Here is a 56168-nt window from a genome sequence, read left to right on the forward strand (position 1 = left end):
GTTATATTCTTTTTCCTCCTGTCCTAATCTTTTTTTTCGTCCTAAATTTTCATCTTCCGCCCCACTCGGTCACTCCCGCTTTTTTTCTTATATAAAATATAGCTCTTTTAGGTTTTAACACACACACACACATATTGTGTCAAGTTAGACCCTTTTATTTTTTACAAAAGCAAACTCAAGAACTTTCACAAGTAGTGAAGCTAGCATAATCAGTTGTCACCCTAGCAAGGGAATGAGGCACAACATTTGTTTGCCTCTTGACAAACTTGATCGAATAGTTTGCATTGATGGAGAGTATGTATTTACACTCTCTAATGATAGCGCCAAGCTTTGAAAAATCTTGGCCGTACCTATAGATCTTATCTACAACTACTTTGCTATCCATCTCAAAAATGACTCCATTAGAGTGATGCTTCGAGAACCAAGTTAGAGCTTTGAGCAACTCCGAACATGATTATTAAACTCTCGATTTAACTCATTAACTCTTATAAGTTTAAGAGTCTACTTGTTCTTTGCGAGTTGACTCTTGAGTAAACTCTTTTTTAGTAGATTTTGGACAAACTCTATAAATTCTAAGTAAACTCGATAGACTCTCGAGTTTACCACCGAGTCAACAAGTTAGCAAGTTAAAAAAATTAGATCAAAATATAAGTCATTTTTTTTAGTTTTTTGTCTTTATAGCATTCATCATATCTTCATTTAGTGTATTATTCTCAAATACAAAATTTTCACCTTTAATAATATCAAACTCTTGTTCGATAACATTAAACTCTCGATAAAAATGATCTACTACTACTACTATAACCTCTGCAAGTTACTATACTTGGTTAAGTAAACTCGGTAGTGATGTATTATTACTAGACTTAGTTATTTAAATATTCTGAACATTATGATTTATTATTTTGCTTTATTATATTGTTAAAATATTTAATTAGTATAATATTTATAGATATTTTGTTATTATTTTTATATGAAGTAGACTCTTACGAGTCTACGAGTTGAGTCACGAGTCGAATTTATGAAACTCTCACGAATCTGCATAAAGTCTCGAGTTTGATAACCTTGACTCCAAAGCCTCCCCTTCAGCCATAGGGAAAAGCTGTGGCTTGTAAAAAATCGCAACTTTGAAGATGCCAGAGTCATGTCATGAACAAATGCTCCAAGACATAGTGTTAGAATTTACATGGAAAGCGATATCAATATTGCACTTCAAAGCTCCAATAGGAGAAGGACTCCATCTAACCCAAGAGGGAATAGCAATGTCTGAAGGGGCAGAATTGTGGGATCCCCTAGCTTATATCCAGCCACACAAAAACTGTTTAACAACAAGGATGATAGGTGTTGGACATTTATTTTCCCAAATGAGTTCATTCCTCCGGCACCAAATTGACCGGATTGTGGTGACAAACAACGCACTTTTTATAATTTATCCACCAATTTTTTTAATAATTTTAATTTATATATTTCTTTTAAAAATTTAATTTATAATTTATTTATTTTCTCTTAAAAGTTTAGTTATAACTCTATTAGTTAAAGAATTTTAACATGATCTGATGGGAATTAAAATATAAACATTAGGAAATAAAAAATTCACTTAGTAACTAAAAATAAAAAATTTAAAAACTATAAAATATAAATAGATAATTAAACCTAAATTTATTATGAATTGTCTGATTCCTAATGCACTTGGGATGCATAAAAACAAAATAATTGGGTGCGTTAAATAGTTACCCCTAATAGATAAACTAAGTCCAATATCTCAAGTTCGTTTTTAATTTGCACATCTAAACCAAATTAGAATGGGCCTTAGTTTGGCAGTGGCGACTTAAGGTATATCTAAGTCTGAAACAAGTCTTAATATACATTTTTTTCAAAATTAGTTAAAATAATTGATTAAAAAGACAACTTTTAAAAATTAATTAAAATGATTTACTACGGATGAAAAAAATTTGAGATTTTATTTTTATTTGATTTCAATATTTTAAAATTTTGTAAAATACAAAATTCCTTTTTAAATTATTGTAAATTAGTATCTGTTGATTTTATGTGCGATTTTATTAATTCTTGTTTTAGAAAATTTCTTTCTGTTGAAATAACTAATTGAAATTGTTTGTATTTTTTATGAGATACGTGCATACTCAATTATATATAAAATAATTCTTACATAATTGAGTCTGTCAATTGATTTTTACTTGTTTAATTATATGAAAACTTTCATTTTAAAAATATTGAAATTTGAAAAAAATTATTTGCAATATTTATTTGGGCTGGAAGTAAGTATTCTTACAGCCGTGTTAACATATTTAAGAAATCCTATCAGTTTATCAACTATGTTGTATCTTATTGATAGAAATGCTTATAATAAAAGGTGAAGATGTTTTCACTTTATTCTTCAAAATGCATAGTTAATTTTAATTTTAGATGAATCCTTTCTAAATATATAACTAGATAACAAATATAAAAATTCTTTAGGATATTAATTTATTTTAATTTGTTTTGGTTGGAAGTAAGGTATGTTCATGAGATTAATTATTAAGGTATAAAAATCACGAAAATGAATTTTATCTTTTTCAACAAAGTGTTTTTGATACGTACAACTAAAAAATTAAATTCTTATCAACATGCTTAAGAAACTAAGTCATCTATATATTATACTGTACGTTGGTATTAACCTATTCTAATTAAATCCATAATTATAAATTTATAGAACAAAAAGTTACTGATTAGCGACCCAAAAATTGAATATGAATCGATAACAAAATTGATTTCTGATGTTTGTATGTAGAAGAGGGAAAAAGAAAAAGAAAATTACCTAGCCATAATGGCAAACAAGCGTTAAAACACTCATCAATTAATATTATCAATGGCCGACAATGGTATTGGTTACGTATGCAAGTAAACAACTAAGGAGTACAGGGTATTGATTAAGTAGAGTAAAATATAATTTTGTACAATATATAGATGTAAGTTCTTTATGATGATGGTGATAGTATTAATCCCATCTAAACCAACCATCAAACAAGCTTTGCCATTTTTTTGGATCTTCGACAGCTTTTGAAGCGGAGCTGATTGGTGCTATTACTGCCATTGAAGTTGCTTGCAGTAGACATTGGCAGTCTCTTTGGCTAGAGTGTGACACTGTTCTAATTGTTCAAGCTATAAATAATCATTCTTTGCTCCCCTGGGTTTTGAGAAATAGATGGGCCTGTTGTATGCTTAGTCTTTTTCATCTTTCGCACATATTTAGAGAGGACAATCATTGTGCCGATAGGATTGCGAATTTTGCTATGGATAATATTCAATGTTTTTGGTGGGAAATGGACAAAATGGATTAGGTAAAACTCCAGTCAATTTAGAAATTCATCCCGAGTAGATGGAGTCACGGGTCAGGCCAAGCGAGTTGACCTAATAGTCCGCTATTAATTTGATAGGGTGGGGTGAAGATCTTGACCTACCAATTCACCATAGTCTATCCCGCCTTACCTGCTAACTTGTAAGGCCAGAGGTGAAGTGGGGCAGGTTGGCCTCCCAACCCATAATATTATTTTTTATATATAAATAATTCTATTAATAAATAAGACTACTAAAAAAATAAAAAAGAATAGGAAGGGTCATTTAGTTTGATTATTTTGTATTGTTTCAGATTTTAGGACTAACTTTAGAGTTTATAGTTTTGCATTGTAATTTAACTACTTAGTAGACTTATTATTAGTTATTATTAAAGACTATTAGTATTTTGTGTAGTTTAAATATTTTACATTATCAATTATTTAGAGTCTTTTGTTTTTTAAAGACGAACCAGTTCAATATTCTATCAGTTCACCTTCACTCAGGATAAGTCAAGATGTCTAACCCATCAAGTTTAAACAGGTCGTCCCTCCCATTTTTGGAGGGCCAATGACAAGATGGGCCAAAACCATCGAATCAATCCATTTTGTCATCCCTAATCACAAGGCAACCCAAAAATATCCTAGCCAAAAAAACTTCTTAGGAAAGGAAGGAATTGTAGTTAAGTTCTTTTATTAATAAGGGGTCTATGGGCTGTGGGATTAGTAAGGGGAGGGTGTCAACTTAATTGGGATACTCCTATTTTTCTTATACCTCTTTTTTCTCCTTTTCAGAAAAAAAAAATGTTGTAAATTGAAGTGATCTCTTAAAAATTTTGTACCCAAAAAGTGGCTTGGAATTATAGCATTACCAATTCCAATTAATATGTGTACTATTTATTCACACAAAAATTACTTCATTTTCTTATTTTCTTAATGGTTAATGATTAACATTTGTCTATAATTATTAGTATATTTTGTATCAAGTTGTTCTAATTTAGGGGTGTTTGTGATTCAATTTAGTTTGATTTTTCATCAAAAATTTATTCGAACCAAACTTAAAAAATATATGTTATTTAATTTTCATTTAAAATAAAATTTGAACCAAACAAAATCATTATTTTGTGTTTGGTTGATTCGATTTTGCGGTTTCTACTAGAATATTATTTCATTAAAATTTATATACTTTCTTTTTAACTTTTAAATTAAATTACATTAAAAAATTGCTAATAACAATCTATCAAACTTATTAATATATTAAATCTTCTATAATAAAAATCTATCAAATTTTTATTAATTTTAAACCAAATATATCTTATAAAAATCATCAGAAAAAGAAAGTAATATACATTACATATAAATTATTATATATAACATTACAAAATACTGTTAAACTTAAGTAATATAAAAAATATATATAACATTAAAGTAATATAAATATTAGTGTAAGTATTATGGTTTGATTTCAAAGATATAAACTGCACACCGAAATAAAATATCCAAACAAATTTAAAAAGTATCATGATTTAATTTTTGATTTTTTTAACGATTTTTAATTTTTATTTTGGATGAGTTTGAATTTTAATGCGTGTACTTTAATCTTCTAATAGTATACCAAGGTGCAAATTACATTTTTCTCGAAATTATTTACAGAAGGGTAATAAAGAAGCTGGCGAATAGCAAGAGTACTCGCAAATTAATAAGCACATCAGATTCATTCATCTACTGCAGAACACAGCAAATTAATCATGCTTATAAGCACTTCAAACAAAACCAGACATTACAACACAGTGGAACTGCAGAACTAGCTAGTACCCGATCCATCATTACAACACGGACGAGAGACCAACGAAGCTCACCATTAATTGGTTCAATACTTCGCATATTATATTATAGTATTCATGTAGATACGAACGCTAGTACTAGTGAAAAAATATATGTACATATATGGTTGAGTAGTTTTATATAGTAATTAGTTAGATTCATATATATATCAAGCACTAATTCCATCTCGGGGGTTAAATTTTGATCGATGATCCCATGCTTGTAACGTGAAACTGCGATTTGTACTTATTGGACACAGCTTCAGTCACTGGAGGCTCATTCAGAAATGCCCAGCTACTCTTGGTCCACCTGCATGCACCCAATTAACCATATCCAAAACATAATTAAATTTATATGATCCGAAATAATTAACTAAATAAAAGTGTAATAAAATAAGTCAATTAATTGTACAACTATAAATAACTGAAAGAGTAAAATAAAATTTATACCAGCCATTTTTCTTAATAAGATGCTCCAAACTTGTGTCTATGCCCATATTTAAGTAGTCCCGTGCACGGGTCACAGGCATGGTCATTGACTTCTGCAACTTCTTCTCAGGTTCTGTGCTTTTGCTAGCCTATCCGGTGTGCATCATAAAAATCACAAACCAAAAAAAGAAGAGTTTTTAGACATATAGTGTGTGAAATATATAAAAATTATGCTAGTACAGACTTTTTATTATAAAAATTAATATATCATGTAGTACAGGACCGTGGCAACTACAAGGCCAGTTAGGTTGTTACCTTAGGTCAACAAATCATCTAAGGCCCCAAATAAATTTCACACTTTTTAAAAATATACTATTATTTGTTATTAATTTGAATTATTATATGATATTATATATTATTATTTTTATTAGTAGGACTATAGTTTTAAAATTGTATTGATTGAATAATTGAAAACTTTGGAAGGAGATGGATTAAAAAAATATTATATTAATCTTGAAAGATTTTAAGTTCTATCAAGTATTATAATATTAAATATCTAGATTTATTTTTAAAAATAAAGATATTACAAAAAATAGAGACAAAAGAAATTCATATTTCATTAAAAATATTAATTATTTCAAAAGATATATTTTTCCCCCAAATACATACATTGTTTTTAAAATGTTGTTGGTAACACTTGTAATAATTAATGTTATTCTTCAAAAGTAATTTTTTAAAATTAAAATTACTCAAATGATATTAACCATATTAAAAGATACATTAAATGTTTTTGTCGTTATAAATACTGAAAGTAAAAGGTTAGAAATGCTTAATATATAACTTTGATTAATAATTTTGTAATTGATAAAACAAATTAAGATTTGACAAATTATATTAAATTAATCTTTAAATGTAAATTTTTCCTAAGACTTTAAAATGCGTAGACACAACTCTAATAAGAAAGATATAAGGTGAATTGAACGGTTGAAAGAGAAAAAAAAATATAAAAAAGGCGACATGTTTGATTTTTTCTACTAATAATGCAAACTAACATTGATAAAAAAAAGTATCATATAGTAGTTTAGAATATTAATTAGATGGTTTATGTATTGTTTATTTCAGAGAAGAAATAAAAAAGATGAGGGAGCAATTAATGGCAAGTAATGTAAAGGTTTCAATTTGAAACCTGAATAGTCTCTGACAAGTTGGAAATAGCTCTAAGGTGTTCTTCCTCTATCTTCTTCTTTGATTTCCAGTAAGCATCAATTTCATCCTTGGTGAGTGAGCGGTTCCTTTTAAGTGTGGCTGAAACATTTAAATTAAAAAGCTTACCCTCATCAGAAATTATACATATACTAGCTTTTAACATTGGCTATCTTACAAAAGATCGTCTTTAGCACAAAGCATATTTTTTGATACTTTACCTGATTGAGGATCTATGTGGGTAGAGTCCCATCCTGCCATAAGGGAACCCATTGTTTTGTGTTGCAGTATGACACTATGAGACTATGGGTAACCACAATGTCTTTCTAAATGGATAAATAACCAACTCAGCTACTTTGTCATCTTCACACAGGTATGTTATATTTTTATATAGTGGTTGATAGTGGGGATGAGTTTTTTCTTTTCTTTCTTTGGTCTTATCCCTTGTTGATGAAAAGATGGGATGGGACCCACCTTAAAATACAATGCTGATCCTATGATTCCGATTGAATTAAGAAAATGAATATTCTGGACTTCAGTAATCTAAGGTAGCCCACAGAATTAGAAGACAGGGTGGCGATCTTACCGACAATTTTTGGTTTTAACCATTTAACTGTTGTTGTTTTTTTTTGCCTTGTCTTGAACGGGTAATGGGGCACAGCTGAAGCATGGCGTGTGGTTATACTTTAAAGTCATTGCTGTATTTTTCATGTATTTTGTTTAAATTCATTGATTATTAGAGCAATCATAAAACTAAAATTCATGTTTTGTTGTTTGGATTAATTCATATGCTCAAGAATATGTATAATTTGATAATATAAAGCTAAGCTTAAGATGTTTCTTCAACACGTACACTTTTTTAAATGAAAATATTTTTAAAAAGTAAACCGAAATTTAAGTGAGGTACTTGTTAAATGAAAAAATAAATGTCATATACTACTTTATAAAATTTATGAGTTTCATTCATCGTCATCGTCGTGGTCATCATCAATAATAATAATAATACCGATAATGTGTTGTCAATATTTCCACAAATTTGAATCTGCATGACCCCAACAAAAAAAGGCATTACGTACAGGAATTGCATTGTGCACCAACCACCTTAATTAAACTTTGTATGATAAATGAACTTAATTTATAAAACAATATCAATAACATATTTTTTGCATGATTGTTAATTTTTTTATCATTATGTACATCTTATATAAGTTATATATACTGAAAATATAAACCCACTTTGTTAAAAATAAAATTGGTATAAATTTGTTAATACTTCAAATATAATTAATGTATTAATTCCGGTCAACAGATACACATGGTGGGCGTTAATGTAGTATTATAAATTTTTTATTTTTCTAAGTTGGATTTCAAGGAGCGTGATGGCATGTAATGGTCATGAATGGTAACTTGCCACTGTAACTCATTGACAAGTGTATTAAATCATTTTAAGTAATAAAGTTTAAAAAGAAAGATCTAAGTATTGAGTCTACATATTGTACTTAATTGATGAATACCCAATTTACAAATAAGAAATAAAGAATGACAACAAAGATAAAAAGAAAGAAAGAATTTGAATTTAAAAGGACAAGAGTAATAAAATAAACAAGATTGATGTAAAAGATAATTTTAAAATGTAAATATGTTGGGGCTTAGCATGCCTCAAATTTTTACCCGAAAACACTCAATCATTGATGCAATGTTAATATTTTTTTCTATTAATTGTTTTTCCAATTTTCACCCGAAGACACTCAATCCTGATCCCTCACGATGAAGGACTTAATTTATTTATTCTCTCCCAAATCTCCATTTGCAAAGATTGAATGGTAAATCACATGAAACATGAAGATGTATGTAGAGGTAAAACAAAGTCATTCTATTCCTAATAATGAATTGTTTAGATGCTCTTTACCAGTTCTTTAGAAATTATCATTTCCTAATGTATAACCCTTAAAAACTAATGCATGGATGACCAGACCATACGATAAAGATGAAGAGCAGAAAAAAGACAATAGAAACTGAAATTGCATTTAATAGATAGTAAGAACAGTTACATTACAAGGACATTGACTCTGCTAAGTTCCTAAGAAAAGAGGTTTAGCCTCTCATAGCCATGAGAGACTTTACACTTTAAGGGCTAATGGAAGAGGGGGTTGGATGACTAGAAGCAAGAAAGGGGGGAATGACTAAAGAAATATGGTTTCTCCTAAGGGAGAGGCTGAGGCTTTAGACTCAGTGTCTTTCTCTTCTACTTCCTCCTCTTTATATAGACTCTAGGTAGCTTAACGCTGACTTCGTACTTAGTGCGGGCTATCACGCTAAGCGCGTCTTTGGGCTTCGTTGTGGACTTTTTGCGCGCTAAGCCTGGGATTGCCTGCTAAGCACGGGCACATGCTAAGCCTGGATTGCACTCTAAGTGAGTTGTCCTTTCTTCCAGTTTTTTTCTTCAAGACTTTTTCTTTCATTTTTTTCATCAATTTCCCTTCAAAGCATTTAAATTCTTCTTCTCTTGACTTCTGCTAATAAAAAATTATAAAAATGTTAATTTCTTTACTATTTCATTAAAAATAATAATAAAATGAAGAAATTACACTCATTAATCATTATTAACCAAAATTGATTATCAAATTAGTTCGAATTTCACAATTATCAATGTCTTATGCAGATTCTCTTCAACCAAATAATCTTATCTTCAAGAAAATATACAAAAGGTCAAAGCTTTCCCGCTCTCTCTCTCCTTTCTTGACAAAGATTTGTTTATTTTTTAATTTCTATAGATTTTTTTTAGGATAGATACTAAGAAAACGAAAAAGAAATTATTAATAATAGGAGAATATCAAAGATGAAATAGACACTTGTATATTACTAGATACCTTAAAGAGAAAAATATATTAATATAATTTTATAGAAAGAGAGATAAAAAAAGGGGTGTCAATTAAGTATTTCTGATATGTAATTGTCATTGTGTCAATATATAACTACTCAAGTATCAATGGATTAACTTGGTAAAAGGGGCATTTGCTCAAATATGGTTTATTTATGAGAAAAGTGGATGGAGTTTTCTTGAATTTTATACCTTTTCAAAATATATATTCTTAAATTTTAGCTTTATCCTGCTGTACTTTTTAAACTTTATTCTAAATAATCTTTAATTTCTAGTTATTAATGGTTACAATGGTTTCTTACATCAATTTATTATTATTTTAAATTATTAATAAATATTATTAGTTGATTGTATTAAATATCAACAAAACAATTAAACAAAAATAGAAAAATGAACACACTAGTATACAAATATTTTTACATAATTTACTCCAATTTACACTGGATCATGAAAATTGATGTAAAATGTGATACAATGACACTTTTATAATATTGAGACGAATATTCTATATCAATTTTGAAAAATCAATCTAAAAAACATTTTATAGATTTATCGTATTAAGAATCCATCGTAAAAAGTATTTTCTTGATTAATTATTTAACGATGGATGTAGAATGTTGACAGCCTAAATATATAACTTTTGAAATTTTCCATAAGATTTTCTAGATCAATCGTACCAAGAATTAGACTAGTCTAATTTTGATATTGTTTGCTACTATATATTTTCACCATGATTTATGCTTCCAATTATTTTAGTCATAGCACTGTTTGCTTAACAGCATTAATGGTTGTTAAAGATGGGTAAGAAAGATATCATGCATGAAAAATAAAAGAGAAATGGTTCTTGTGTACCTTCATATTATTTATATGGGTCGAATATCAGAATTTTTTTAAAAAAATTAAGGATAGGAATAGTACTGGGAAGGGATCCCAAGAAAATGGAATCCCCCAAAGACCCCAGGCAAAACCCACCTTGAATATCATTCAAATATCAGAATTTGATTACTATGTAGTTTTCATTTTTATTTTCTTTTAATTTAATAGAAATTCAAGTTTTTCTTTTAACGTAGCTTGCCTTTATTTCCCCCCATATTTTTGTTATTATAAATCTTTCAATTATATTCATTTATCTTTGATAAAATTATTGCCTCTATATTGTACACTCGAACACTTATTTTCTATTTGATCAAATCTAAAAATTACAAGAAAATGGGTGTCTGTGTGTACAAAGCAATGATAATAGCTTTTGATAGACATAAATGAATATACGCTAAGAGTTTATAATAACATAAACGTGGAATAAAAAGAGAAAGAAGACTATCTTAGAAGATGGAATTGAAGTTCGATCTATTAGACCAAACTAATAAAAAATACAAAACATGTACTCCCTCGGGAGCTAGCTAATTAAATACTCCATAAGCAAAATTAACTAAGTAAATTTAAATAATACAATTTTACAGAAACATATCTAATGAAGTTATATTTCTACGAGAATATATTTTTGAAATAAAATTATATATTTGAAAATATTCTATTAAAACCAAACAGGAAAATGTTTTATTTCCAGAAAAACCTACATAAACATTCCTGATAATTTCTTTTTTGGCAGAATATTGTATTTGTGTTTTGTACAATTCCAAAAATATTTATGATCAATCAAATAAATTTTAATCAATTTTAAGAGTCATAATTTTCGAAATCCATATTTATCAAGAATCATGATGTTCAGACAAAAAAAAATTTCTTTCTACCAAACACACCCTTCAGTAAATTTGAGATTATCTTATTCTTGTATTTTATACTTTAGACTAAATTGCAATTTATGGTGAGATTTAATACTCAGAACAATAATTTTATGTGTTTATGTATTTAACTTTTTATTTAATAAGTGTTGGTATTTCTTAACTGAAAATTTAGTTTAGAGAAAATCGTGTTTAGGACTATTCTTACTATAAAAAATTGGCCCTCAAACCGTCCAAGGATTTTAATTGAAAGTGAATATGGTTGCCGATTGGGTTGTTGGATAGGTTCATGCATTAACCATAAGTTAGGTTAGGTGCCCACTGATTACAGCTGGTTGTTGGATAGGTTCATACATAGTTTTGTACTTTAGGTTTGACTTATAAACCTCCCATAGATTACAAAAAACAAAACAAAAATAGCCCTTAAAAAATATAACAGGTAAAAATTGAAGAGAAAATGGATTAAATACTGAAAAATTAAAATATCTTACATAATCATTTAATTATAAATTTAGTATATATATATATATATATATATATATATATATATATATATATATAAATTTGTTAACTTTTAAAATAATCATCTTAAAATAATTTAAATTGATTACATGTACTAAACTCAAAATTAAAATAACTATTCTAACAAATCACAAAAGAGATATTGTTTAAATTAGAAATTAGATATATGCCTTCCCCTCCATATTCTTGAGTAATCTTTCTCTCAATTAAGATCGCATTTACTTCGCAGAACGATTGGAATTGTGTAATGGTACGTGTACTCAATGGAGGACTCATCTTTAATTTCAACCAAATTAAAATAAAAATAAAGGGAGGTCTCATTTGGACCAATCCTCATTGTTACGTACTAAAATAGTTCGTGTCATGAGATTCACGTGTCACTTCAAAACCTTAATTGATGTATCTGGGGGCTACCGGCCTAACTTGCAAACTTATGGATAAAGGTATATTATATTATTACATTATATCATATAATTATCCAAATTGTACAACATCCTATGCGTCCAAGCAATTTAATGTATATATATAAATTAGCAAGAAGTGAAACAATTATTTAATATAAGGTAGAAGATAGCTTAGCTTCAGCATCATAGTTGACATTGATGGAGTTGCAAGATTTGCCAGAAGGATGCATTGCAAAAATACTGTCATACACCACTCCTGTGGATGTATGCAGGCTCTCCTTAGTTTCCAAAGCCTTTCGTTCTGCAGCTGAATCAGACACTGTGTGGGATTGTTTTCTCCTTTCCGATTTCACCTCTATCATTCCTATTTCCTCTACCTCTAAGAAGGATCTCTATTTCACTCTCTCAGACCATCCCACCATCATCCACCAGGGTAGAAAAGTAAGTGCCATTTATTTCTCCTAGCATTTGAGAAATTATTATATATACCATTACGTGTTTATGGTCTCCATCAATCACCATATGACATGTAACTGGATTTCTTTTAGTTGTTACGGTGTTGATTAGTAGCTACATGACATATAATCAATTTTTTTTGTTAATTTACATAAAAGATTAGATTATGTACATATTTGGTTTATAGTTAAAAATGTTGTGATGCGTGTTTCAATACAAATTTAATGGAGAAAAATAAAATAGACACAAAATTAAGAGTCTTAATCCGTTGACAAAATTTCAAACGTAATTTTGCAACTAAAAACAAAACATGCTCAATGTATTGTGAGAATTGACGGAAACTGTAATAGTCTAGGACTATATAATAATTATGTTGTGGTGGTGGTTTGTATAAAAAAAAATTCAAGCATTATTGGTTCAGAGTAAATGAATTGTGCTGTGTTACTGATATTAATGCAGAGTGTTCAATTGGACAAAAGGACCGGAAAGAAGTGTTGCATGCTTTCCGCTAGAAATCTGACCATTATATGGGGTGATACTGTTCAACATTGGGAGTGGACAAGCCTGCCAGAGTCCAGGTTAGTTGATTGATCCCAAGTTAAGGGAGTCTAGTTTAGTTGATTGAGAATGATGGATACGTGAGTTATTTTAAACCCCCTACATTGTCTTTACTCTTATGAATTAAAAAAAAAAAGTTGATTAATCCTAAAGGTTTAAAAAAAAGTACTAATTTTGCAACCTTAATTTTAACTGCAACGACAAAATATAACTGTATGTGATTGTACTTGTAATTGTAGACGATCACAATTTGAACATTGATTGATTCATATGTTGCCAGGTTCCAAGAAGTTGCTATGCTTCAGGCTGTGTGCTGGTTTGACATTAGTGGGAGCATAAATACTCTTACCTTGTCCTCAAATACTCATTATGCAACTTTTCTTGTGTTCAAGATGATCAATGCCAGTGGATTTCACTACCATCCTACAGTGTTATCAGTAGGTGTTTTAGGAGGCAATAGCAATACTAAATATGTTTGTTTGGATCCCAACTTAAAAGGCAATCATCGCTTACAAGAATTACAATTTCCTAAAGTGAGAAGTGATGGGTGGTTGGAGATTGAGATGGGAGAGTTCTTCAATTCTGGCCAAGAAGAAAAACAGGTGCAAATGAAAGTCATGGAGACAACAAGTCATATCTGGAAGTGTGGTTTCATTCTTGAAGGAATAGAAATTAGGCCTAAACATGTCTGATATGTGAAACAAGTTCTTAGGCCTACCCATGAATCATGATGGAAGGGTCTTTGCTAGAGTGCTGAGTGAAACTAGAAATAATATTAAAATTAGTTATTGTCTTCATATAAATTTAGTCTCATTTCATAAAAAAAAATAATTCTAAAATTCTATATAAAAAAAAGGAATATTAAAAACCAAAATTCAGATGGATTTCAATTAAAATAGTGAAGTCACCAAGAGATTAATCTCAGTCATTACCAAAATGGTTTCTTTCCATAAATTGGGCTTGGTCTTTTGCAACGAGTTGGTAATCACTCACTCGAATGATTGATTGGGCTGGTGAGTTTCTTTTCTTTTCAACCCTTGAAACTTGTAATTGGGCTATGGCATTATCAAATTCTTTGAATCAACAACTTAAAGGCTATTGCTTCCAGCAATCCATTTTTGTCTTTCGAAATATTCAATGTTGAATGTAATTTTACATTCCGAAATGCACTCCATTTTTTGGCTTCTGAAATGATCCATCCAGAAGGTAAAAAAAATTCTGGAAGAAGTGCAGAAAGCAACTGCCTCACTTAAAATGAAAAAAGAGAAACAGTGAAGTATATTTGTTGGCCCATTTGCGTGGGGCTAGTAGCTACCCCTAATTAAAATTTGACTAAATCAGTAATAGAAAGCATTCAATAATAATAATAATATAGAGAATGGCATCAGACAATTAGGATTGAGTCATGTCATAAAATTTAATAAAATGAAAAAAAGAATGAATAAAACCATAATTGTAAGGACAATTTGGAATAATTTTCAATTAGTGTAGTCAAATTATGATTTCTGCTGTGTATGTTTCTCTTTTTCATATTTGAATCATTCTGTTTAAATTATTCGAGTTTTAGTGAAGTCGTGGGTATGCGTGGTGAAGCCGCGAATAAAACTCCAATTAGGTATATGTATGTAATTTTTTGTAGGATCTTGAACTGAAGTGAAACTAGGAATACATGCATCACACCATGGGTGTGAATGGGTTGGTGATGTAGTGGGTGTGCACTGTGATAGGCATTTGGAAATTTGATCTTCTATCACAAAAAGTAAAGTAACCCACATGAGATTGGTATCCTAGAAATAGTCAAGAAAAGAAGAGAAGAGAAAATAAAAATAAAAAGATATGGAGTCACTTAGCTTGATTGAAGAGAAATGTTTATGAAATTTTTTAAATACTTGTGAAACTCACTTCTTCATATATATTTTTTCACCAAAATAAGAATAAATGCGCAAAAACAAACAGTTGTATGTGTTTTGTGCCAAAAATAATCATTTCTTTTTTTGGTAATTGATTATCACCGTTACTAAAAATAGATTTTTAAAACATAATTGATTATTCCTCTCCCCCACACTAATAATCAATTATTCCCTCTCCATAATCGATTATTAAGTTAGACAACCTCATTCCATACTTATTTCTCATAAAAATTAAATTATATAACAAATTAACACAGACGTCCTTGCACAATTGTGCAACAATTATTCTTCACAAAGTGGACAAACCAATATGGTGGGTAGGTTGGAGTTATAAGATTGAATTTGTGGGTAAGAGAGCAGAAGGAAAGAGAAAAGTCGAATGTTCGAAATTTTTTTATCAATAAAAATTAACAAATTAACAAGTAATATTAACTTCTAAAAAAATGTCTTAAGTGCATCATCTAACAAAGGTTAGTTTGGAAATTTTGGTAAAAGGAACCCTGCTTTTTCTTCCTCATATGAATGACACAATTTTTCTGATGATGATCTAGAAAGAGAATTCTTCAATTACTTCCCATGCCACGCTACTTTTCCGTCTTCAAGTTTTAATAAGGAAATTTTGTTACGTTATACAAGAAAGTAGGCTCGCATTAGAAAAGGGAAATTAATTAGATGAATATCGCCAATCATTCACTTACATGGGAGTAGGCAACAGTTTGTGCATGCAATTATGTTTTTTAGATGGCGGTGGTGCAACGATCAAAAGTGGGTTCAAAAGCCAAAAATTTCTATTATGAAAATAATGAGACTTAGTCACGGGAGAGAATAAAGGGTTTGGCTGCCCAATAATCATATCATTATCCATGATGGTAGTGAAATTATAATATGAAATTCAAAATGAAGGAAGCTAGTGGCTAGCTATGGTTTCAGCACAATTATATGATTATATCTTCCAAACTGCAATGGCATGGAAGTGTGGGACACTTGAGTGCTTCAGATGACTATGTCATTTTAAGAATTTCCTATTCTAGTACTAGTATTAAGAATAAAAAAGTGCTATAAGTCAGTTAGCCTTCACTGTCTAATTTTATGTATGTGATACATCAATAAATATATTACATCCGAATTTATTATTCACGGGAATATGTTCTTTTTCCTAATATATTATTTCGTATATAAATAAATTAATTAAAAAAGCACTGTTTTAGAAAAAAATAATAAAAACAAAATACGATAGTTAAAAGTATGCGTATAACTCAATTTTTTAAAATGTCGACATCCTTTAAATTCAACTTATCATCATATAAAGAGATGAAAGATTAACTATTATATATATTATTAATAATTTCATATAAAACATATTTTTAATGATATTTTTTTATCAGACTATTAAAAATTAAATGTAGTTGCCTTGTCATATTTCTTGATGATATAACAGTAACTAGGTTACCAAAATCATTACATTACGAGTTATGTTGATACTTAATAACAACTACTAAAAGTGATAATAAAAATAGATAAACAGTTCAAAGATTTGATGAGTCAAAAGAACTAAAAGTAAAAATCTAAAAGATCTAGTTTAGAAATAAAAAATAATAATTAACCTTTCCTTTTAATATTGATCATTCAAACATATATAATTTCCTATTTGATGAACTCCCTCTAACCATTTGTCATTCTAGCTTTCTTCAATGCTTGAGAGCTTCTGTGTGTGTGCACACATGCGCACTAATACGAAATCCAATTACTTGAACATGGCCTAGCCTCTGTCAAGGCCTGACAAACTTTCTATCCTACATCGATCAAGATCCATGTATGCATGAAACACAAGATCATAAATGTAATTAATTAGAAGAAGATATTACGAATCATGCGATTCATTCTAGAGGTACCTTCCACGCTTAATCATGTAAGAATATTTACTCTTGGACCCAAAATATATAAACAAGCTAAAAAAAATGTGCTATTTACGTTGGTGTTTCTAAGACGGTTGTAAATGACCGTCTTAGAAAGTGCGGCGGTGACATATTTATAATTAACAGCAACACAACCACGTCATTTCCGCAAACCCGTCGTCGTAGCCCATGTCATGGCAAACTTGTAATTATTTGATTACCATACAAAGATGGCCTTGTCCCAAAAACCATCTTTGTATGGTTAGTGGTTGCACGTGGCGGGCACGTGATTGTTCTTTCGTGTTCATTAGCGCCTACGCAGCTGAAACACCTTTCACTACTCCCATTCACTACGCCCTAGCTAGCAGCCCCTTCTCCTGTGTCGTCCGACATCAATGTCTGTTCTTTCGTTTCTTGTGCCGCTCCGAGGTTTGTCGTGACACATCACCATAATCTTGCTTTCGTGGCTGGTCCGTTCTTTCGTCTTCTGTTGTCTCCAGTGCCCTCCGACATCGCCGAGCCCCAATTTAGGTAATGTTTATACCAGTTTGCATTTGGTTCATGTTCATTTGTAATGCTTATATTCGTTCATTCATTCATTCATGTTTCCTCTCTGCTCAGGGCCCTTTTGTCTCAGCACTGGTTGTGGGTCTTGTATGCTACTCCGCAACAGATTCCCATGAAGTTGAGTCCCAATTTTGGTAATGTTTATAATAGTGTACTTTTTAATGTTTATGTTCACACTTCAAACCTTTTTGTTCTTCTCTTTTATTATTGTTGGATAAGAAAATTTTGCCACTTAGCTGTAGTTTCAACAACCATAAGTCTAACACACGTGAGATCCACAAGTATAATATTGCTAAGACCTTGCGACAATAATAGTAAGACACAAAAGGCCAAAAGCCAACAAATCCACCACTGATCCCCAAAACTAATTTCTTGTTAAGTCACAAGTTTTTTTTCTAAAACAATTATGCTTTTGAAGAAAGTTATATTTAAAATTTGTTGCCCTGAGAAAGAGAAGCTGACCTTTTGTATATTTTATGAGTAACCAAGTAGCCAACTATAATCTAGATAATCCTTTTAGAACATGTAAAAAAAGTTTTAAAAGAATTAGGTAAAAGAACATGTATATTTAAGCTGACTAAACTTTTAAGTTAACTTACTCAGGAGATTCTTGCACATCAGCCACATGTAAAAATAAAAATCAAAGATAATAAAGTCTGAAGTACCAACCTCATGGTCAGTAGCAAAAGTCACAGTAACTTCTTGAGAAGGATGCTTATTTGTTTGCTTTAGCTTCACTACCAATATTTTGTTCTCACTTGCTAAGGAGGACAGTTGCAGACAAAGTACAACAATTTCAACTATTTGGCAGTGCATACATATTTTTACTACTTTTCTTTAGTTTCTAGTGAGGTGAACACTTTTTGGTTAAAGGATATCTTTTTGGTTGGGGCCTCAGTTTTAGTGGGCTCTTATTCCATTCTTATTGTTCTCTATGTATATCTTGTACAAGAGGTTTTGTAATTCTTCTTAAACCTCATTAATATATATACTTTTGCTTTCCAAAAAAAACAAACAATTTCAACTAACCATGAACTAGTATAAAATAAAGCCCATAAGAAATTCAGTTAACCTTTTGCTAAGATTGAGTTCTTAATAGTAATACCAAAATATTTTCCCTTTTGAATATCTCACATTTCATCACATGATTCAAAATTTTCAATCATATTTGTTTTGAAGTCTTTCTGTTTTGTAGTTGTTTTTCTACCTCTTCAATCAAGATGGCTTAAATGTTTTTGAAAAATAAATGCATCCCAATAGTCAAGTAAACCACTGCCATATTTCCATCCTCTGAATCTTTCATTAAGTTGAGATGTTTAAATTAAAAATAATTTGGAACAACTCTATACAGGAAAAATATATTAGTCAAAATTTAAGGTGTAAAGTGGAAAACTCAAGGAAGGGGGAAAAAGGCTATGCTTGTTTAGTTGTTATTGTTATTCACAAACTGAACCAACAAACAAAGCATCATGTAGTTCCGTACATAGTTATATTCATACAACATTCAGACTCAGTCATTATACTATGCAAACTAATTGATTCCATTTGAAGTCCTACCTGTTTCTGTTGATTAATGAGCAAGAAACACTTAAACTTAACATCATGTAGACCAGAGACATAGTAGCCTATAAACAATCCCCATCACAGATTCATATGGTTTTGTTACTTTATGGCCCGAAATAATATTTCAAAAGCCCAATCTTTACCTGCTTATTAAGACACTCTCTCTCAACAGCCAATTGCATCACCAATTTTTTGAATACTTTGGTCTGTTTTTTGATATCTTTTACAGATGCCACTTTTGCTTCCTCCACTTGGTGTAGTGATCCCTCGAAGCATTCCAATCTACTTTTGCTGCATCACCAAATTTTTTGAATACTTTGGCCTATTCTTCCTTATACTTCCTGCAAAACCCATTTACCTATCAATGATTAATCCCTTTAATGCATTGTGAATGAAAATTGCCTGATTTGGTTAGTGGTGATGATTGCATTTTACTTCAATGTATATTTTGTGGTTTTCCATTAGTTTCTGTTCACACTTTGACACACTATCCCTTTTGTGCATCAACTATATTAGGTTGTCTTTATGGTTTAATGTTGGATTTATATTTGTTGTTGCTGGTTTGCAAAGGCTGATGTATGTTACATAAGACCGTCTGAATATCTTCCCGAAATCCCCACTTTTGTCCTACTCTTGAAGTTTATTCAAATTTGACTTGGACTTGATTTAGCCTTATCTCAGCATGCCTTGTTGCACTTAAGGGTATATAAGTTATTGGAATATATAACGCAGTAGTTTAATTTTTTTTTTCCCTGTATGAGTTTCTCCTGTGTTTCTTTTAGATCATCATTTACTTAATATAATACAGGTGTTTGAGAAAGATCTTGAAACTTTGTATGTTGAGGCAAATATATTTTCCCTTGTTTCTCACATTTTCTGGGCATTGTGGGGTCTAATTCAGGTAATATTTCCTCTTTTATGGTCGCTATGCTTTCTTAATCAAATGACATCCTCGACTGTTGATATTGGTTCTAATGATAAATAGGCAAAGATGTCTGCAATTGAATTTGATTATCTTGGTTACTTTTTCCTTCGATACCATGAGTACAAAAGGCACAAAGAGAAGTATTTCTTGCTGGCACAGTCCTACCTTTCAGGATGCAAGAATGAGTAAATAAAACAACCAACTTACATGCACTCTGGATCCACCAGAGGCAACCGCGATGCAAGTTCACACACCTTCATATTTTTTCCTTTCTATTCCTGTGATTTTATTTGTTGTCATTAATTGCTTAATTGCTAGTTGTCACATTCTGATTTGGTTTGTATGCTTTGTTTATTCAGGTATGCAAAATTTAGTGAATCATTAACAAGTTGCATGATTGGTGCTAAACTCAACATGGCTCACTATGAAGACAATGTGCTCACAAGCTTTGACCATGTTTTCTTTTTAATTTTAGCATAGGAGTAGATAGATATATACATTTACGCACTTTCTTTCATTATTCCCTTTGAACCTTATATATGGTTTTGTTTTGTTTTTTTTTGTTGTAGCAGTAAAATAATATACCTTGCTTGTATGATTAGGTGTTTAATAATAAGTTTTTTTCAGTTGTAAAATGGTATACATTGTACAAATTATTAGGAGTTTAATAATAACAAAAACTTGATCTCAATTACTGTAAATGTCAAAGAATAAATAAGACTAAATAAAAAAAATAACACATTCTACAATGGTTCTGGGAAGACCATCGTAGAATGCATTACATTCTAAGACGGTCTCGAGTCCACAACCGTCGTAGAATGCAACACATTCTACGATGGTCATTGGCACTGCATTTTAAGACGGTCACGTGCCAATGACCATCATAGAAAGAGTTGCTTTCTAAGACCATCATAGAAAGAGTTGCTTTCTAAGACGGTCATTGTCACGTGACCGTCTTAGAATGAGTTGCATGCTACAACGGTCGCAACTCTAACACCACCTTAGAATATAACATCTTCTAAGACGGTTCTAGGCAACTAACGTAGAATGTAAGATACCTTTCTACAACGTTTGAAACGATGACGATTGTTAACCAACGTCGTATATCGTATTTAATCAATGTAGAAGGTCACTTTTGTAGTAGTGTGTGACTTAGGGGTTTATGTAATGCATTTTAATTGTTTAAGGTGGACTATCTCTAATTTGTACATATTTCATCTACTCATGCAAACTTGAGAATTCGAATCCTTGCAAATACACCAACAGAGTGTGATTCGTGCAAACCATTGGAGATTTCACCTTAAATATTCAATCTCTTAAGATTAGTGTTGAATAACATATGTGTGTATACAAACTTACTTGAGTGTCAAAGATTGTTCTTGCAAAATACACTATAGAATTTGACTCATGCAAATCATTAGAGATTTCACCTTGAATATTTGATCTCTTTAGGTTGGTTTTTAAAAAAACAAAAGGACGAGAGACGATGCATGATTATATCTTTGTAAAATATTTGTACAAGAAACTTCGCTGTAAATAATAACAATCAATTAACAATAAAATGAAATTAACATTTGTACAAACGAAGACTAATCAATAATTTAACTTGAGCGCATGATTGATTTAGTTCAATTTCTAACGCGCATCAATTGCAAAGTAGGTTACAAAAACACTACAAGACGGTGAGTAAACTAATACTACAAAACTAGAATTTACTCATAGCTGCTACCATTGTCATTGTCCCTAGGTGTTAGCTAAACCAAACTTATCAAAAGATCATGGCTAGCACCTTTTTTTTTTGTTAGCTAGCTGCACAACAATGTAGGAATCAAATTAAACTGTTGAAGTTGAATGTCATATTCACCGCTTAATTAATGCTCTTACTTTGATGAGGATTACCCAAATTAAAAATCACGAAAGGAAAAGTAGTAAAGGAAATCATATACCAAAACTGGATAGTGTTTTTGCCACATATATGATTGATTGATCCATATTAGGATTCAATCCACACAGCTGACACATGCATGATCCCGTTGGTTTGTGGACTGTAATGTGTCTGTATTTTAGTTTGTGACATCCATTTGGAGAAGAATTGTAAAAAGAAGTCACAACAGCTAGATAAATGTTTTTGCAACAATTAATGGATACCAAAATCCAATTCGTTTAGGGTTTGAATCCGAGTCTTTAGTTTTGGCATGAAATAGATTGTCTTAGGACGAGAATCCTCACTTTTTATGCGCTCACGGTCTCTATTAATAGCTGTTTCCAATCGAAACTATTTCGTATTAATATCATGATTAAAAAAAAAACCAAAAAATTGAAGGGGGGAGATGGAACCAGCTAGAAGGCAACATCAATAATTGATTGCATAATCGAAGTGTCAGATTAAGAAATAAGGTACATGCATAAAAAATGGATGTACCAAATAAATAACGACCGAGAGTGAATAACAGGTTTTGTGCCGGGCCATAGTGATTAAAGCAAGTACTTGACCATCAATGAATTTGAGTTGTATTATTGCAGTGAGCAAGTTGGTGAGTGGACCATGCGGTACAATTACGCTAACTGATCTATCTGTCTGCTACCTTTGCAAACTTATCGATAAAGATAGCCATGTCCATTCCACAAAATGAAAATTTATTTCTTCACTTTGAATAGTCCACTGCCTTCTGTTTCCACCGAATCCAACTCACAAAATAATAATACTAACAATAATACCGTCATACTACTGGATAGTTGGGTAGGATCATGTTGAAATCTGATTTCAAATATGTAATACAATTGTATGACCATGTCTCAAATTTAAGACCTTTGATTCAATTGGAACCATTTTGCATCATTCAGTAGTGTAAATCTCTAATTTTAATTCGAAAGCAACACTAATAGCAACACATAAAAATTGTAGCTAAATTTTGTTCATGTTAGAGAATATATTTTTTTGTTACCATGTTATAAATGTGAAGGATTTTTAAATTTTATGAATGATTAATCTTTACTAAAAAAAATATTTTTGATGAAATCCCTTCTCTCAACCATATTATTTTGTGTTACAAAATTCTAACTGAAGAATTTCTTTAAGAGATTCAACCCGAATTTCATTGGAATCAATGTAATATTAGTATTAAAGAATGTGTGCTAACATTTTTTTAATACTAATAAAGTGGGGTATGGCACGGGCACGTGTGCTAGGGACGGTTCTTCAAAACATTTTTAGGAGTGGTGATAGTGACACAGCTATCATCAACTATATACTAGTCATTTGTAGAGAAAGTCTCTTCAATTCACGACGCTTAGATAATGTGTCCCTTCAAGATAGCAATGTGAATATGAAGCCATGGGATTCATCTACCAACAACACCTAAATCCAGGAGGAAGAAGAAATTTTGAGAATGAATCAGTGAAGAGGTTAGAGGGGAAAGGGACATCAATCATCGTCCATATATGCTTCCATCTTTTTCCACCACCCAACTTTTTTCGCATACAAACATCTTAATGGTCAGTCTTTACTTTTTGACCATAAAGGAGAGGGAAGTTGTAAGCGGTTTTCTATTGAGAAAATATAAGATGAAACTGCATTAATATTAAGACAAATGCTAACTAATGTGTTTGGGGGTATTGTTTAAGAAACTAAAAGGATTTTTTTATTTATTGAAATGCATAAAATAATGTTGTTCATGACTTTTTTTTTTACACTCTTATAATTTTCATAATAAATATTTTTTCTTTTAATTTTTTATCCAATACCGTAAAAGTACTTATCGCAAGACCCTAATATTAAACCATAAGGACTTATACATTGATGTTTTGTTTAAATGAAGTACTACTACGTAGCATTGAATTGGTAGTAGTAGTTGGTTGATTTTGACACTTGGTCTATTTGATCAAACAGAATACTGCAAAAGTTTCTTTCACGTACTCCCTTCCCTGCTTCCACATAAATTAAAGTCTCAATTACGGTGAGTGAATTAAGTCTTCAAAACTGGTGCAAACTTTTAATGTGACCACAGTGAATAAATGAACCATTCCATTTAATACTATTATTAGTATTATTATTTTTCTATGCAATGGAAAGAAATAAAAACTTTTTAAAATTAGAAAACAGAAACCGCTGTTCACAGTTTACATTGTGACCAAACCATATAGAACTAGATATTCGGTGCACGTTTGGCTATGAGCCAATGACCGTTGGATTGATCCTTGATTGACTCACATAGTTCATGATACTAGCAATCTTGGAAAAATTTAATATCCAGGTGGGTACCACTTAAATTAACTATTTTTGTGCCAGAACTTGTTAGGTGATCTTGGGCATAGTTAAAGCAAGAGAATACATAAAATGAAAAACTATTAGTACACCAAATTTTTATCTTTCTTTTTTCTAGAAAAAGTAGTATAGTGAAATCCTAGTCATTTAATGGTAAACTGAAAGAAGGAATTTGTATGGTGCAACTAGAAGTAGTGAGTGATGAAGATGAAAAGTGGTTTCCATTTAATTGAAGTGGTAGTAGGCTAGCTAGGTAGCATTTACAAATTTGCTTTGGTGCGTGGCACTGCAAAGAGCAAACAAAGTCTTGTTTTTGTGGCTGTGAAGAAGAGAAGGGATGCTTTGCTTGATGCTTGGAAAAACAAAAGGCATGAGGATGTGATGCCCCCATTTTTCTAGTTTTAGTTTTATCCACAAGCTTTGTTTTGTGAGTTGAAACTATGTATTTGTAACCTATAAACCCACACAACTCCAACCTCCACCACCCCTCATATCCTCATATCTTTCACTCTTTTTCCTTTTGTTTTGTCCAAGACACTGGCTTCTGGAGTTTGAGGTACATAGTCTTGGAAGGATTCTCCACATTCCTCACCACCCCTTTTGTGTCCTCCAACTTCTCTGCAAGATTTTCTCACTTTCTAGGCCCTTGTCTCAGGGTACATGCATCTGCCTCTAAATCTTTGAGCTTTTCATTCATTTCTTTAAAATCTCTCAACATGGGAATCCCTTTTTTGGATCAAGGCTTTGAATCTTGAAACACAACTTTTTTTTCGATTGGCTTGTTAATTTTTATTAGTAGGAGATTCGAACCTACAACCTCTTTTTCCTTCACAACTTGACCAACCTTATATCTCCTTTTTGAAACACAACTTGTCTTTCAAGTTAAACCTTCCAACACTACATCATAAACGTATGTGTCTCATTCCATCACTATTAGTAATTAATTAGTATAATGCTTCACGTTCACCACTTTTGTCATCAATAAATATCCACACAACTCATGCAAAGATGTTACTATAGTTGTACTTTCACAATCACTATACTTGATGTCTGATTTTTCTTTTCAAACATAAATGGCAGTGATAGTTCTACACCTATCATAATGCCATTCAGGAGCATTGTGCGTGAGCTCAAGGAGATTGGAGAGGGCATTAGCAACATGTATAGAAGAGGAGGAGAAGCCAAGCATGTGCATCGCCATGGAAAATCTCACATTGCACCAGAATGTTCCTTACCACCACCACCACCACCACCACCATCATCATCATCACAGAGCCGGTGGGCTAATTTGCCACCTGAGTTGCTATTGGACATAATTCAAAGGTTGGAAGCCAGTGAAACTTCTTGGCCTGCACGTAGAGCACTTGTGGCATGTGCCTCAGTTTGTAGGTTGTGGAGAGAGATAACAAAGGATGTGATCAAGACACCAGAACAGTGTGGTTTGCTAACTTTCCCCATATCACTGAAGCAGGTAAATTTTACTCTCTTGTTGTGTAATTGATGATTAGATATCTGTGCTTTATTTGCTTCACGCTTGGAAGGACATAGTACTAATATGTTATTAATTTTGGTTTCTTTATCTGTGTTGATCCCTTTTGTTCATCAGCCTGGTCCAAGAGACTCTCCAATCCAGTGTTTTATTAGGAGAGAAAGAATGACTTCAACATATTGTTTATATCTCGGTCTGAGCCCTGGTAATATTTTTGTATTCAGATAATTTATTCTCCACTTGGAAATAGTTTTGTTAGAATTTCAGTAAAATATTGAGGTTTTTCTTTGAATATAAAATCCGTTTTTGGAGAGCATCTTTATTTCTTTATCTTTTTCCCCCTTTATTTGGTAGTTTCTTTGTTTGAGTGTTCTTTGATCATTCTGTGTTTCTAGTGAAGAATGACTTTCTAAGCTTTTATTCATGAAACCTTCTTGTGAAGATTATAGGTTGGATCATCTGCTTCGGCAGAATAAATTCTTTATAGTAGAAAGACTTTTTTTTCTTTGTATTGCACTTGTACTGACAAATATTAATTCAAGGATATTTGCTATAAATGCAACTGTAGCAACCGTGATGAAAATTGGTAATATCTTTGTGTTCACATAATTTATTCTTCATTTGGAAATAGTTTTGTTAGAATTTCAGTAAAACATATGTGGTTTCTCTTTGAATCTAAAATTGGTATACGGTTGTTGAAACACCCTCTTGGAGAATCTTTTTTTATGTTTTAGGTAATTTTTCTTCCTTAAAGAGTTCCTTGATCATTCTGTAGTCTTGTTTACGTTTCTTTTATGAAACTTCGGTTTTGAAAAGAGAAATTCTTAATAAAGACTTTTCTCATGTTTTGTTATTGTAAAGCACTTTTATTGATAGATGATGATTCAAGGATATTTTTTATGACTGTACTGCAGCATCGGTTAAGAAGATTCGACAATATTTTATATGGACAAAACTTAGATGCAGTTCCTTTGGTGATTTTGGTGTTGTTCTCCAATCAAAATTGAAGTTGCACCTCAGCGACTTATGCTGACCTTTAATGCAAACCTTTGTTATCTTATATTTTGATTGGAGAGCAGTACCAAAAAAAAAACCTTAGGAATTGCATCTAAGTTTTATCCTTCGTATATTAACTACTATAAAATTCTATTTTTGATTTGGAGATTTGTTTTAATGTTCTACTTACTTTTAGGTTCATATTCTCTTTCAATCACCTTAGAAGTGAATTACTGAATATGTTTGACTGGAATCTACTATGTTTTCTATGCCCTGTTGCACTTCTTTTGAGACTTGTATGTATTTGCAGCTCTTTCTGGTGATATGAGCAAACTGTTACTGGCAGCAAAGAAGATTAGACGGGCAACATGTACAGAATTTATAATATCATTGGTTGCCGATGATTTCTCTCGGGCTTGCGACACTTATGTTGGAAAGCTGAGGTTAGTCTTACATCTCTCTTCTCCTTATCTTTAACTGATACATTATTCTACATTTCTACTGTTTTTACTTGATCTGTAAGCAATGAACAGGTCTAATTTTCTGGGCACCAAGTTTACAATCTTGGATGGGGAGCCCCCGCATGATTCTTCACTTCCACTGAATTGCAAGTTGCAGCAAAGAGTCCATCTGAAGCAGGTACTTCCTAATAAGGTTTCTGCTGCTAACTACAAAGTGGCCACAGTATCTTATGAACTCAATGTCCTCCGAACAAGAGGTCCAAGGCGAATGCGGTGTATGATGCACTTAATCCCCATATCTGCAATCCAAGAAGGAGGGAATGCCCCTACTCCTTTGAAGTTTACCAATTATCTTAATGATTACGCATCTACCACCATCCCAGACACAAAAGGAAAGAAACCAGAAGTTGTTGAGTTTGACTCAACTGGCACTGATAATACTCCAGAATCAATCCAGAGGGCAAGGGAACCATTGATTTTGAAAAACAAAGCTCCTAGATGGCACGAACAACTGCAATGTTGGTGCTTGAATTTCAAGGGAAGGGTTACAGTGGCCTCTGTGAAGAACTTCCAGCTTGTAGCAGCTGCTGAACCATGCCAAAATGTTTCAGCTGCAGAACAAGAAAAAGTGATACTACAATTTGGAAAAATTGGGAAGGACATATTCACCATGGATTACCGATATCCCCTGTCAGCTTTCCAAGCCTTTGCAATATGCTTGAGCAGCTTTGACACAAAACCAGCTTGTGAATGAATGATCATGACTTCTCTATCCCCATTGTGGACAATTAGTCCTGTCATGTCACTCCTCCTTGATATAAAATGTACATCTTTTCGTAAGGAAGGAGAGAAGCTGGACTAAACAGCTCTCATTCTAATGAGTACTTTCATTCTGCATCACAAGTTTAATTTGTGTAGTGCTAGCTGTTAGGATCGATGTTTAATGACAACTCTACTGTAAAAAAGTTCGTTAAACTTAATTTCCTCAAGCATCAATCACATGAGAGAATCACCTTCATAATAATTTTTTTCTAATGTAAATGAACAACATAATATAAAAATGACAAGGTACATAAAAAATAATAATAAAGTAAAAATAACATGAGACATAACAAATTACACAATGTGGATGTCATTAACACTTATTTTGTTTCTCTGTGTGTTACAATATTCCACTGCACAGCTTTTGAATTTTAGAAGGGAAGCGGTGTGTGCTTGTTCCTTCACAGAATCTCAATGTCCTCTATATCCTTGTCACAGCTGAAGTTGCAACCGTGACGGCGAGGTTTGTCATTTGGTTCAAGGAAAGGGCCTCTGATGCTTCTTCCAACCGTGGGCTGGTATGTTGACTTCTCAGCCCGGTTGATGTTGAACTGAGTCCTCTGAGTTTCCAAGCCGGGATTGGGCTTATCATCGGGCTTGATGGGTTCAGCAGGCTTTTGAGGAAGAGTCACTTGAACACCAGGGTCTCTTTCAGTGATTGAACCATGAAACATGAGTGAGTTATTAATACTTTGTATGTTGCTGTTGACATATGCCATTCCCACCTCTTCATCTTCTTCATTAGTGTTTTCTTCTCCATCAGTGGTCACCTCATTGGTATCTTCAGGATCACTCTTGTAGGCTCGGTGTATGTGAACTGAACCCTCTTTCTTAGCTGACTCAGAACCTAAGTGCATTGTGGCTCCTCTATTGTCACCAGCCAAAGTTATGACACTAAACTGTTTGTCATCCATGTGTTGTGTAGGGTGCACAGAGGCTGTTAGTTTGTGAACAAACTTTGTGATATCATCTTTGATGCCTTTTTGTAGTGGAGGAGCCTTTTCACCACTGGATGAAGCAGTTTTTTCAGGTGATATGCTTGAGCTTGACACATTCTTTGTGCCTCCTTCATCTGTTGAGCTCACAACTCTTGTGTCCTTCCCAATGGGGTTGGTTGTGGCAAACATTATTTTTCTCTGCACAGTTTCTCGTGCTCCATGATGCTTCTTATCTCCACGAAATGCCTTGGCGAATGAATCTTTAGTCTGTGTTGTGGTTGTTGATGATAATGTTGTTCCTGAGGCAGATGCCATGGTGTGTTGTTCACTTGGTTGTCCTATGGTTGTGTCTTTGCCTTTTCCTCGTGCCTTGGTGGTTTCCTGCACCACTTTCTCCTTTTCTTCAGGTTGAAGGGACTTGTTTTTTGGTGTTGTTGATCTTTGCTCAATTCTTGTAGGCTGTGTGGACAGATTCTCAGGTTGAGAAGAGGTCTTCGGTGACTTGGGGATGGTTTTCAAAGGTGACTTTATCTTTGTTTTTTCTTCTTGTGGAACTATCACTGCCATCTTCTCTTTTTCTTCTTGAGGAGTGGTTTCTTCGGTTTTGATGTCCTTTGAGGCCAAAGGAGACGATGAATGAGTGGCTGGTTCAGTTTTTGAAACTGGGGATGAAGAGCGCACAGAAGAAACTTGTTGTTCAATGCCTGCAGGATGTGTCAACATCCTCTCGGGTTGAAAAGATGTTTCTGGTGACTTGGTGATTGTTCTCAATGGTGATTCTACCTTCAGCTCATCTTCTTGGGGTTTTGCCTCAGACAAGACCATCTTTTCCTTTTCTTGCTCAGAGGAAGATGATGCAGGAGGAGTGGTTTCTTCAGCAACAAGCTTTGGCACCTTCATGGCTCCATTATCTGAGGCCAAATGAGTTTTGGGGGATGAGGGTGCAACATGAACCTGAGATGGAGAGTCTGCATGAGATGAAGGTCGAAGTGGAGGCTGTGGAGAAAGAGGTTTTGGCTTAGGTTGAACCTTCACTGGGGACTCAATGCTCTCTGAAGTTGATGGTGGAGGTGTTGGATGGGGTGGTGACTCTTTTTGAGGTTCAGCTCTTGGGGCTTCCTCAGTTTTCGTGGGACTAAGAGGAGATAACTCTGAAGGGGCTATCACAGAAGGCTTAGATGGTCTATGAATAGGCACACTTGTGTCTGAGTGGGGAGGGGATTTTGGTCTTTCTCTTGTACGACGAGCGAATGATTCAGATGGTACTGATAGCCATGGGATCCTAAAACGAAATGACTTGCTTCTTTGTGCCATGGATGGTTAATGATATTTGATTACACAATAGAGAATAGGGTGATGTTTTTGTGGTGTTCTGGTTGAATGCAATGTTGCATGTTGCAATGGTAGGACTCTTAAATATACTAAACTTGAGTGTTTATACCTTGGAAGTATAATGGGGCATTCTGTAGACTTGAGCAATCAAATTCTTATTGCTTCTTTTGGAACATTTCACGTGATTCCGCTTGAGAAGTTCTCCTTTGTGTCTTTCCATAACTAATTATTGTTCTAATCAAACGTTTGCCACCCGTTCAAATAACAAATATTGTCACCATAGAGGAAAGAAATTTCTCTTGCCTCTTACAAAAGGAATTCCAGTATATGCTTTACCTTGATGTAGCTTAAGGAGTCCTTGGTTTTAGTCATTCATTCACTTATTAGTAACTAGTTTCATGGTTCAGCGATTCCATGGAAAAGCAACCGAAAAGTGCCTTTCTTCATATCCTCCTTTAAGGAAATAATTCAGTAACAAGATAATCATAACACAACTCGCGAGGTAAACGATGATAGCAAGCTTTTCTTTTGCCTTCAGGGCACTGCCAATGAGATGCCAACCGTGCGGTAGACACTTTTTTAGATAAACTAGATTTTAAAATTGTAATAATCTTCATCAATCCTACTTTGATTCTAATTTTAAGATTCTAACATCATATGAGGACAGCCACAAAAAAAAAAAAAATACATATGAAGGCACATACACATAATTTTAAAAGCCATACCTATTTAATTTATTATCACTTAATAATAAATATTCATTATTAATAACAAAAATATCTATTATTCACTTTATTTATAAAATTTATTTAAAATTAAAATGGCCATATACTGCACAGTAAACTTGCTACTAGTAAGTAAAAATTTGACATGGCATGCAATTAAACAATAGTCCTACCTCAAATGATGCTGAACATAGTCATTATTATAGCTTGCAATCCATAGACTGATATACAGGTTAGAAAATGTTTTCAGACACTCTAAATGCAAGTGATCCATACAAGGATTGAGGGTAAAATCAGAACAAATCAAACGAAAGTGACAAACACCAAAAAAATATTGTATACATTAAATAGAAAATGCCATGAACATGTCACAAAAGATATTTGTATATACAGATGACCAAAGTTCAAAATAAGAGATGTAAATCAGTGATCTGAGCACTGGTAAAATTGTAACAATGGAAAAATTCATAAACACAGTACAACTGAAAAACTGACAAGCGTAAACTCATCCTTATTTGTTACATGGTATGATACATCCAGCAGACCATGCTTCCTTAATAAGGCAGCGCATTTGTTGGTCACTTGGCAGAGAAAGACTAAATGGGCCTACTCATCTAAAACTCGGTGCTCTTGAGACAGGTTTTGAAAGTTTAAACTTAACCCTTGATGCATCAAAACCCTGTGCCTCCATGATCTGACTTATTCTTTGTGCATCCTTCTGAAACCCACCATCAATAAGGCCACTTAAAATTCTCTCAAACTCAGCTTGACCTAATTCATCCTTCCTAGCTTCCAGAACACCTAGGCTTTGAAGGGCCTTTTTCTCATTTCCAGCCCTTGCATACATATCACAAAGACTCACTTGAAGCTTAAAGGGAGGAGCCTCGCCCAGCAGAGCTATTTTGCCTAAAAGCTGCTCTGCCTCGTCAACAAGCTGCAACTTACCCAACCAGTCCACAAGAACAGAATAAGTGGCAACCCCAGGCTCAAACCCATCCTTCTCTAATTCCAATAGAAGATTTAAAGCATTGTCCAAGTAGTTTTTCTTCTCATAAGCTGAAATCATGCTAGCGGTGCACCTATCATCAGGCTTATGCCCCAATTTTATCATGTAGTCAAAATGGCTTCTTGCCTGATCAGGGTTACAAGGAACAGCAAGTGCACTTGCCTCAATAAGCAGGGTGGATGTCTCCATATCCATACCCTGCTGGATTCCTGCAAATTGCATAGTGTTTGAAATTCGTTCAGCTCCTACAGCATCACCAAGTTGAGAAAAAGAACGGAGCAATGCCATGTATATGTCCTTTGTGATTGGAATATGTCTATCATCCATGTCCCTCATCAATTTCTCACCCAACTTAGGCTGGCCATTATTCACCAAGGCTGTGATCATTGAGTTGTAGACATGTGCGTCTGGTTGGAAGCCCAGGCTCGTCAAGACTTCAAATGCTTCTTTTGCATGGGCAAGATCACCTCTCTTGCAGTACATGAGGACCAAAGTACTGGCTATTGAAGCATCTACTTGTAGACCATTTTCATTCAGCTTCTTTAACATTCTCTCAACATCATCAAAGCGATTCTCTTTAGCATAGATATCAATAAGCCTAGAGTAGTCAGATACATGTGTTTGGAAAGAATCTTCAGTCAATACCATTTCAGCCACCTATAAGCAAAGGATTCGACAAAAATTAAACCCAAAATCCAAATAATTAACTATTTTCATCCCATGTTGAATGACAGTAATTCACTTCAAAATAAGTTCCTACAATTTTCACGAGTAGCATATGAAATTATATTCTTTAGATATTAGCACATAACCATAAAATAACAAAACAAGTAATCCATAATAGCTTCGAATGAAATCAAACCATTGCCATACATACCTTAAAGTACAAACCAGGATTATGCTCTTTTAATTTGTCGAGCAAATCCATCCATTCCACCCTGCTAGGTTGCACAAGCTCCACCCACTCAGCCAACAGGCTTTGCAAACCATCCTCCTCCTCCTCCTCCTCCTCCTCCTCCTTCGACAACAGAATCTTCGTGGTAACAATTTTCGCTTTCCCAGTGATCGGTTTTGGCTCCTGCGGCCAAAACACCTGCTCTGCCTCATGGATCCTATCAGCAACTTGTGCCCACTTGGGATCCGAGAGATCGAGCCCGTAAATCTTGTACCTTATCTTCCCTCTCCTCTTGGGAAGTCCAACAACAACCTTCTCCTTCTCCTCCTTAGGAACATCAATTGCATTGCCCTCACTTTGTGTCTCTTTCCTCAATCTCTCCAAACCCTCATAGAATTCATGCTCCTCCAACTTCTCACGCGCCCACTTAAACCTAAGTTCCCTGAGCAAATCGCCGCGAATGCCGACTTCTCCGGCGAATCTGCACATCTCCTTGACTTCTTCACACTGCAAGAAGCCCTTCATTTTCTCTTTTTTTATCTCCTTGTCCATGTCCTCCAGCACCAAATTGCTCACCTCCCACACCGTTCTCCACAAATCCTCGCTGAAATCAGCCGAACGAAACGACGACATCGTTTCGATGCCGCCCTTTTCCATTTCGGAAACGAACCTCTCGACGATGGCGAAGAGCATGCCGTCGACAGCGGGCTTGTCGGAGTCAGGGTACGCTTCATTCACCTTCTTACGCATTATCCATACGAATCGGGAGAGGAACTCGTTCGTGGTTTCGTCGTCGTCGGCGTCGTTATGCGGAGAGAGGAGTTTAGGGTCGATGAGGGCGTTGGTGGGTTGGGGGGAACGGAGGGTGGTGGTGGAGAACGGCGCGTGGTGGAAGAGGGAGGGAGAGGCACGTGAAGAAGGGAAGGTGGTGGAAGGAGATCGTAGGATTGCATTGAGTCTCTTGAAAGTGTGTCTTGAAGTGGAAGCTAGGGTTCTCCAGCTCATGGTGTGTGAGAATTAGGGTTTTAGGTTTATGGGAGGTTTCACACTGAGACTGGAGTTGAAGTGAAGTAAATCTCTGTACTCTTGCTCTTCACCAGATTTTGTAGATGTGAGATTATTGAGGTAGTTAATAATTTCACCAGCACATTGAGCATTGTTGGAATATTTTTTTGGAATTCCACTTACAAGTCAAATATCTTCATCATAATAATTAAAAAGTAATACTATTAAAATACCTTATTTAATAAGAATTAATTTTCTTTTGCAAGTGATTAATTATATTATAAACTTATTGAAATGTTTAAGTAATTAATTTTGTCTTATCAATGAGATCTAGTTCAATTTGTGCTATGAGTTGTTATAAACTTTTTATATATGTCTTTGATTTTCATGAATAGAAAAAATAAATTAACTATATTTTCTAAAGGTTTAAATATGTATTTAGTTTCTATAATTATGCACTTTTTTATTTTGATCATTGAAAGTTTATTTTTTTATTTTACTCATTGTAAATTAATATTTTTTAATTTTGTTTCATGTATTTTTATTTATTTGTAGTCTCTGTAAATTTGTAATATTTTAATTTGAGTCGTTTAAAGTACAAATTTATAAGAATAAAAAAATAGATCTTAAAAGGACAAACAATTGAAAAATACAAAGTTACAGGAATTAAAAAAAACTTACATAAATCAAAATCAAAAAAATATAAACTTATAAGAAACAAAATTTTAAAAAAATGCGAACACATAGACTAAATTGATAACATTTTTCTAAATATACGATAATTATTACTTTATTACTACTTGCAAGACAAAAATAATTATGATAATATTTTTTCCTGCAATAAGATACTATTATCAATGACATACTTATAATTTATATAATTTTATTTATTTATTTTTAACTATTTATAAATCAAAATTAATTATATTTATATATACACTTGATCATGTATTCAGGTGAACGTTGTATATACAAATTTTTGTGTACAGTACTATTTTCCTCGGCATTAAATTTTGTTAATATTTTATCTTTTTTGTAGAAATACCCATTTAACTTGATTATTAGGCTGAAACTTGAAGGTGGAAATCCTTGTTGATGTTTTAACTTTTAAGGGGGGATTATTCCCAGAGGTCTAAGAAGTGTAAGAAAATCTATTGGGTTTATTTTGATTATGTAATTGCAAGTGGATTGAAACTAAATAAAATTAACATTTCATTATGTAGCTTTTAGTATGTCGGAAAATAAATGAACAGGTTTTATCTCATAATCCTAAATTAAAGTGAAACAAAAAGGGAGATAATTGAATAGAAATTAAAAGTGTAAATTTCTTTTATATTACGATCAAATTATCGATTATCACGTTTGGTAAGATTATTAATTTTTGTGTAAAGAAATTTATACTCCGGCGAAAATTAGGAGTACTAAAAATAAAAAATCTTCATTTTATTCCATAATTTTAAATATGATCTTATGACAAAAAAAATGTTATTTTATTAGATATTTGCAATGAAGTTTTCAAACTATTATTAAATGCAAATAAACAAGAAATTTTTGTTTTACCAATAAATATTTAATTTTTTTAAAATATACGATTGAAAATATATGAATAAAGTATTTTAGAGAGAAAATATGAATAAAGTTAAGGATAACACAAAATGGTTTTCTCATTTGTCTCTCTTTCACTTTCTTGTATTCCTTTATTTTTTCCCACAATGATGTATTTTATATCATGCTTACTCGTCATCTCCTTTCATGTAAAGTTATACTATAAATCTTTACGAGAGTTCTACATTTAAAAGGGGAGCTACTGTTGCTTGTAGAAGCTGCGTTCCGTATGATTAAATGTTTTTTCATAAAACTCTAAAGGTGCAACTCGATTATGGTTGGTTATGTAAGTTAAGGTACCATGTTGAAGTTAGCTTAATATAAGTGGTTACATATCTACTATATAACCAATTATTATATCCACTTATTTACAGCATATTTTAGTGACTATGTACATCTTTATGAGGACAATTTATTTAGAAGTAGAATTCGTATTCGATGTTTACTTTGGGTAAAATTCTATTAGATCAGCTGCCCTTATGTATTACGAGTAAGATAAATCTTTGATTAAGTGGATTGAGGGATAATGATTTCTAAAATAGGACAAAAAAATCACATTTTATGGATATTGGAGAGTAATTTAGTACAAACAAAACAACCTCAAGAACTAAACAATCATAAATCTCCAACTTTTGGTTTGGTCATTGACTTGATTCATCCACAACCAACTCATGCTCTAAGGATTGGTCATGACATTCATGTTTCGGGGAGTGGCTTCCATTTTGAAACTGACAATTGGATTTCCCATGTTTGACCAAGAGATACAAAAGGTATTGTAGAAGCTCCTTCTGCTTTAGGTTTTCTTCACTGACTTCTTCAAGTTGCTTCTTAAGAGTTGCTTTCTCTACTAAGAGAGAAAACGGGGATTTGATCTCCAATCTAGAAGTTGCAATTTGAATAGCTTCAAGTTCTTCCTTTTGTACAGATGCTGAATCAGGAAAATTCTTCTCAAGCAGTGAAAGTAGTACTTTTCTAGCCTCGTCTTCGGCAAATTCCAGGGAAAATTCTGTACCCCGAAGGTCATGTAGTATTGCAGATATCTGTAGGCCAATTCCAAGTCTCAAATAGTGTTACCAAGTTGCACAAATCACAAAGTCATGAAAATACAAACAGCAAGTGGAATATATGGCACAAAAAAAACTAAAAAGCTATAAACATATTCCAATGGTGTATAAAGCTAATTAAATACTATAACCAACCTTGCCAGCCAATGGTATCGGAACCGCATTTTGAATCTGAACCAGATACAACTCAAAAGCATTTCTTACTTTTTGACATCTTGAAAGTATCTTGTGCGATGTGATTGCCTAACCAGTTTGCAAATTAATTCAGTTATTTCAAAACAACATTCCCTAGTATGGACTGTTGAAGATAGTGTAAAACTGTATGAAAGAAGAAGCTATCGAAAACATAATGCAAGTATTTTATTTACGCAAAAATGGCACAAGGCTCAGTATTGGAAGATCAAGAATGCATCCCAAAAGTGTGTTTATTACGTAATAGCTGCAGTATATATCTGTACATGAAGAATGCTTTAGTTAGTTACAACTAATCATCTTAACTAACCTAACAGAATTACCTAACTTTCACATGGTGCAGCTAAGATCCCCCCCCCCCTCAAGCTGGGAATGGATATTCATCATTCCCAGCTTGTTACAAAGGTTTTGAAAAACAATAGGAGGCAAAGCTTTTGTGAAGATATCCACGAGCTGCAAGGAAGACGAGACTGGGAGTAGTTTAAGGAGGCACATGGTGACTTTCTGACGGACTATATGGCAGTCTATCTCGATGTGCTTTGTGCGTTCATGGAAGACGGGATTAGTGGCAATCTGTATTGCTGATTGATTATCACAATAGATGGTAGCTGGTTTAGTGAAGTTGAGTCGGAAGTCTTGAAGAAGGTAAGTCAACCACTGTAGTTCACAGGTGGTTGAAGCTAAGGCTCGATACTCAGCCTCCGAAGAGCTGCGCGAAACTGTCGACTGCTTTTTGGATTGCCATGAAATGAGAGATGAACCTAAGTATACCACGAAACCGGTGGTGGATTTCCTGGAATCTTGACAACCTGCCCAGTCCGAGTCACTAAAGGCTCGGAGCTGAGGAGTTCCGGTGGCGAAGAGGAAGATGCATGAGCCTGGCGTTCCCTTGAGATATCGAAGTACCCGATAAGCAGCTTGAAGATGAGCACTTGTGGGGCTAGACATATACTAGCTAAGCTGTTGCACGGCGTACATGATGTCAGGACGAGTATTGGTGAGGTATATGAGTCTGCCGACGAGCCTTCGGTAGGAAGAAGAAGCTTCTGCTGATAATGGGGTGCCTGTTGCAGCTTGTAGCTTGGTGGAGTAATCCATTGGAGTTGCATTTGGTCGACAACCAAGCATTCCCGAATCGGATAATATGTCCAAAGCATACTTCCTTTTACATAAATGGATGCCTGAAGAAGAACGTGCGATTTCTAGACCAAGGAAGTATTTCAAATTCCCGAGGTCTTTGATCTTGAATGCTTGATCAAGAAGTATGATTACATCTTGTATTTCAGAGTCGCTGTTTCCAGTTAAAATAATATCTTCCACATATACTAGGAGTATTGTGGTAATAGAGCCAGTGAAACGTAGAAAAAGGGAATGGTCTGAATGGGACTGCTTAAAACCATGAGATGTTAGAAGACCCGATAACTTCGTGAACCATTGACGGCTCGCTTGTTTGAGTCCATAGAGTGAACGCTGCAATCGACATACCATTTGCGAGTTCGGAACCGATAATCCAGGTGGGACCTGCATATAAACTTCTTCATCTAACTCGCCATGAAGGAAGGCGTTATTAACATCCAATTGCCTTAAATGCCACTGGTTAAGGGCAGCCAGGGCAAGGAGGAGACGAACCGTGGTTAGCTTTGCTACTGGAAAGAATGTATCAAGATAGTCGAGCCCCTCCATTTGTGTGTAGCCTTTTGCTACTAGACGTGCCTTGTACCTTTCTATGGAACCATCTACTCGATGTTTGATCTTATATATCCATCTGCACCCAATTGCGGTCTTATGAGGAGGAAGAGGAGTAAGTCTCCAGGTGTCGTTGGATTGCAGAGCTTGTAGTTCAGCATTCATCGCCTTAATCCAGCAGTCATGCTGAGAAGCTTCGGCATAGGAGGAAGGCTCTACTGTGGATGAGATTGACATGACAAAGTGTTTGTGTGTGGGTGACAGTCGTGAGTAAGAAAGAACCGAGCTTAGAGGATACCGAGAACTCGTTGAAGCATCAGTATTGTGTGAAGAGAGATCATGGTGGTAATCTTGTAAGTAGGTTGGTGCGTGTTTGGTTCGTGTTGAACGTCTGGGTTCATGTTTGGTTCGTTGTGAGGAAGCAAGTTCATTCGTTGAAGTGGGTTGTAAGGAAGTGTGATCTGCGGGTTCTTGTATCGTGGGCTGTGGTTGTGTAGTTTCTATAGTTGGGTCATATTGACTATTGTAAAAGGATCCCGGGAGAGGTGTACTGGATTCTAAGTGTGAGTGTTGTGTTTCAGTGATTTGCGGAAAATGATCTTCATAAAAGACAACATTTCATGATGTGATGATGCTATGCGAATGCAAGTTATAGACCAGATATCCTTTTGTATTTGATTTGAAACCAATGAAGATGCATGGGTGTGCCCTAGGGTCTAGTTTCTTTCGGTTTGCTTTAAGCGTGCTAGCATAACATAAGCAACCAAAGATGCGAAGGTGTGATATCTCTGGTAAATGTCTATGAAGCTTTTCATATGGAGATATGTTATGTAAGAAGGGAGTGGGTATGCAATTTACTAAATATGTAGCGTGTAACAGCGCATAACACCAAAAGTTAGGTGGTAAGTTAGCCTGAAATAAGAGTGCACGTGTTACATTGAGCAAATGCTGGTGTTTGCGTTCTGCAATACCATTTTGTTCAGGCGTTTCTACACATGTGGTTTGATGCATGATTCCTTTTGAGGCATAGAAGCTGGGCATGAGAAACTCAGGTCCATTGTCACTTCTTATCATTTTGATTTTTCTATTATATTGTGTTTCAATAGAAGCAATGAAGCTTACGATGATGTGTCGGGTTTCGGCCTTAGTGTGCATAAGATGTACCCATGTGAATCTCGAATGATCATCGACAATGGTTAAGAAATACTTGTGATCGTGCATAGATGGCTTTGAGCAAGGACCCCATATATCCATGTGAAGTAAATCAAAAATATGAGATGCATGTGAAATGCTAGAGAAAAAGGGAAGTTTCTTGTGTTTCGCATAATGACACGTATTACATACAAAGTTTTTATCATTTTGCAGAATGGGGTAATGAGGTTTCATACATTGTAGTCGTTCTGTTGAGAGATGGCCCATTCGAAAATGCCAAAGATCTATAGGGATAATATTGCATTTAGGGTGAATAATAGTCGAGCAAATGGCTTTGTCTGTCTGGTCTGGTATGAGGTGATAAAGGCCATGTCTCTCTTCAACTATACCAATCTTCATACGATTGCTTGCATCCTGTAGCATGCATGAGGTGGAAGAGAAGATTAATGCACAATTAGTGGAAGATACTAGCTTAGAAATAGAAATGAGATTGAAAGTAAACGTGGGTATGTATAAAACATTGAATAGGGTTATGGTTCTTGAGAGGTGCACAGTGCCTGAGTGAGTAGCATGAACATGATGACCATTAGGGAGCTTTACTGTAACTGGGTTGATGCGTTCAAACGAATGAAGGTTATTCAGGGAACAAGTTACATGGTCTGTTGCTCCTGAATCTAGTATCCAGGAGCTTGTGAAAGGTTGAAACATACCTAGGCTGGAAGGTTTATCGATGGCGCAAGACGAAATTGAGGCAACCTATTTTGTTTGCTCCGATGCCGTGTTTCCGGCTGATGACTGCTGGATTAAAGTGAGAAGGGCTTTGTACTGCTCAGGCGAGAATCGCACGAGGTCCTGGGACTCATGATGCTGATTTTGATCTTCCAAGGGTTTGCTATCCATTGTCATCATGTTATTCACAGTGGGTCTTCCATTGTAGGGTTTATACCCTAGCGGATATCCATGCTTTCGGTAGCACACATCAAAGGTGTGGCCTGTCTTACCACGGTGAGTACATGTTTTTCTTCCACCCATGCTTTTGTTTCTTGCTTCGTGGTTAAGAGGCATACCATGCTTCTTGTAACAGACATTTTCGGTGTGATCGATACGTCCACAGTGATCGCAGATGGTTTTTGTAGCATTAATGGAAATATCTTTAGGCTCAAAGTTGAGGTTAGGAGAGGAATTACCTAGCAGTTGTCGTTTTTGTTGCGCCACATACGAGAAGATTTTCGATATGGCTGGTATAGGGTCCATGAGCAGCACATGAGACCGAATGTTGGTGTATTGTTCATTCAAGCCACGCAAGAATTGCATAGCTCAGTCTTCAAGCTTTCTTTGTGCAATAATGGCAAAGGCGGAGCAAGAACACCTAATGTTGCAGGTACAGACTGGGTCAGGTCTGAAGTTTTCTATTTCATCCCAAATCACGCACAGCCGAGTGAAGTATTCCGTCACCGAGAGAGCTCCTTGCCTTAATGTCGATGCTTCTTGCTGGAGATCAGAGATTCTCAAGAGGTCTCCTTGCGAATATCTCGACTTCAGATCTCTCTAAATGTCTTCAGCTTTGTCCATCCAGAGTATGCTTTGCCTTATGGAAGTAGCAACAGAGTGAACTATCCAAGATACCACCATATTGTTGCACCGGTGCCAAGCTCCGTACGTCCTATCTGTTTTCAGTGGTTCCAGCGCGCTTCCGTCTACGAACTCTATCTTGTTTTTGGCGCTTAGTGCAGTAATCATGGAACGACTCCATGAACGGTAGTTGGTTGAATCCAGTACCGGGGAGACGAGTGCAGTGGATGGGTTTTCGCTTGGATGAAGGTACAAGTAACTTTCGATATTGTTGAATGTTTCTTCGTTCATGATGGAAGCGTTTGGAGGAAGAAAAGAGTTGGTGAGTGCGCAGCAGAGCTCTTCGTTAGAAGAGCTCTGATACCATGTTGAAGATAGTGTAAAACTGTATGAAAGAAGAAGCTATCGAAAACATAATGCAGGTATTTTATTTACGCAGAAATGGCATAAGGCTCAGTATTGGAAGATCAAGAATGCATCCCAAAAGTGTGTTTATTACATAATAGCTGCAGTATATATTTGTACATGAAGAATGCTTTAGTTAGTTACAACTAATCATCTTAACTAACCTAACAGAATTACCTAACTTTCACATGGTGCAACTAAGATGGACAATAATAATTATGAAGTAGTCAAAGATTATAGCAGGCAATTTATATATCAAATTAAGTTACAATTGATCTCTCAATATCAGAGTCAAGGTTTCAAGTTCAAAAGTGTACCAGGTAGAGTTTACTGCACTTGGAACAATGTTTGATAATTGACTTGGCTTCAGCCAAAGTGAAATTTAATGAGCACAATGCCTGCACCGCTAGCATACAATTTGGTCGAGCAGATTCGATGGCTAAAATTACATGCAAAATTCTATCAATGAGTCTATGAAGCTCCAAGCATATTGAACGATGTACCTGCGTCTTAGAGAGAAAAGTTAAAAATTTGAATGGTGTATTTCATATATTCAACCCTTAATTAAAATTGAATACAAAAAGGAGCATTTATAGTAGCTGCCCGTATCAATACAACTGGCCAAGGCTAATAGAAAAATAACAAACTATTATATTTAGTAAAACAGAAATCAAAGAATATTCTGCTGTTGTAACAATGAAAAAGGAAACAAAATGAAAAATTGATATTTTCATAATCTATCCTAATACCCCCCCCCCCCTCAAACTCAAGGTGGAGGGTTGCTAGAGAAATCTTGGACATTAAGTTTGCCTCTTAGCAACTCAAATCTAGTTGGGGAGAGAGGCTTGGTCAGTATATCAACCCATTGATCCAAGACTGGAATATGATAAATGAGAAGCTGTTTGGACATGACCCTTTCTCTAACAAAGAAGACATCAATCTCCATATGTTTAGTTTTACTGTGAAAAACATGATTGTGAGCAATAGCTACTGCACTCTAATTGTCACAGAGCAGTATTGGAGTAGAGAAGGGAACCTGGAGTTCCTGTAATAGAGCTTGAACCCAAGTTAACTCAGCTAAGGTTTGAGCTATACTGCGATATTCAACCTCAGTGTTGGATCTGGCTGTAACTTGTTGTTTTCTTGACCACTAAGAGATCAAATTAGGACCAAAGAAAATAGCAGAGCCAGAGGTTGATCTTCTGTCATCAACATCAAAAGCCCAATCAGCATCGCACATGGCTGTAATTGATAAAGGTTTCCCAACAACAACAGGTTTCATGAGAAGGCCATGGGAGAGGGTGCCCTTAAGATACCTTAGGATTCTCTTGACTGCCCCCCAATGAATGTCTAAGGGATTTTCCATGAATTGGCAAACTTTATTAACAACAAAGGCAATTTTTGGTCTTGTTAGAGTAACATACTGTAAAGCACTAACTATAGATCTATAAAGAGTAGGATCCTGAAATAAATCACCACCAGTTTTAGACAATTTGCAAGAAGAGGCCATAGGAGAAGAAATAGAATGAGCTTTAGTCATGTGAGTCATGTCTCAAAGGTCTTTAATGTACTTGCTTTGAGTCATGAGAAGAGACCTATCAGGTATATGCTTGATCTCAATACCCAAGAAATAGTCCAATTGACCTAGCTGTTTGAGAGAGAATGCATAATTAAGTTGAGTTGTAATCTGCTGGATGAGAGAAGGTGAGTTGTCGGTGATGATAATATCATCCACATATACTAGAAGAAAAATAGTGTGAGCTTGATGCTTATACATGAACAAGGATGGATCACATTTGCTAGCTTGAAATCCAAACTGAATCAAAGTAATTTTTAGTCGGTCAAACCACTGCCTTAGTGCTTGTTTCGGCTCATAAAGGGCCTTGTTAAGCTTACAAACAAGAGATTTGTCTTCAACTTCAAATCCTGGAGGATGCAGCATGTAAACTGTTTCATCTAAAAGGCCATTGAGGAAAGCATTATTTACATCCAACTGAAATAACTTCCAATTATTAGTAAGGGCAAGAGTAATGATAAGCCTAATAGTGATAGGTTTAACAACAGGATAAAATGTCTCATGAAAGTCAAAACCATGGACTTGGTGAAAGCCCTTGGCCACTAGCCGAGCTTTGTACTTGTTGATGGACCTATCCGCATTTTCTTTGATCCGAAAAACCCATTTACACCCTATTGTCTTTCTATTAGAGGGCAAGGGAACTAAATCCCAGGTGTGATTCTTTAGTAAGGCAGCATATTCAAGTTGCATGGTAGAAAACCAATTTGGATCAGCGAGAGCCTATTTAACACCTTTTGGTTCACTATGAGCCAAAAATAATGAATGATGAATTCGAGGAGTATGTATCCCTGATTTGGACCTGGTTTGCATAGGATGAGCATTGGTAGTTCTAGAAACAGGTTCACCATGTTCACTAGATTCACGAGGGGATGAGGAATCAGATTCAAGTTGTGACACAGATGTAGGATTGGTTTCATTATTATGGAGATTGTTATTTGAGGACAAAATAGGTCACTGTAGCGAAACAACAACAGAGATGGGAGAGAAAATAGAAAGCTGATGTGTAGGGGTTGGAGAGGTCAAAGGGGAGTTATGACAAGGTGGAGACAAGTCAGGAGTAAGAGTAAAATATTGAGAGAAAGAGGTAGCCTGAGTAGGACTTTGCTTGAAAAGAACACTATATGGAAATCTCATTTCATTAAAAATGAAATATTTGGGAAGATGAATAGCCTAGAAATACACATTCTTGTGATCTGAAATCAAGTTTGTGGGTATTGTAAGGTCTTAAGAAAGGGAAACTAGCACACCCAAAAGTTCTTAGAAATTTATAGTCAGGTGATTTGTTAAACAAGACTGTGAAAGGAATGTTAAAATTTAAAGATGCAGTAGGTAGTCTATTAATTAAATATACTACAATAATGAAAGCAAAGTCCCAAAAGGCAAGAGGCAAAGAAGCATGATGAAGGAGTGTAAGACCAAGTTCAACAATGTGTCTATGCTTTCTTTCAACCACACCATTTTGATGGTGTGTGTGGGGGCAAATCAATCTATGAGTGATGCCATGATTAGACAAAAAGGTAGTGAAAGGCTTGTATTCTCCCCCCCAGTCAGATTGGACATTTTTTATTTTGTGGTTTAGTTGAAGTTCCACCATAGTCTTGAATTGTTGAAAAACAAAAAGCGTCTTAGATTTTGATTTCAAAGGATATATCCATGTAAATTTAGAATAAACATCAATAAAGAAAACATAGTAAGTATAACCAGAGTGTGAGGTAATATGAGAGGGTCCCCACAAATCAATAAAAATTAATTCCAAGGGAGTATTGAATAGAGCAATGTTACAATGATTAAGGACAAGTTTAAGAACATGAGCATTAGGATGACCAAGCCTAGTATGCCACAAAGTGTAAGAACTAGGGGTCAAAGAAACATTTGAAACTTTATTTTACATCACTAGAATTAAAAGCAACCCTAGAGCTAGATGACAAATCAGCAGAACTTGAAGGTGATTTAATTGCAGAGGACAACAACACAGATGGCTCTTGAAGCTTTAGGTTAGGAAAGGAATATAGACCATCAACACCAACAACACCTTGAAGCAAAGTTTCATGAGTCCCCTAAGATTTGGCAAGACAATGATAAGGGTGAAATTCAAAGAAAACATAATTGTCCTTGGCAAATTTGCTCACACTTAACAAATTTTTGGTAATAGATGGGAGATGAAGTAAGTTGTTTAGTCTAAAACAAACATTTGAGTTAATAGGAGATAGAAAAGAAGAAAAACCAGAACCATTAATATGCAAATCTTGATCGTTTCCAACGAAAATTTGGTTCAGACCCTCAAAGTGACCTAGCTGATGGATGTTCTGAGGCTCATCGATGACATGAAATGATGCACCTGAGTCAGGGATCCATGCAGAATGGGCAGCACCTGTAGAAGAGACACTAGTAAGCATGGCACTAGGAGTAACTGAGGTGACATTAATATCCTAATTGGAGTTTTTCAAATTGGGATTCACCCAAGTGTTGGAAGTTCTGTTGTTGAACTGAGAATGACTAATCTGCACTGCTTGTAGAGTCTTAGGATCATAGAGCACAAGAGACTCATGAGGATGATAATTTGAATCACCTTATAAAAGCAAATGTTGGCAGTGTGACCATATTTCAAGCAAATTTGGCATTGGAAGTTCGCAAAATGTCTTCCATGGCCCCTCCCATTACCGCCGCCACGACAACGACCATTGTTGCCACGACCTCCACCGCCGCGACCATATCCACCATTAGAATTATTGCGAGTGCTAGTATCATTTGAGTTAGGGAGCACGTACCCTTGAGTGTAATTGATAGAGGGAGCAAATGATTGTTTACAAAATCTGTTGGCTCGAGATTCATGTGCAAGAAGGAGAGCCTCAACTTCAGCGACAAGAGGAGTCTCGAACTTGCTTTCAATAATAGAGATCACTGGTGCATAATCCTGCCTTCAAGAATGGCATCGACGTGTTCTTCATGAGGTACTGGATAGCCTACGCCTGTAAGTTCGTCAACAATGTTCTTGATATGCGATAAGAACTCACGCATCGTCTTGCCGTCAAGGAAGGTGGAGCGAAGGTTAGTGCGAAGTTGGCGAGCACGCGCCTTCATCTGCATATGGAAGTACTCATGAATTTTATCCCAGACTTGATACGAGTGAATCGAGCCAATGACTTGAGAGAGAACTGACTTCGACAATGTTGATTGAAGCCATGTGAGGAGCGTTTGGTCTTGGACTTCCCAAGCCTCATACTCGAGATTCACTTTGTTCGCGACGCGATCTTCATCAGTGAGATATCACTGAGGAATTGAAAGGTTAACGACAAATCGCTGAAGTTTGTGTAATTTGATGACAGGTTCAATTTGTTGTTTCCAGTGTATTTAATTAGAGTCATCAAGTTTCTCAACGATTGAGTTGGGAAAAGATTGAGGTGCGAAAGGGGAAAGATTCAAGGTAGCCATAGACAAAAAAAAAGAGCTGGGTTAAAAAAAATTAGGGTTTACCACTAGATCAAATGGCTCTGGATATCATCTTAGAGAGAAAAGTTAAAAATCTGAATGGTGTATTTCATATATTCAACCCTTAATTAAAACTGAATACAAAAGGGAGCATTTATAGTAGTTGCCCTTATCAATACAACTGGTCAAGGCTGATAGCAAAATAACAAACTATTATATCTAGTAAAACAGAAACCAAAGAATATTCTGCTGATATAACAGAATAAAAAAGGAAACAGAATGAAAAACTAATATTTTTCATAATCTATACTAATACTGCGCAAATAAAAATATGAATTAATTATAATCACATTAACGTGATGTATATGTATGTTTTACAAAATTTCATCTCTTATGGCTCTTTCTAAGCAAATGAAATTAACTCATCAACTATTTTGGCTGCACTTATTCAACTTCTAATATATATCTAACATTATTGTTAGTAATTGAACACTATGGTATTTCTACAATCAAGATTATCAGGTAATGAAAATTTTGCTGTTCTATACAAATTGTCTAAAATGCTATGAATTTTTCTTTTTCTATTGGTCATTTTCAGTCTTGAAATTCAAGAACAGAACTTACATGCATCATAGGGGGTTTTGCTGTTGTTTTTCCATCTTGAAGTTTCACCTCGGTAATTTGTATAATAAAGATTTCTATTAAAGGTCAACATAGATTAAAGAAGTGAAACTCTAATTCTGAACAAAGAATATCACAAAAAGTACCTATGTAACTGTGTCTAAGTTTTGTCCAAAATACAGTTCCTGGAAACAATTTAGGATTATCAGATGGCCATTTAAGATGTTGGTCCTGAATTTGATAACTGAGAGACACCCTTTGCTTAGAAATTAAAACTTGTTAGTGATATTGGCATTCATGATAACCGAAACAGAGATTTGATGGTACCTTAACTTTACAGCAGCTTGGAATTGGAATCTCCAAATCTGTTGCATTGTTACTAGACATCTTAAGTTCTTAACTGTAGAGTTGAACTCAGAGACAGCACATGGCAGGAGCAACAAAGGGAAGAAGAAAAGTGCTCATGGGTATGCTGTTGAACTCAACATATATCTTGAGCCGCCACACGTTAAAAGAACACAGTTTATAGCAGCAGAGATATACCAGTCAATAATTGAGACATTTTGCATTATTGCACTTAGAAGAAAATGGTATCCTTTTGATTTTTCCTCGTGTCCTTTTCTCATTAATTAATACCTTATGGCAAGGGTAGTTTCTAAAGCTTTTACAACACATTGACCATATCCTATTTCTCAAGGAAGAAAATTTTGATAACTACCCATTAAACCATCACCAATAGAACAAATGAAAAGTATGTTTTGGTTAGAAATTTCCTTTATTGCTCTGAGTAATATTCCCAGTCTCGGCTTGTTTTTGTTAACTCTTTTCTCGTGTGCAAGACTGATAGTGAAATCTGAACGGAAGGCCGGCCCAATAGACAGTTTTTCAGATGTGCAACTTTTTTTACCAAAGTAGCCAAATATTATCATAATTAATTTTCATTAAAGAAACTTATTTATTACTTTTAATAGAATTTTTTCTTTCAAACACTTTCTTTTTTTTTAGAATAAAGATATCCTCTACTAGAGATCGAAATTCTTGGAGGGCTTTGAAGCCTCCTCTCATCAAATGGTTAGCCATTAATTATGGCTGTGGTGATCATAAATAATGTCTAACCATTTTATGGAGGATGCATTGTTTTTTATTTTCTTTGCCTGCAATGACTCCACGGCATTATGTAATTGTTGGTACCTCTGGTTCCATTTTATTTATAAAAGTTTATTGCTAAACAAAAAAAAAATCTTTATTGGAAGTAACCATGTTTAAGTATAGTAGAATTAACGTGGGTGACAAAATTTTTCTTCCAAAGTATTTAACACGCTTAATACTCAATACTTAAATCTGATACCACCGATTAAATTAAAGTAATTCAACCTCAATTGATTCATGCTTATCAAACATATTTCATCTACAAAACTCTCATATTTGTACACTTCAACTAACATAACCTTAACTATTAAATGTCCTATTTGTACATTAATTTGTTAAAAAATCATACAATAATTTATACAGCTACACTTTTTTTTAACCTTTTTGTTATTATATCCTATATTCTTTCTTTTTTTTCCTCGTGATTGTAAATTGTTAAGATTTATTTTACATTTTATTGAATAAATAACATTATTTTCTAAAAAAATTTAACCTTCCCAAACAAATGTGATTGGTCTAAAACCCAAAACAAATGTTATTGGTCGCATTAAACAATGATAATTAATCAGAAGAAAAGAATCTGGGTCCACCAAAACATCAATGAAAAATAAAAGGGTGACCACAATCCAACAATAGAAGTCTAAGCTTCTAAAAAAATAAAATTTATGAAAAAATACAGAAGGGGACAGGGAGTTTCCCAGGTCTGTGTTCGGCTAGGCAAACGCAGAGAGTTTTGCATTAAAAAAAACAATGTCTAGTTCTTAAACTTTTTAAAAATTTAGTTTTATTTTTTAAATAAAAATTTAACTGATCAATATTCTTAAACATTTCAAAATGTAATTTTTAATCCTTAAACAAAAAAAATTATTAATTTTTTAAAATTTTTAAAATTTTAATTTTTAGTCTCTAAAGATTTTTAAAATTTAATTTTTAGTCTTCAAATGTCATTAATTTAAGGACTATAAATTAAATTTTTAAAAATTTTAAGGATTAAAACTCAATTTTAAAATTTTAGGAACTTTAACCGGTTAAATTTTTATTTAGGAACTAAATAAAATTTCTAAAAAGATTAGAAACTCGTCAAACTTTTGTTTAAGAATTAAAACTGAATTTTAAAAAAGTTTATGAACTAAAAATTTAATTAATCCTAAAAAATAATGATAAAACGTTTGGTCTCCAATGAAAAGTTAGAAGAACAAAATTACCACCCAATACTTAGTATAGATGAAATATTTTTTTGAATTTATTTCATTTTCAGTAAATTCTCAAAATTTTCTTGAATAAAATATTATATATTTTAACGGCGCTTTATAATCGCCAAAAATATACTTTTTGAAGATTAAAAGTGAAATATTTCTACATTAAAGAGACTATAATAAGATAAAAAAAATTAAAAAGACTAAAACTAAATTTAATTTTTTTTAAAATCAAAAACATATTATATCCTAGTTCTTTAGACAATAATACACCATATTATATTAAGGAACAATCAGTTTGATATCCAGATTTTTTTTTTACCAGTTTGATATCCAGATTTATTTTTACCAAAGAATAGTTTATCATATTTTCACTAAAATAATATGATAAACTTTTACAAAAGACATAATTTCATGCCTAAATTTCTACAAATTATAATTATCCTGCATCTATTTTCATATTAGGTATTAGTGAAATTAGAAAAATTGTGAATGGCTAAAATTAAAAAGGTAATTTATTTATCATTTATGTAGTTTTATATTTATTTTTTAATATAATTATTTGATGGAAACAATACTTATTTTTTATGGGACAAAAATAATAATTAAAAATTACTTAGTGAGGATAATTACTCCCATTGCCATCCGCCACTGGTTACAATGTATATAGAACTAAACATGCTAGTAATCTTCCAAAATATGTTTGGGAAAGATTATTTCTCTCCAATTCAGTTATTTTTATGGAAAAAAAGTTGGGACATTAACTGAAATTTAGTATGCAGCGCCATCATTTATAAGGAGATAAGGCTTTGTTATTATTAAAATTAAAAGTTGTAAATTACTCTGAAAAAGAAAATTTTCAAAATATAGTGATTTACTAGAAATGATTTATGTAATTCCAGCCCGAACAGAGATATTTGATGATGAGGAAACGAGTCCTATCATAGTTGGGACATCCTTTCTGTTTTGGTTTGATTAGTATTCTTTGTAAAATATATATATATATATATATATATATATATATTACATCTATTTTTTTCTTTTTTTTATAAATTTCATTACTTTCTTGAATTTTTGAAGGTTTCTTCCTTAAAAAAAGAAGAAGGGTATTATTCCTAAATAATATAAACAAGTAAGAAATAAGAAAACAAGAAAGAGTAACTTAAACGTTGGTTCTTGGCACAAGATCTTAAACTCAAGATCTCAAAATGTGAAGATCTGGGCGAAAAAGAAGCAGAGTGATTTGGATTGGAAGGAGAGTGTGTTTTGGGGGGAAAATGAAAGAAAGTTGAAGGGAAATGGAAGAAACTTGTGAATTGGGAAAGAAAGATAATTTTATTTATTTTTTAATATTAGTTATTTAATAATTAAAATATTTACTATTAATTACTTAAATTTAATTTAAAATTAATAAATATATTTAAGTGAAGTTTATTATAGAATTTACAAAAACAATTTAAGATTTCAAGTTGAAATTTATTATTAGAGAAAAAAAAAACAAAAATCTTGATACGCATATTACACTATGAGATAATAAAAAAAAGTGGTCTAAATTTTTAAAATGAGATTCACTGATAAAAATGATAAAGATGCTAGCTCTAAGCGCTTAAGAGATTGTTTAATTAACTAGTCAAATAGCATATCTAGTTCGTAATCTTTCACGTTTTGACCAAAGACAACTTTAAGGAATTGTTTATATTGTCCCTAGAATGTGGAAAGGATGCAACGACAACCATGTTTGATGAGTTATAAAAGATGAAAATAGAAGACTTGGTCAACTGGGCGAAGCTTTATTCTGATTTCTGAGGAAGAAAATGATTGATGTTGATTTGAGATGAGTAAACGACCATCAACAGCATTTTCAGCAAACGTAATAGATAATAATTGTTGTAAATTTTTTTGTAGAATAACGGGTTTTGGGAATACAGTTGAAGTATCTTATTAGTATATTGTTAACCTCAACCTGTGAGGCATCGATTATAACTATTGGATATGTTAATTAAGCCGCCCGATTAAAATGCAAGTTTAATTACCTTTTAGTTTATATAATTATAATAATTTTTTCTTTTGGTTCTTATAATTTAAAACATTTTATTTTAGCTCTTATAGTAATAATTTTTAATCCTTTTGATTTTTGTTGTCTGAATTTATTTAATGTGATTACATTTGATTATAAAACTGAAATAATGCTGTAAAATTACTAAAAAGAGATTTTTACGATTTTTAACCGCAATAAATGAAAAATAAGGCACTAGTGTGATGATTTGTCTACCATGGCTGAGCCACTTGCAGCGGAACAAGCGAGAGCCTTATTGGCTTTGAGATGGACCTGCAACGACCGTGCTTTTTTTTTTTTGGTACTTTTACTTTGCCAGTTTCATGAAAAAAAAAAAGTACAAAGACTATTGTAACATTTTTAAAAAATAAGAAACAAATATAAGAATTTTAAGATATTTTGAGGGAAAATATTTAAAAAAAAAGTGTTTTTATTTTGTAAAACGGTTTTAGTTAAATTGACGACATTAATTTAAGTTTGAGAAATAAGCATTAAATATAGGATGTATTTCGAAAATGTACTTAAATAAACTATCAATTAAAAATACTAGACAAATATTATTTTATTCGTAAGACCTGTTTGTCAAAAATATCATTGTTATATGAAATTAAAAAAATGGTTTTGTTGTTAATATATTTTTTAATTTCAGTCTTAAATCCAAACGTTAGAATTTAAAATTATAGTTTCATGTTTTTATTTTCTATATATTTAGATTTTGAGCATTCAAGGATTATATTAAATCTTAATCAATTCGAATTGAATAGAATGTAGTCACTTTGCATAGATATTTCTCCTAAAACATATTTTTTTATTTGAAAGATACTTATATATACTCCAAACCTTTATTAAAGAAATTAAATTTCTAATCGCTTAAACTTGAAAATATCTTAAATTTTACATAACCAAATACAATATTTATGATTTAAATTAACTTCAAGTGGACATGATTAAAATTATATATATATATATATATATATATATATATAAATTATAATTCCATTTTTTTTTATCTAAACAACTAAACGGATTCTTGTTAATGCATGGTAGTGGTCTTTATTAAATAACTTGATAATTGAAGAAAAATTTTAGATATAATTCAAATTAGTTCGTAAATGAATTAGCAAAAACGCACAATATATATTAAACACTTATTCGCCTCCCTACCAAAAAAAAAAACACTTATTTTCCTAACATGTTATAATTGTAATTGATATTTTAGGTATTACAATAACATTGCATTTTTTTAAGGTGACACTGTTTTGAATTCAGTACATTAAACATTTGTAGGTATAAAGTATGTGCATTCTTGGATTTTTATTTTTAATAAAGGAACAATATGTGACACGAGCAAAAGCATTTTAAATTGAGAAATGCTTGAAAGCGTGTTGAAAAGAACGTATTAAAAATTATACTATTAAAAGTCGTCCATTTTCTTTTTTCTAATATTGTATTTATAGAAATCGAATACCCGTGATCTTAAGATATAGATAATTAGATGTAGATTTTTTTTTTAAAAAAATAGATACAGATAAAAGTATTTGTTTGTCAGATTATACATGCCATCATCGTCAACAAAGGACCATGGGCATCAAATAACAGAGCACATGCTCTTTTAAGGCTTCAGTTCGGGTGTGGGGTTTGAATTTTGAGACATTATTCCCAAATGGCTTTTCAGGAAACCAGGCCAACCACTTCTTCAACACACATTCATTGTAATATATTAATTAATAATATTGGACGTACGATGGAGCTATACCCTGATATTTTTTTTTTACCATTGATGCGAAATATGCAATATGCACCAGTTTAAAATTAATGGCTAATTTATTGTCAAATGGTGACTCTTTTAATCAAATATTTTCTCTTAATTATCTTTTCTTTTCTCTAAAAGACTTAAATTTAAAACATTATTTATAGGAACTAAGTTCAACTCTACTCGGACCAAGAAATCGTTATTATTTCCTAATACATCTTCAGTAAATAACAGTAATTCATGTTATTATTAATAAATAAATAAAAAATTATATAATAAATACATAAATTTATAAATATTAAACTACTAAAAAATAAGTAAAACTAAAGTTGATACAAAGTATTTTTTTATCTCTCTTTCCTCATGTATCTCTCATCCTCTTCATTGTTCTCTATATTCTCAGTTCTTTTTTTTTTTTCATAGAGAAACAATAGACACCACATTATCCACTTCATATATTTTATTGAAATGCCATAAAAAATATTGAAATTTTTTTCCAGCAAATTTCCCTTTACTTTATATTTTTTAAAACAAATAATGAAACACGAAGTCATTAGCAATTGTCCAATTAAATCTTAAAGCTATAAGCCAATTCAAAGGGTATGAAAGGTACATTTTAGACCGATTTAGATTTAGGGGAATAGGATTGAAAGGGTAAATTAAAATATTTTTATTTTTATTTTTTCATGCATAAGCAAATAATAAGAAAAATTGTGGTCAAGGTACTAGGAAATAGGATAAAAAAAAGTCCTCCCAAGGGTCATAGTCAAGAGATGAAGTGTGTTTTGGGGAGAGAAAAACCTACTTCAAAGTGTTGTGGCCAATTAGGTGGTGGATGAAGTTAGGAGGAAGAGAAGGAGATGCTTGATTATTAAAGTGGATTATGAGAAAATTTATGATTTGGTCTCATTGAAGTTTTTACTGATGGAAAATAATTGAATAATAACACATAAATTATAGCATGTAGAGATAAAATGATAATACTCCAATGGTTATGAACACTAATCTAAATTCACATTCATCTCCATATATAGTGTTGTCATTTAGCAAGAGAAACCCCTAAATTGTACTTGTACTATCCACTTTCTAGGAATTTAAGAGAGGATGTTAGTGTGTAAATTTACTCAAAATGGGATAACAAATTTATAATCTTCTAACAGGATTAAGAACATCTCAAATAAACTAATTACGAATGATTGATCTTAATCATCATATGGTCAATTTTATTTACAATCTCATCTGAAATAATTTGTAATCTAAATATGATAATATCGTATCTTTAATTATCAATTGATGATATTAAAATATAACATAATAATTATTGATTGATACTAATCTATACAATTATCTTAACATTTTTCTCCTTGAATAGAATTAACCAATAATTAACATAAATATAATGATAGTTTCAGTCATATGTCAACCAACATCAATGTAAGAAATTTAAAATCTCTATAACTACAAAATAATTTCTGATAGGAATATATATCTTGTGTGTCAAATAATCATATTTCTAAAAAAAACAATATATGAAATTGCATATAACAAAGGTCCAAGCATCCAAAAATACAAAAATGCTAAAAAAAACACACCATAAAAAGTAACGTCATCTTAAATGTCTCCTAAGAAAATAATACCAGACTTCCACTAACTCAATACATCAAAAGTCTTAACTAAACCCACATGAGCTGCAAGTTACACGAAAGCTCCAACAATTAAGGCTTTGGTTAGTGGATTTGTCAACATGTTGTCTGTGGTAACATGCTCTATCCGAGTCTGAAAATCTTGGATTCTCTCTCTCTAACAAACTGATAGTTAATATCGAAGTGCTTTAATTGTACGAGAAGAGCTCTTGTTATTTTTGAGAGAAATCCATGGCAACAGTATTGTCGCAATATATCACAAGTGGCCTGGAAATGCTTTCAACAATTTGAAAGCTAGAAATCAAATTTTTAAGCCACATGTCTTGACGAGTGGCCTCATAACAAGCAGCATACCTCCATGGTAGAGGTAGCTATAAGAGACTGTTTAACATTCTTTTCCAAAATAATAATTGTCATAGGTTATTTTACATAGACTAACCAAAAATAATAAATAAATAAATAATCAAAAATAATAAATAAATAAGAGAGTAATAATTTTATAAAATTAACTTTATATCATGATTAATTTATTTATAATTTTTGTTATTCATTATTAATATTATAAAAAATATAAATAAAAATAAGTAATCAATATTACATTAAAAAATTATAATTATAATTATAATAAGACAAAGAGAGTACCATTTTTTAATATATAGTATTCATCAAATCGTAATGCTATTTACAATTCTAGAAATTCACGATTCGTGAAAGATTAACACCATTAATAATTATTCGTTAGGCATTGATGTCCATTAGCCATCATTCAGAATTGAGTAGGATATTTCTAAGCATATTGGTCTTTTATTATTATTTTATTAATGTTATTAGTTGTTGTTTTAATTAAAGAGGATTTTTTATTTTTTAAGAAGTTAAATATATATATTCTTTTAAAAAAAGTTAAATATATTATTTATCTTTATAACCGTCAC

At 33.0% G+C, this 56168-nt stretch overlaps 6 protein-coding genes across 16 annotated transcripts; 2 read left to right on the forward strand and 4 right to left on the reverse strand.

Annotated features, from left to right (window-relative positions):
* Positions 1–5015: 5015 nt before the first annotated feature.
* On the reverse strand, positions 5016–7142 carry LOC100527212 (uncharacterized). The gene is made up of 4 exons (NM_001249546.2): positions 7003–7142; positions 6765–6883; positions 5600–5727; positions 5016–5459 (listed from the first exon to the last, which is right to left on the reverse strand). The coding sequence occupies exons 1-4, from the start codon at positions 7052–7054 to the stop codon at positions 5345–5347; spliced, it is 414 nt and encodes a 137-aa protein (NP_001236475.1). The 5' UTR covers positions 7055–7142; the 3' UTR covers positions 5016–5344.
* A 5284-nt stretch (positions 7143–12426) lies between these two features.
* On the forward strand, positions 12427–14438 carry LOC100795383 (F-box protein PP2-B10-like). Its single transcript, NM_001255934.3, has 3 exons — positions 12427–12771; positions 13246–13364; positions 13625–14438. The coding sequence occupies exons 1-3, from the start codon at positions 12529–12531 to the stop codon at positions 14034–14036; spliced, it is 774 nt and encodes a 257-aa protein (NP_001242863.2). The 5' UTR covers positions 12427–12528; the 3' UTR covers positions 14037–14438.
* A 10106-nt stretch (positions 14439–24544) lies between these two features.
* Positions 24545–28413, forward strand: LOC100796250 (tubby-like F-box protein 5). Of its 4 annotated transcripts, none has more exons than XM_006595866.4 (5): positions 24545–25378; positions 25549–25939; positions 26075–26162; positions 27264–27396; positions 27487–28413. In XM_006595866.4, the coding sequence occupies exons 2-5, from the start codon at positions 25571–25573 to the stop codon at positions 28166–28168; spliced, it is 1272 nt and encodes a 423-aa protein (XP_006595929.1). In that variant the 5' UTR covers positions 24545–25378; positions 25549–25570; the 3' UTR covers positions 28169–28413. The 4 variants fall into 4 exon arrangements, with proteins under 4 accessions (XP_006595929.1, XP_003544406.1, XP_006595928.1 ...); XM_003544358.5 differs by having other exon boundaries at positions 24545–25124; XM_006595865.4 differs by having other exon boundaries at positions 24545–25024.
* Positions 28414–28637: 224 nt separating this feature from the next.
* Positions 28638–30488, reverse strand: LOC102669458 (proteoglycan 4). The gene has a single exon (XM_006595868.4). It carries the CDS (start codon positions 30486–30488, stop codon positions 28638–28640), a length of 1851 nt encoding a protein of 616 aa, XP_006595931.1.
* A 1109-nt stretch (positions 30489–31597) lies between these two features.
* Positions 31598–34236, reverse strand: LOC100801933 (pentatricopeptide repeat-containing protein At2g18940, chloroplastic). The gene is made up of 2 exons (XM_003545228.5): positions 33115–34236; positions 31598–32894 (listed from the first exon to the last, which is right to left on the reverse strand). The coding sequence occupies exons 1-2, from the start codon at positions 34135–34137 to the stop codon at positions 31842–31844; spliced, it is 2076 nt and encodes a 691-aa protein (XP_003545276.1). The 5' UTR covers positions 34138–34236; the 3' UTR covers positions 31598–31841.
* A 2017-nt stretch (positions 34237–36253) lies between these two features.
* On the reverse strand, positions 36254–48030 carry LOC100796783 (U-box domain-containing protein 6-like). 8 transcript variants are annotated; one of them, XM_014766491.3, is made up of 6 exons: positions 47767–48015; positions 47586–47695; positions 47443–47516; positions 42131–42316; positions 36942–37049; positions 36282–36782 (listed from the first exon to the last, which is right to left on the reverse strand). In XM_014766491.3, the coding sequence occupies exons 1-6, from the start codon at positions 47811–47813 to the stop codon at positions 36384–36386; spliced, it is 924 nt and encodes a 307-aa protein (XP_014621977.1). In that variant the 5' UTR covers positions 47814–48015; the 3' UTR covers positions 36282–36383. The 8 variants fall into 8 exon arrangements, with proteins under 8 accessions (NP_001240219.1, XP_014621977.1, XP_025981067.1 ...); XM_026125282.2 differs by having other exon boundaries at positions 47586–47624; positions 47767–48004; XM_014766493.3 differs by having other exon boundaries at positions 42131–42322; positions 47586–47624; positions 47767–48004.
* Between the last annotated feature and the right edge of the window lie 8138 nt (positions 48031–56168).

This window comes from Glycine max, chromosome 14, assembly GCF_000004515.6.
Source record: "Glycine max cultivar Williams 82 chromosome 14, Glycine_max_v4.0, whole genome shotgun sequence".
In the NCBI taxonomy this organism is placed as follows: domain Eukaryota; kingdom Viridiplantae; phylum Streptophyta; class Magnoliopsida; order Fabales; family Fabaceae; genus Glycine; species Glycine max.

Excerpts from the sequence above, each read along its gene's own strand:
- LOC102669458 (XM_006595868.4), bottom strand. The coding sequence starts at position 30,488 with ATGGCACAAAGAAGCAAGTCATTTCGTTTTAGGATCCCATGGCTATCA.
- LOC100527212 (NM_001249546.2), bottom strand. The coding sequence starts at position 7,054 with ATGGGTTCCCTTATGGCAGGATGGGACTCTACCCACATAGATCCTCAA. Across the intron at positions 5,728-6,764 it reads ACTTGTCAGAGACTATTCAG|GCTAGCAAAAGCACAGAACC; the intron begins GTTTCAAATTGA and ends CACACCGGATAG. Across the intron at positions 5,460-5,599 it reads CTTATTAAGAAAAATGGCTG|GTGGACCAAGAGTAGCTGGG; the intron begins GTATAAATTTTA and ends GGGTGCATGCAG.
- LOC100801933 (XM_003545228.5), bottom strand. The coding sequence starts at position 34,137 with ATGAGCTGGAGAACCCTAGCTTCCACTTCAAGACACACTTTCAAGAGA. Across the intron at positions 32,895-33,114 it reads ATCCTGGTTTGTACTTTAAG|GTGGCTGAAATGGTATTGAC; the intron begins GTATGTATGGCA and ends CTTTGCTTATAG.
- LOC100796783 (XM_014766491.3), bottom strand. The coding sequence starts at position 47,813 with ATGCAACAGATTTGGAGATTCCAATTCCAAGCTGCTGTAAAGTTAAG. Across the intron at positions 47,517-47,585 it reads ACTTAGACACAGTTACATAG|AAATCTTTATTATACAAATT; the intron begins GTACTTTTTGTG and ends GACCTTTAATAG. Across the intron at positions 36,783-36,941 it reads CGATACCATTGGCTGGCAAG|ATATCTGCAATACTACATGA; the intron begins GTTGGTTATAGT and ends ATTGGCCTACAG.
- LOC100795383 (NM_001255934.3), top strand. The coding sequence starts at position 12,529 with ATGGAGTTGCAAGATTTGCCAGAAGGATGCATTGCAAAAATACTGTCA. Across the intron at positions 12,772-13,245 it reads TCATCCACCAGGGTAGAAAA|AGTGTTCAATTGGACAAAAG; the intron begins GTAAGTGCCATT and ends ATATTAATGCAG. Across the intron at positions 13,365-13,624 it reads ACAAGCCTGCCAGAGTCCAG|GTTCCAAGAAGTTGCTATGC; the intron begins GTTAGTTGATTG and ends ATATGTTGCCAG.
- LOC100796250 (XM_006595866.4), top strand. The coding sequence starts at position 25,571 with ATGCCATTCAGGAGCATTGTGCGTGAGCTCAAGGAGATTGGAGAGGGC. Across the intron at positions 25,940-26,074 it reads TCCCCATATCACTGAAGCAG|CCTGGTCCAAGAGACTCTCC; the intron begins GTAAATTTTACT and ends TTTGTTCATCAG. Across the intron at positions 26,163-27,263 it reads ATATCTCGGTCTGAGCCCTG|CTCTTTCTGGTGATATGAGC; the intron begins GTAATATTTTTG and ends ATGTATTTGCAG.